This window comes from Manis javanica, chromosome 13 (assembly GCF_040802235.1).
Source record: "Manis javanica isolate MJ-LG chromosome 13, MJ_LKY, whole genome shotgun sequence".
Classification (NCBI taxonomy): Eukaryota; Metazoa; Chordata; class Mammalia; order Pholidota; family Manidae; genus Manis; species Manis javanica.
The window spans coordinates 79,436,701-79,504,211 of record NC_133168.1 but is presented as its reverse complement, the minus strand read 5'-3'; the positions used below and the strand labels follow the sequence as shown (position 1 = coordinate 79,504,211).

At 52.2% G+C, this 67,511-nt stretch overlaps 1 protein-coding gene and 3 long non-coding RNA genes across 8 annotated transcripts; 2 read left to right on the top strand and 2 right to left on the bottom strand.

Moving 5' to 3' along the window:
* Window positions 1-21,163: 21,163 nt before the first annotated feature.
* LOC140845846 (uncharacterized) lies at window positions 21,164-24,250 on the bottom strand. Its single transcript, XR_012124756.1, has 3 exons — window positions 23,989-24,250; window positions 22,886-23,669; window positions 21,164-21,632 (listed from the first exon to the last, which is right to left on the bottom strand). It is a non-coding gene; the product is annotated as an uncharacterized lncRNA (long non-coding RNA).
* A 13,856-nt stretch (window positions 24,251-38,106) lies between these two features.
* On the top strand, window positions 38,107-48,477 carry DACT2 (dishevelled binding antagonist of beta catenin 2). 5 transcript variants are annotated; one of them, XM_017644998.3, is made up of 4 exons: window positions 38,107-38,590; window positions 43,745-43,877; window positions 44,966-45,205; window positions 46,089-48,477. In XM_017644998.3, the coding sequence occupies exons 1-4, from the start codon at window positions 38,354-38,356 to the stop codon at window positions 47,714-47,716; spliced, it is 2,238 nt and encodes a 745-aa protein (XP_017500487.3). In that variant the 5' UTR covers window positions 38,107-38,353; the 3' UTR covers window positions 47,717-48,477. The 5 variants fall into 5 exon arrangements, with proteins under 5 accessions (XP_017500487.3, XP_036876800.2, XP_017500494.3 ...); XM_037020905.2 differs by lacking the exon at window positions 38,107-38,590 and adding an exon at window positions 38,623-38,935; XM_017645005.3 differs by lacking the exon at window positions 38,107-38,590 and adding an exon at window positions 38,978-39,176.
* Window positions 45,929-50,182, bottom strand: LOC140845522 (uncharacterized). The gene is made up of 3 exons (XR_012124352.1): window positions 50,065-50,182; window positions 49,055-49,257; window positions 45,929-46,093 (listed from the first exon to the last, which is right to left on the bottom strand). It is a non-coding gene; the product is annotated as an uncharacterized lncRNA (long non-coding RNA).
* Window positions 50,183-50,353: 171 nt separating this feature from the next.
* On the top strand, window positions 50,354-53,649 carry LOC140845523 (uncharacterized). Its single transcript, XR_012124353.1, has 3 exons — window positions 50,354-50,485; window positions 51,390-51,566; window positions 52,755-53,649. It is a non-coding gene; the product is annotated as an uncharacterized lncRNA (long non-coding RNA).
* The last annotated feature ends 13,862 nt before the right edge of the window (window positions 53,650-67,511 follow it).

Genomic DNA, 67,511 nt, shown 5'->3' with positions numbered 1-67,511 from the left:
GCCAATCGATCACAGCAGCAAATACAGCCCACCTAACCAGACGCCCACAGAGGGAGGGACTGGGGGTGCTCAGACCCGCTCCCATCAACTCATGGGCTCAGACCATTCAGGGTTCCGCCAGGCTAGCAATGGGGCTCATGGGCACATACTGCCCCGAGTTAGACACAGCTCAGTGCAAAGAAGGAAAACCTTGCACAGCTTCTTAAGAAGCCAAATGCCTTTCCCAGAAACTGTCCAGGCAATCTTCCTTCCCCTCTCACAGTGTGGAGCAGGCCACAGGCACAGTCAGAAAGAGTCTTGGGAATGGAGACTTGGGCAGTCATGGCTGAGACCAGGGGCTCTCCCCAGGGTCAGGTCTGCTCTCTGGGCTCATCTGGGGTGTCTGGGGTGCTCCCAGCATCAGGAGGGTAGAGAAGCAGGGATCTGCAGCACTAGTCAGACCACAGGGTTTCCCCAAAGGAGGACTGCCTGGCCCCCAGGCCGACCGACCCAGGTTGGAAACCCCGCTGAGGCTGGTTGCTTCACCCTTGACACTGGAGAGAGCCTGGCTGCCTCTGAGACACGGTTTCATTCAGGCAAACCATGCATTGTGTTAGGAAGGAGATACAGGGTCAGCACGGTGCTGAGCAGGGCCTCCAGCTGGGCGCCAACCTGCCTGCGGCCGGAAGATGACCTGGGTAGACCCGTCTGGAGCGGCAGATGCTAGGATGAGTCCTCACAGCTCTGCAACATGCCAGCAAGGACATGAGCATCAGTGGCCAGAGACAGGACCTCAATGGTCACAGTGGAGACTGCAACTCTGGCCAGTAGATGAGCAGTTGATTCAAGGACAGATAAAATCTGAAGACCCGCTCATTAATCTGGACAGCTGGAAAGAGGGACCTCACACATCAGGACCCGCAAAACGCATGTCCACTGCCTGGGTGCAGGCCCCACGCAAAATGCCAGGCATGCTCCAGGGGCCTTTGTACCAATGCCACCTCTTCTGGCTGCATGAGGTGTGGGAGGGTAGGACCACACATTAGGATTCCTGGGGGAATTAGCCGGATAGACACAGAGATTCTGCTAAATAAAGTGTGGAGTATGCACACGACATGAGGAGGCTCTGCTGAGCATGGCCCAAGGTGGCCTGGACCCCGGCAGCATCAGGGAGGCCGGCCCTGCGCAGGCACCAGGGCACATCTGTGCTGGAATTACTGGGCGTGGAAAGGCACTGTTAGGTGGACACGACGCTGCATTTAAGAACCCACTGATTTCTTCCTTTTAAATTGCAACTGAAGGTTAGCAGAAAGAAGAGAAAATACCTACGAAAAACATCACAGTGATCACATGTGTTTAGAGGGACCTTGACTTGTCTGCCTCTGTCCCTCCTCAAATGTGAGGTTTTCAACCATCCAGCTCAGGGGATGTTACAAGACCAGCTGCCTCCTGGCAGTGCAGTGCTTCTGTACCTTCTGGAAAGAGTTCCCCACTGTGCCCGCATGTAGCCCCCTCTCAGGGGGATCTGGAGGATCCCAAGGGTCTTCATTCTTAATTCAGTCCCATGCCCTTGTGATTTTCATGCCAACCCTTTTCACATTTTGTTTGGGGATTATACATACTTTACTAAATCAACAGATTACTTAGCATCTTGTGGTATGAAAACACAAACCCAGAAACAACGACCAAAGGAAAAAATCCTCCTGAGATGCCTCTATTTTTAAAAATGCATTTAACCATGTGCACATGTGGCCGGGCCACCTCGGTGGTACCAGCTTTCATTTTTAATTGTAGCTACAGAAAGACTATAAATGTCAGATTTTATGAGGCCATAGAAAAAAAGATATATTAGCTTAGAGATCCTAAATTATCAAATGCATGGCCATTACCTTGACAGATGCAAGCTGTTGACAAACAGACATATGGAGAGGAAGGCAGTAACAGAAGGGGAAACCTTTTTCTTTAATTGTTGAGTAGTTTCAGTGATTGAACCGCTTCTAGAAGCAGGTGGGTCCAGAGTCCAGATGTGGTTCCAGATGTGGTGTCAGGCCTTTGCATCTATGTGGATCTTGCATGCAGGGTGGGCATTTACACGTCGAATCACTTTATCTGGAATATTGTCACAAGACAGAGGGAACCAGCCAGGCAGCCAGGGCTGCACAGGGAAGCCAGTGCAGGAGGGAGGCCTGACCACCCAGACCCCTGGAGCCCCATGGCTGAGTGTCCGCAGTCCACTTTCCATGAGAGCCCTGTTCCTCACCTGAGCAGGCGGCCCACGAGGACTCGGCCTGCTTCTTACCCCCCGTCTGTATTCAAACTCTTTCAAACTTGTCACAGACACAAACCCATGCTCTCGGGTTTGCTTCAGAGTGTGATCTTCACATTTCTCTCCTGCGGATTTTCCGTAGACACAGCTGGATATAGACCATGTTACAAGGAAGAGGCTGTTGGTTTCTGCCCCAGATTTCCCTCCATGCTGGCCTAGGATGAAGGGGCCTGGAGACCTGAGGAGAGGGGCAGGTGGGGAACCAGCATGGCTGTCTGCCCCTCATGGGGGCTACTGCTTTGGGGAATTCAGGGACGCTGACAGCCTGCAGGCAGAACCTTACCAGGCTCAGCACCTGCTCTGTGGAGGGAGCACAGCAATTCTGTGAAGTGCCTGAGGTTGGGCTCCTGTGCAGATAAGACAACAGAACTCTCTGGAAGTCGGTGACCATCTACACTGCTCAGCCACCTAGCAGCAGCCAGTGACTCAAACCCACCTGTTCTGACCCTGTGCCCAGTGCCATCCCAAGCCAGCGACCTGTGTGGGGCAACCCCTGAGCCCTGGGAACATTCATTTGAACACTGTGCAGTGCCTAACACAAAACCTGGCACTTAGCAGTAACCTAATGAACTGCTTCACAAATGAATTTATCGAAAGGACCAGTGAATCTAACTGAATAGCACCTAAGCTTCATGTGGGGCTTTGGCTGCCGAGCCATTCAGCAAGGGCTATGAAAGAGCAGGGGAACAGAGGAGCCAAGATGGTGGTGTGAGTAGGACAGTGGGAATCTCCTCCCAAAACCATATATGTTTTTGAAAATACAACGAATACAACTATTCCTAAAAGAGAGACCAGTGGATACAGTACAACAGACAGGCTACATCTACATCTGCGAGAACTCAGCACCTCACAAAGGGGGTAAGATACAAGCCATGGCCTGGCGGGACCCGAGCGCCCCCCCACACCCCAGCTCCCTGGCGGGAGGAGAGGAGTCAGAGCGGGGAGGGAGAGGGAGCCCAGGCCTGCTAAATACCCAGCCCTACTCATCCGCACCAGAGCGCAGACACACATTGCATGGTGTGCTGGATAATAGAGAAATGGAAAAGCAAAATCTGCAAGCAGGTCCCCTGCAACCAGCTCCCCAAGGACAAAAGAAAAGCGAGTGCTTTTTGAAAGTCTTAAAGGGACAGGAGCCTCACAGCTGGATGGAAGCGTCCTGGCACACTCAGCCCAGCAGGCCGGAAATTCTGAGGAACTGCTGCTGCAGGGGATCAGGCACTTTGCCTGGCAGGCAGGAAGGTTGGTGTGGGGCTCCCTAAGGCCCCTGTGGTACTGGAGACCCCCACCAAGGGCTCACAGTGTCCTGGCCTTGGGACTTTTGTGCCAACATCATTCTTTAAAAACCCAAAAATGAAATGGGCAGGAGCAGAGAGGGGCCTGGGACAAGGCCAAACCGACCCAAGGCACTTTGAGGAGCCAGCTGAGGGGACACAGCTGGAAAGCCCCCCACCCACCAGAACACCACCGGTAGCTTCTGGCATCCTGCAGCAGCCAAAGGGTGTAGCCTTGGGCTCACACACTCAGAGGGGCCTAGGAGGGCCTGTGGGGCTTCTGTTCCCAGCCTGGCCTGATGGGGCATGGGACTCCTAAGCCCCTGAAAGCAGAGTGAGACCAAGCTGTGGGCACTGGGGGGCCCCTGGCAGGCACCGCAGCCCCCCAAGGCCCCGAGCAGCCGGACCCAGAGCCACCTCAGCTGCAGGCAGGCTCCAAGGGAGCCCCTTCCCCAAACCACTGTCCACTTTATCCCCTCTGGCAGCAAAGGGAGAAGCCCCCTCCCTGCGGGCTTCTAGGCCCTGCAGACCCTGGCGGCTCTACACTTTGGCCCCCTCTACACTGCCCATCAACATGGGTCTGCCTAGCTGCGCTGACCTGAGCCCCATCCAGAGGCCACAGGAGGCGGGGTGCAGGGCAGCACAGCTGCTGGAGGGTGAGCAAGTGGAGGGCAGACCTGAGTCTCTCCAGAACCTCTTTCCTAGCCGTTTGGGTCTGGGTGCATTTCCTTCAGGCCTGGGTTCAAGCCAGTTGTCACTTTGTCCCCACTAGCTGTCTCTCCCGCAAAGCCCAGCAGCTTCTGGGTAGGAGATGACATGGTGTATCTGGAACACAAATGTCTGTTCTGGGCTGGGAGCCCGGGAGGGAGTGGGTCCATAGGATGGGCCCAGCACCGTCTCATAGTGGCATCCACTATCTGCCCGTGTGTGGTGCCCACCACGCTGGGACAGGAGACACAGCATACACACGGGGTGCAGGGGAGGTGGGCATCTCCCACGGCCCATCCCTGGGCTTCCACTGCACCCGGTGTCCCATGACGTGGGCATCGGTGGCCCAGCTCCTTGTCCTCCACAGAGACCACCTGAGAGGGCCGTGCCACGTCCCATTCTCAACTTTCATACTGAGGACAACTGACACCATTTCTACCATAGAATGTTTTCTGGGTTGATTGTCAGTCATGGTTTAGAATCATCTGATTTCTGTTGCCTCCATGTTTACATGTTACATTTACTTAAGTGCACATAGTAAAAATGAGGAGGGATGCTGGGCGTGCCGGCTGGTCTGTGTCCCCACAGGTGAGAGAGGCTCGAGGTGCTGTGAGGTGTGGAGCCCACCCTCAGCTCTCCTCGCAAAAGCAAATGAGCAGCCGGAGAAGCACAAAGTTGTGCGGGGCCCGGAGCGACTGTCCTCGGAGGGCCCCGCCGCATGGCTCGGAAGTGCCCTGCCTCAGTGCAGCCAGGGGAATGGCACCGCCTGCCCCACGACCAGGAGCTGGGTGAGCAGAGCTCGGGCGCAGCCTCACCGCGCAAGCGGCCGCATCTAAACACAATTAACGCCGCTTCCCTTCAGAGGGCCACCCTCATCCGCATGCCTAAATTCCAGGGAAACCAAGTGCTGTCTTTTTGATGCTGTCAGGGTCCCAAGGAAAAGGAGGGCGGCACAGACTGGTCCTTCTAGGTAGATGCAGCCTCCCACCTGTGCAGAAATGGACTCCGCTCACAGTACAAGCCACACAGGTGCGCCGTGGCAGAGCGGGCAGGTGAGCCGTGTTCCTCCCGCTTCACAATCACCCTTTCATTCAGCCCACTGGCATCTGGATCCACGCCCTGCCGGTGGGAGGCGTCACCTGGCCCCAGTGACGATTAGCTTTCCTTATCGGTAGTGGCCTGTTGAGCCCGGTGTCCTGTGCAGGTGCCTGTAAGCAGTAAAAGTCTGCAGGGCGGGCTCCCCGTGCAGTTCTGGGGACTCAGCCTGTCCCCGGGGGGGCCGGGGGACCCAGGCAGACCGTTGCTCAGATCAACGGTGTGGCTCAGAGGAGCAAACATCCACATCAAAGTAGCGGGCTCCTCAAGGAAACTAAATATTGGCCATAAAAGGGAACTCAAGGGCTGAATAGGGCTTTGTTACAGTGCCGGGTGGCATATCAGCTGCAGGACTGTGGCAAGTCGCTCCAAGGAGGAGGCAGGAGCCTCCAGAGGGCCTGCCAGAGAGGCCCAGACACTGCCCACCCCCACACGGGACTCCAGACGTTCGAGCAAGGCCTGCAGGGCAGGCCCAGGGCCCAGCTTCCCAGACCCACCTCCCTCTCCCACAGGCATGTCTGGACACAGCCCACACTATCTGTGCTGTGGGCCAGCCCACACTGTAGCGCCCAGGCCAGTACAGCCCACACTGCAGTGCGTCCAAGCAGGCTAGGACAGCCCGCAGTGCAGTGTGCCGGAGACTGGAGTCTGCTCACCCTGCACGCATGTGTGTGTGTGTGCACGTGTGTGCATCATGCACATCTGTATGGTGTACATTTGTCCGTGTGTACTTGTGTGTGACGCCTGGCTCTTGGCCCATGGCACCCCAGCCTGTCCGTGCTGCTCCGGCCCAGGCTGACCCCTCGCCCACCTGAAACCTCCCCAGCCAACCCACGTGTTCAGGGGCCCTTCCTTGCTTCCCCCAAATCCAAATCCCGGGACACGCGTAGGACTGCTGGGAGGCGTCCCGTGGTCGGACTGAGGAAGACAGAGCTGACCCGCCAGCCCTTGAGAAGCAGGCGGAGCAGAGGGGTGGGCGTGTCTTCCCGCCTGGGATCCGCGCCCCGCTGGGGGCTGACGTGCAGCCTGACTCACCCCTCCCCGGAACAAGCGCTGGGCAACACTGCCCTCTGGTGGCGAGTCGTGCGCCGGGGCCCTGATCTCCAGCCTTCCGCAAGGCCCCGCTGCTCATCACTGTGAACTGCACATCCCAGACAGATGTGTCCAAGTACCAGCCTGGCGCCTGCGGCTGTGACCTTACTTGGGAAACGTGCTCGAGTTCAGATGGGGCCATCCTAGAGCGGACAAAGGGAACACTGCAGCATTAGGCCGTGACCGGGAGCTGGCAGAGTGCAGCCAGGGAGGGAGGGCGGCCTGTGCACCTGGATTCCAGGCAGCAGCCTCTGGAGCCAGGAGAGGATGACGCCGGCGTCCAGCCCCCCGGCTGGGGGCGCGGTTACAGCCCCTCTGTCGGCCCTGCCTTACCCTTGGGGAACACTGACGCCGGCACTGAGGCGAAGAGCACTAACACGGCGGCCGCGACGGCGCGGGCACGCGGTGCGGGGAGGGTGTGCGGGGTCGGCGGCAGGAAGGCCGCCTCGGCGCTGGCCCCGCGGCCGACGACCCGGGCTGTCGCCGGGCCCATCAGGAACGTGCCCGCGCATCTCTGTCGCGTGCGGCCGCAGGGTCGGGGCGGCCTTGGGGCTCGCTTTGTGGTGCCGCCGGCTCCGGCGCAGACGGAGGGGCGAGGACCCCTGGGGGCGCAGGCCCAGGCCCCCGCACCAGCCCGACGCCCCCGTCACGCCGCACGCCGCGGCCCTGCGGCCTAGGCGGCTCCGGGCCCGAGGGACCTCCCGCCCCGGGGTGGTGGGGGGTGTTGCGGACAGCCTTGCACCTGCCAACCAAAGCGTCGTCACAGACCAGCTCTGCAGAGAGTTCGTCTGCAGGGCACTTTCCAGACCGTCCAGCCGGGCAGGGCCCGAGAGCCGCAGCCTGCGGGACCGCGACCGTACCAGGCGCCCGCACGCCGGCCGCCGAAGGGACAGGCCCTGCACGGGCTCCGCGGCGCCGCCAGAGCCCCAGTCCGCCCTCCCTGGGGCGCTCCGCGGGCATCCGGCTTTCAGCCGCGCCCACTGCCTAAAGGGGCGCTGGCCTCGGTCTGGTTTGGGGGTCGATTTGGGACCTGACGGCGCTCGCGCGGGGGAGCTGACGTCGCGCCCACCAAGCAGCCCCGACCCGGAGGCCGCGCCCCACTTCCCGCTCCGGGGCCGCAGCCGCGTCCTCCCCCTGGTGGCGCGCGGTGATACTGCACACGGGGGCCGCCCCTGCAGCACCGCGCGCCGCGGAGAATTCTAGATTCCCACGGCCAAGCCAATGGTTTGATGGATTCTGACGGAGCAGCCACAGCACGTGGCATCTGGGCAGATGCAAAGGCCCCTGTCGGTAGGAAGGTGAGCGAGGGGACAGCCGCAGGGAGACAGACGAATCCTCCCGGCCTTGGAAAAGGTGAACAAGTTGCCCAGTGGACATGGTGGCGGGAGGCCTGGAAGCGTTTCCACACGCCCTCCTTTACTCGAGGAAGCTCCTGAGACCCTCAGTCCGGCTGGCCCAGGCGCAGGGGGGCCGCGTGGTAACAGGCCTGGGGCTGCAGGCCAGCAGCGGGGTGGCCGTGGGCACTGTGCCCAGTGGGTGGGCACTGCGCAAAGGCCCCTCCACTGCGGAGCGCGGGCTTGGGGCCAGGAGATGCCGCGTGAGGGGCTGCAGGGAGAGCCAGGTGGGGCTTCACCGTGGGGCCCGGTGAGACTCCAGAGGCGGGAGCCTGGCTGCCTGGCAAGGACCTGCCCTGGGTCCCTCGCGCCCGCAGCCGTGGTAGGGAGAGGCGAGGGGCAGCAGGGAAGGATGGCGCAAGGATGGGGTCTCTGCAGGCAGGCTGTGGTTGCGGCCTTGTTGGTGTCATGCCTCCTTGGCTCTCCGCAGATCCGAACAGCACAGAATGGTCCCCAGGGCCCCATTCCGCCTCCTGCCGCGCTTGTTAACTTTTCACCGCGCTTTGGTTCAGCCAGGCGGGCACAGCCAGCTGCAGCCTCCCCAGGAGCCTGCATCTCTCAGCTCCTTTCCCAGGGAGACAGGCACCCTGGGGGAGTCCCGGGGGAGGCGGGCAGCCCCGCTGAGAAGACAGGCGCGGCCCTTGCTTCCCTCCAGCACAGACCGTCTCTGTGGCACCTGGTGCCCCAGAAGCCAGCCCCGGAGTGGCCTTCCCTCTGAGGCCCCCAGTTGTCCTCCACGTGCAGCTGGGTTTGAGAGACACTGTGAAGCCAGGCGATGTCCTTCCGGAGAGCCCTGCGTGCCCCTGCCTTCAGGGAAGCTTGTTCCATTATGCAAGGAAGAGGAACATTTGCGCATTAAGAATCAAAAAAAACCTGGAAGATTCCTGTTTTTCCCATTCTCCTTTGAAATTCAAAGAGGAGTTTGAGGGGACGAAGGATGACAAATGCTTTTCCTGCCGTGGAAGGAATGAGGACAGGGTGGACCCCACGAAGCCGCAGACCTCGGCACACTGTTCTAAGCCAGGTCTCAGAGCCATCCTGACAAACATTTGTCATCCCAGCTCAACACTCCATTCTCGTTTTGCGTGGCATTTGCCAGAACCTTGCAAAAAAAATCTGAAGCAGAACGGCAAAACCCTCAGAGATTCGCTGTGAGCCAGCAGGTCTGCAAATAATTTTCAAGATGAAAAATGAAGATAATAATACTACTCTGAGTGGAGTGGGATTTGATTCGTGCACGTCGTTAGTAAGACCAGGTTTTCACCTCGAAGCTGCAGTTAAGAATATATTTTAATCTTGAATCCCTCACAGCGCACAAACTCGGTAAAGGGCTTCCATGATGTCACACAGCCCTTTGAATCTTTCAGAGCCAAGTTCACATCTGTCGCACTGATGGCGGCCCCTTCACTCCCGGATGGAAGACGATGGTTGAAGGGGTGGGGGTCCACTGCACACGGGTGAAGAGCGAGAGCCTCTGTCAGGCAGCAGAGAGGGACGGGCCAAGAGGAATGGGGATCCTGGCCTCCACACCAGCAGTCCACCTACCCAGCACCCAGTGGACACATCAGCACGGTTGCCCCAGGGTTTGGCCGGGAGCTGGCAAAGCTCAGCAGGGGTTAGAGGGACAATTAGGTGGCTCCCAGCCTTGACAGAACATTCAGAATAGCCTGGGGAGCTTCATGATGTCCTGATGGTCTCACCACACCCCAGCCCAGCAAATCTGGGCCTCGAGTGGGTTGAAGTTCCCAAGCAGGTCCATTCTCTGTAGCATCTGCACATGGACTGCAGTCAATCCAGCAGTCAGTCCCTTGTGTCCAGTGTGCCATGGATGGGTGGCAGTGGATGAATGAGGCTGGGAAGAGAGGACAAAAGCCACCACTGTGGCCTACAGGATGCCCCTAGCTCCCGCTGTGACCCTGAGATCCACCGGTGACCAGGATGCACAGGCCTGGCAGTGTGTGTCCGTGGGGCTGAAGGCGGGCTGTCCTGGGTGGCTGTGCTGGCATGTGGAAGTACCTAGCCACTCGGGCTCGCACCCACCCCTGGGCCTCTCACGGCCCTCCCCTTAACTGCCCCACCTTCGCAAGAACAGGGCCACCCCAGGGAAGCGGCTGCGCACTGCCCACTTGGCCCCTGCTGTGTGCCAACACGCCATCGCTCTGGGGAAACGCAGGGGCCATGGGAGTCAGAGCTCAGACGCAGGAACTATGTTCACAGTGCTCATCCCAAGCCCACGGCTTCTGTTTAGGGGGTAAGGCAGCTCATGTCAAATATGGGACTCTTATAGTTATACTTGTATTTTATAATTTTTCTTAAAAGTCTTCAAAATAGAGCACTTAAAATGTTCCCTCAGAGGAGTCCATGAGTGGATTTGCCCAGACTCTTCAGCCACGTGTTTGACATGGTACAAACACAAGGGCCACTGGCTGGGGACATCTGCAGAGGCTCTGCGGTGGCGTCTCAGCCCCAGGCCAGCCCCAGGCCAGTCAGCTATCCGCCTGTGCAAAGGCATGTGTGGGAGGGGGTGGTCAGCTCTTCAGCCACCGAGGGGCCAGGGCTCACAAGAACCCATACCTGGTTCCTGCCGTCTGCCCATCTGTCCAAGGGCCCCGGAGCAGACTTGGCCCAGCAGCGGCTCAGCGTTCTTGCCTGGTATCCCACCCGGCCTCTGGGCCTCCCTGGGGCCACTCCTCCCTTTTGCATCCCCCTCCTCTGCTGACACCCTGAGGTGGGGGCTCCAGCACTTCACAGCCCTCCAGGACAGGGCATCTCAGAGCTCAGTCACTGCAGCCCCCCAGCCCCTGCCACCCACCTCACCACCCACTGCATCACACTTTCAGGTGCCCTGAGGGTCCCTCTGGGACCATCAGGAGCCCCTTCCTCTCAGGAGGGCAGACCTGATACAGTCTGGGGGCCTGAGTCCCAGCAGGGGTCCCAGCTCCCACTCAGGTGACAAACTGCGCAGCCACGTGCCCCAGCACACCACACTCTGCAGACCACGAGCTCGGGCCCTGGATGCCCCCCACCAGGGGTAGACCAGGCCCACGGGCACTCCTCTGAGAGCACCGAAAGGACCACAGGTCCCACCCTGGCTGACTTCCGCACCCTCCCACCCAGGCACCTCGTGGACATGCCTCCAGGCAGGGACAAGGGACTGGGGGACCAGCTGATCTTTGTCAAATGCAGGCCCTTCCCTGCATCTCCACAGCAGAACTGGCCTGTCCCAGGTACACAGACATCCCTGAGGACAAGGAACTCAGTTCACGAGGAGCCACGAACCCTGGTGGTCAGCCTGCTCTGCCCTCCCCTTCCAGATGCCACCTGTGGTCACCCCTCAGCAGCCCGGCCTGCTGCATGTCTGCTGCCCCGTCACCTTCCCTGGGGAGGAAAGCCCTCCTCTCTGAGTTCCCCTGAGCTGCCAGGTCAGCAGGGCTCCCCTGGTTGCTTGTCACGTGGCCCACAGAGCCCCTCCCTGCCCCTAGTGCCAGTGCCTGCAGGCAACTCCTCACCCTGAGATTTGCCTTATGCACTTCAGGTAGGTGCTTTTGAATCTGATGCCCGAAGCAGTGGGAAGATGCCCTCTTCCCAGTGACCGTGGGAGAAGCCCCAACTCCTGTGGCCCCAGGCTTGACCTCTCTTTGCACAGAAAAATCAAGGGCACATCACACAGGGGCCTTATTTCCTAAGTGAAGGTCAGGGTGAGAACCAAAGGCTCTGCTCCTGGTCACACACATGCAGCCCAGCGCCAGATACTCACTCATGTCTGTTAACATCTGCCCTGTTCATGTAACTGCACTTTACAGGCCCCGAGAGGCATCCAGGGCCACCCCCGGGACCACCCCAGGTCCATGCCCAGGGCCCCCTCGGATAGTCAGTCCCCTAGTGAGACATTTCATTGGGCCCTTTACTGTTTCCTGTGTGTTTATTAGTCCATTGTTCCTAATCAAGACGACAGTCACCCCCCCTGGATGCTGTGGTCTTTTCCAACCCTGTGATACATCTGGTCGCAGTGACAGTGCCCCCTCACTCCAGGGAGGGCCCTGATTCCTCAGTCACGTGAGGCCCACCAGGCAATGGAGGGGCTGGAGAGACTCCTTCCCCTCTGCCCTGCATGATTGGCAGACTGCCATCCTGGGCCGACTCACCAGGGGCTGGCCTTCTGCCTCTGAGAACCCCCCAGCCCGCTCTCACCCCAGCTTGGCACTACCCAGCCCTCCTACAGCCAGGCCGTCCTCATAGAAGCCAGGCGCTTTTCAGCACCACCGACTGTGTTAAGCAAAGCTTGATTTCGCATGTCAGAATTATGTTCAACAAATAAAACATGCTTTTAGTATATAAATAAGAGCACGTTCCAGAAAGTGTCAGGCCTGCTGGCCTCACTAGCACCTGGCTCCCATTTCCAACATGGGGCTAAAATTTGATCAACTTTGCTCATGAGAAAAGCTAAAATTTGATCAACTTTGCTCATGACAAAAGCTTAATTTTTCTTTACCCTTGGGAATGGGGATGGTTCTCAATTGTCCTCAAAGAATGTCTTTTGTTATTACACACATTTAGAAACACACTTATAAATTGTGGAATCTTAAGCAATAAAGTACTTTTGAAAACAGAGAACGACTCACTGGACTCTCTCTTACTCTCCCTCTACATACATATGTGTGTATATAAAATATGTAAAAAGCACATGTAAAATCATTCTGACTTTGCTTTACCCCTGCTGGGATTTTCTATTGACGTATAGAGTTGATACACAATCTTCCATTTGTTTCAGGTGTACAACCTAGTACACAGGCATCAAATTGAGGCTTGACTAGGGAAAATGACAGTCTATTCAACAGATGGTGCTGGCAAAACTGGACAGCTACATGTAAGAGAATGAAACTGGATCACTGTCTAACCCCATACACAAAAGTAAATTCAAAATGGATCAAAGACTTGAATGTAAATCATGAAACCATAAAACTCTTAGAAAAAAACATTGGCAAAAATCCCTTAGACATAAACATGAGTGACCTCTTCTTGAACATATTTCCCCGGGCAAGGGAAACAAACGCAAAAATCAACAAATGGGACTATATCAAGCTGAAAAGCTTCTGTACAGCAAAGTACACCATCAATAGAACAAAAAGGTATTCTACAGTGTGGGAGAATATATTCAAAAATGACAGATCCGATAAAGGGTTGACATCCAAAATATATAAAGAGCTCACACACCTCAACAAACAAAAAGCAAATAACCCAATTAAAAAATGGGCAGAGGAGCTGAATAGACAGTTCTCTAAAGAAGAAAGTCAGATGGCCAACAGACACATGAAAAGATGCTCCACATCGCTTGTCATCAGAGAAATGCAAATTAAAACCACAATGAGATATCATCTCACACCAGTAAGGATGGCTACCATCCAAAAGACAAACAACAACAAATGTTGTCGAGGTTGTGGAGAAAGGGGAACCCTCCTACACTGCTGGTGGGAATGTAAATTAGTTCAACCATTGTGGAAAGCAATAGGGAGGTTCCTCAAAATGCTCAAAATAGAAATACCATTTGACCCAGGAATTCCACTTCTAGGAATTTACCCTAAGGATGCAGCACTCCAGTTTGAAAAAGACAGATGCACCCCTATGTTTATCACTGCACTATTTACAATAGCCAAGATATGGAAGCAACCTAAATGTCCATCAGTAGATGAATGGATAAAGAAGATGTGATACATATACACAAGGGAATACTACTCAGCCATAAGAAAAAAACAAATCCTACCATTTGCAACAACATGGATGGAGCTAGAGGGTATTATGTTCAGTGAAATAAGCCAAGCGGAGAAAGACAAGTACCAAATGATTTCACTCATATGTGGAGTATAAGAATAAAAGAAAACTGAAGGAACAAAACAGCAGCAGAAGCACAGAACCCAAGAATGGACTAATAGTTACCAAAGGGAAAGGGACTGGGGAGGATGGGTGGGAAGGGAGGGATAAGGGTGGGAAAAAAAGAAAGGGGGCCTTACGATTAGCATGTATAGTGGGGGGGGCACGAGGAGGGATGCGCAACACAGAGAAGACAAGTAGGGATTTTACAGCATCTTACTATGTTGATGGACAGTGACTGTGAACGGGGATGTGGGGAGGACTTGGTGAAGGGGGGAGCCCTAATAAACATAATGTCCTTCATCTAATTGTAGATTAATGATACCAAAATAAATTTTTTTAAAAAAATTGAGGCTTGACTATAATGTGTTTCTCCAACTTGGGACCAGTTACTGAAGGCCCTCCTGGTATTCCTACGAATGGAAGCTAACATGTACCTCCCAGCAATGCTTGCAGATATGTTACCACGAGGCACACCCAGTGCCTGGAAAAGTCAGTCCCACACACGTTAACGTGGCTTCCTTCCTGTTCCAGCTGCTTCGGGAACTCCGAGGAACAAAGCCCCCTGGCCGGTGGGTGCTTAGCTGGGACAGGCAGTGTGTGCCCCCAGCCCCTCACACCTGCCCCTGTGTGCATCTGCGCACCTGCGGGATGGCGGCAGTGGTGGGGACAGGGAGTGGTCCCTTGCATCAGTCCACCTGCAGTTCACATGGTGCTGGCTTCTTAGACCACAAACTCTGACTGTATAAACTTTCAACAATTTATATAAATCACTATACTGCCTCCATAACGTCTCGTCCAGCTGTTTGCTGAGCTCATTTCTACAGCTGGTTAACTTTCTTTTATGATAATTAAGATAGAAATAGATTAATTCACAGTAAAAGACAAACCTAAGAGATGAAAACATGATGTTTGCAAGTTCTGATTCACTGACTTCTTACTGGAAGCCACCCTGAGTTCTGTTTCTGTTACTAGAGGGAAAACAGTCACTTGCTAGTTAGCAGATTCCTTCAGCCACCCAGTGAAGAACTGTGGAGCACCTGGGGGAAATCAACCAGACCCGATGCCCGCCTGCTCCCTGAGGGGTGCGCGGCTGGGCGGGGGGAAAGGGCTCCCTGCAAGCCGGCTGCCCCGGGCCCTCTGCGGCAGCGGCTCCTCTGCCATGTTGGTGCTGGTCGTGAGTGCAGGTGTTTTCTTATTTCTGGGTTGCTCTTCCACCGGTGGTTCCAAGTGACTGGATCTTCGAGCCTGAATTTGAGCCCTGGTTCTGAGTCTGACCGGCGGGAAGGGAGGAAAGGGTAAAGGCAGGGGCGGGAGGAGGCCGGTTCTGGGGCAGCCGGGACTGAGAAAGAAAGGACTCCTTACAGGTGCGGGGGGTGGGCAGCTTCTCCAGACCCACCATAGAGACGGAGGATTGACTTTCAGTCTGAAATCTGAGTGGAGTCCTGGGAGGTGTGAGCCTGTTTGCTTAAGGAAATTGGGCTCTCCTTGATGTCTTTTAGGGAAATTCTCCACGTGCCTACCCCGTCCCACCAGTGTCACGAGGGGTCCTGCATCCCCCAATGTGCCCACCAGGGGGCGCCCTGCTCACGCCAAGAGGAGCTCCGGAAGGTCTGCGTCCGGGCGGGAGCCCCAGCCTACCCAGGGGTGATGTCACAGTCAAAGCACAGTTCTGGCTGACTTCAAAAAACACGCTCTGGTTTTTAGGAGGGGCCTGTTTCAGGGGGGTTGTTCCTAGGTATGCACTCGCGGTCTCACTAGACTGGAGCAAACTGCAGGATCGGAGGGGCCACCTCTGGCAGAAGGTGCAGGAAATCCTGCAGGGGGACGAGGGCGTCCTGGGCTTGCCTGTGGATGCGTCCCAAGGGTCAGCTCCCGAAGCCACGTGTCCCCGCAGGTGAGAGTCTGGTCTCCTTGCTCCGACTCGGGGTCCTTATTACAACCCAAAGCTCCAAATCGGCGATGAAGACCCAGTTTGAACCCACGACATCAGCTTTCAGCCTGCCGGCTCGGGGAAGTGCTGGCGAGAGAGCGCGGATGCCCCCTGGGCAGGGCAGAGCCAGCCTGTCATTCTCTGCCCGGCTGCCGCAGTGGAAGATGCTCCAACAAGTGGTTCCGGAAGCTGCCTGACACGGCATTGCAAAGACAACAGGAAGGTTTATGTCCTTTTATCTATTAATCCACTCTGAGGAGTTTAGGGAACAGATCCTCAACACAGAACAATCACTCTGCACATCCAAGGGCCGTTTCTAATGCAAGTAGTTCAAAAGCTCTTTGGGAACCTTAAAACACGGGTAAACCTTAGTACGTCCTCTCAGTGGGGTATTGTCCAGATACCAGAGGAGCGTGGCCCCCGTTGCATGGAACATGCAACGCTCCACATTCCATTTGCCACTAAGCCAAATATCTGCCCGGGGAATCGGGGCCAGAAGAAATTATACTGAAGTACTAATGTAGTTTTGCTCCAAAATTAAGTTCTAGCTCTTCTGAGTTTTCTAAATTATATGTGATTTGCCCATATTTTATGTTATGACTGAAAAATAAACAGAATTCACTTCTTTTTTAAAATTTAAAATACATTTTGACTATATTATCATGAAATGTTGAGCATTCAGTAGAAAGCCAAAATGTACCAAAACTACCCTGACACCTGTGATTCACTTGAGGAAGCGGTCTTGCCAGAAGTGACATTATGCGGCAAGACGATAAAACAAAGCAAGCCGTGGTTCGTGACAGCCTGCGGCCCAGGCCCGCAGGCAGACGGGGGCCAGGAGCCCAATGGTTATACTTTTCTTCGCATCAGTTTCTCCACTGTAAAGTGAGAGTGAAACACCCCCTGTAAAAGCAGGGCTTTGTAAGGCTCCAAATGGAATAATTCCCATAAAAGGCAATTATAACTGAAGACTGTCCACAGACACAGACAAAAGCCCACTTTCCTTTCCGGGAGACGGTGGTAACGCGTGCATTCTCCACACCTTTTTCGTCCTGCCGCGTGAGCTAAACATCAGTGTTTGGCACCAGGATGTCCATGAGACAGCATTTCTGCCCTCACCCGTTTTACCAAACCCACCTGGAAAAGCCACCTGGGCCCAGACACTCATGCACACGGCTGGGGCATTTTGTACCCACGTGTTTAGATTAGCAGGAGCCACTTTAAAGTAGGTTCATGTCACCTCTATTACAAGTTAATTTATTTTTTAAGTAAGTGTGATTTTAAAAATTAATTTCCAGACGTTTTTGGTCACTGCCATTATTCTCTTGGGAAAAGATGCTCTTCCCACTTTGAAGAAAAAAAATCTTTGAAATTTTCTCTGACTTATTTACATGCTTTAAGTGGCAAATACAGAATATGAATACATATCCATGTTTCCAAATAAATCCAGGTAAAAGCGCCATGCTGGAAGGTGATAACTGCTCTTGTGCCGTGTCCCATGAGCACAAGTTCACTTTCTCTGCCCTAGAACATGATGGTTGGCTAACTAGCTTCCCAGATGCACCCCCCCCCCAGGTCATTCCCCATCCCCTGCTTTTTATTCATGTTAACATATTAAGAAACTGGGTTTGACGTTCCGCCTAAAAGTGCACACATTCAAATGCTCAGAATCATTACAAAGAAGAAAAAAATGAAATGCTCTCAAATCAGGGAGCCAGCCTCATGGATTCCCTTTCTGCACGGTGCACAAGGTTTGCCCCTGAGTCACTCACATGGTGCTCCTGTGGCTTCCCAACCCGGGGGAGTCCTGTGGAAGTTTCTATCCATTCCTAGCACCACTCTGGTCCATTTCAAGGGCATCAACCTCTTCCTAAAAATCAGTCACCGTAGGAATACACACAAAAGGGCTCCCTTTATGGGTCCTTCATGACGAGTCACAGGGTTCTGTGCCAGGCACCTACATACCCGGTGAGCCAGAGAAAACACAGAGCACTTGGGTGCATTCCCGTGGCGGGACAGCACCTGGGTCCTGGAGAGGAGGCTGGCCTAGAGCCTCGGCACCTGGAGCAGCTCCTTCAGGTCAGCTGCTCACTGTGCCCACAGGAGGACAGATCCAATGGCATGAGGGGCGGCGGGTCCGAGCCAGCCAGCCTCACCCTGAGAGGCAGTTTGAGGGGATCAGAAGCCAGGGATCATGCAGACCAGCTCAGCACAGCACGTGCCCCTCTCCCTTGAAGGTCCGTGATGAGGACCAGAGGAACCATTTCTCCAGGCTGATGTCGACCTTCCCTGGCAGCCGCCACCTGGAGCCCACCCAGAACGAGGGGCCCCAGAGTGTGCTCTGTGAAGGACAGGAGGCAGCAGTCATTGGATTCAGCCCTGCAATGGTTTTTAACTAGCATTTTCAACCCAAAATGAGGAGAATTTTGGAGGAATTTGTCACAGAATAGATTTACTTCTAAACATGAATTACTAAAGGCACAAGTTACCTGTGTGCACGCCCTGCAGGAGTGAGCTCACAGCCACCCAGAGCTTGGAGGGGAGTGGGCGGCACCCTTCAGAGTAGGGGCCACATGCCCCACACACTCCGTCTCTGCAGACCTGTGCGCCCACCCCTCATGCCAGGGTCTGCCGACCAGACCCATGAACCACAGCCAGCCTACAGCTGGCTTTCACAGCCTATGAACTGGCAATAGTTTTCACAGCTTAAAGGGGTTTTTTACAGCTGAAAAGGTTTTTACAGTGGAAAAGAATCCGAAAAAGACTATTTGATGACATGGGAAAATCATGAAATTCAAACATCAAGTCCATAAATAAAGCTTTGAATTTCACTAAAATTTGTGGAATTTTGCTCTCTCTTAGGTCATCTCATGCAGCCAGGTAAGCGCCTGTCACAGCGTATCTTCAGTTCTGTCTCTCATGCCTGGAGACTAAGACTTCCTCTCTGACTCTTCAGGGGTGGGTTTGCCTGCGTTGTGCCATGCGGGGCAGCTGCGTCCCCCGGTGACCACCAGGCTGGTGCCTTCCCACTGGGTGAGCCCACCGGTAAGAAGGCCCCAGGGTCAGTGCCGAGCATGGTGCCCGCTTCGATCTGGCCTCTTTGCAGACGGGGCCAGGGCCCCAGACGCCCACCTTCTCTCTCGGCACCGATTCTGGCCCTTCCCTGATGCAGCAGGGGGCTGCCCGTTTGCGTGGGATTTGTTTCCTTAATGAACCATGAGGAGCCTGCAATGGGGCGGGCTGACACACTGAGCTGGTGTGCACACAGGGCCTCTTCCCTGCACCTCGGACCCCGGACAGAAGGGGACGATGACTTTGTGCCGCTCTCAGGCCAGTTCTTTCCGCGAATGAGATTCTGTGACAAAATCCCAGCACGATGCCAAGCTTTGTTGGCTGTGAGTGTGAGAGCAGGGAGGGGTCCAGGCTGCTAGGGACTCTCGCTGCTACACTAGACTCATGAAAGCCACACGGTGTGATTCCAGCTGTATAAGCCTCAAAAACAGGCAAAACCAAACACATTAGGGGAAGATCTTAGAAAACCGTATCAGAAGAATGACAGACCAGAGCTGCAGGTAACTCCCCACTCCCTTGGGAGGGCAGAGCGCCGGGGGTCTCAGGCAGTCAGTGAGCCCTGCCCTCTGAGCTGGGCGGGGGACGCAGGGAGCAGGAAGTACCCTGCTAGCATTCTCTAATCGCTTCTACACAAAAACTCCCCAAACTCCTGTGTGTGAACCTGTGTTTTTCCACAGCCCTTTCCCAGAGAAACCTCCCCAGCCCGGACACCTGCCCTCCCTTCGTGTCTGACCCACACAGCTGATGTCCCATCTGTCACCTGCATGGCCACAGTGAGCCTAGAAGACCCACTAGAGGGAAATAGTGGCTGTGAAACAACCCAGAGAACATGGGACATGGCTTCAAACAGCAGCTCCTGGACTGATGTCAGCGCCAGGCAGGCCCAGGCACGTGCCTCTGAACAAGCCTGCTGGCTTCATCACCTGCAGCTGGTTCTGAGGGTCCCCAGCACCAGAATTTGGGAACCACCAACCTGAAAAGCGTGGCCGGAGGCTTCCCATGCTGACCTCATAGATTTCAAAAATGTCACTGGGTGCCTGCCACTGGCCAGGCCCTCCTCCAGGAGAGGTGAGCAAGGTAGGTGAGGTCCCTGACCTGCTGTGTCACTGTGAAGACTGGGGCAGCCCTGGGGGACAGGGGAGGCAGGAGAGGCCGCCCAAGCCAGCTGTCCCTTGTGCCCAGGGAGGCTCACCTGCCAGCTGGAGACCCTAGAGTGCGGGCAGGCTGGAGCACAGTGCCACCCTGTCCAGGCGAGGATGTCCCCTCCCCTGCAGGCTCCCCAGGCACTGGGGTCTAAAGCCTCAGGGAAGGACCCCTCTGTCTCCGCTGAAGGGGACACAAGCCAGGGTCTCTGGCCTCTGAACCTTGGGCAGGCAGGGGTGGAACCTCATCTGGAGGCCCACCCCTGCAGGGGCATTTTCTCCGTGGCGGGCTCGGCTCCTGTTTCTGCCACTCACCTCACCTCCTCAGTGCATCCTGGATGCTATGGCTGAGGCACGTGACAGCAAAAGGGGTTCATGTCACCCAGTACCTCCCCTCCACTGACCCCATGCCCTCCACTCTCGCCTGGCATCTGTTGCGGGTGGACATCAGCCACGCTGAGCTCCATCCTCCCACAGTGAGCCCTGCCGTCCACAGCTCCTCGCCCACAGCACTGTCTCTGCCTGGAGCTGTTCCCCCTTCAAAGTTGGCAAGAAGAATCAGGATGTGTGCCTCCCTCGCAGAGGCAGAGACAGCTCCCCAGCAGCATGCCCTGTCCACACCAAGCTCTGCTCACCAGCCCCAGGACTTTGCACGGGTGGTGTCCCCTCCTCCCCAGGACTGTGACGGTCCCAGGGTCTCTGGGGCCCACACCTCACCCAAGGGCCTGGAAGAGAGAATGTCGTATGAGTGGACGTGGCCAGCACTCACCGCTGGGCATGCTGGCCAACCTGCTTAGACGACAGTCCACCCAGCACTGGTCCTGGCCTTTATTCCTCATGGTTTTTTATGAGCAGAAGTTGCTCCTTGCAGTCAATACTCCAACTGTTCACTGTTATTCCTATTTTTAGAAATTAAGCCAAAATAGGAAACACTTTAAAATCCTTTATTCAATCTCCACCTTTCGGGCCTGACGCCTACACTCTCCTGGAGGGTAACAGTAAGATCAGCTTCAAAGGGCCTGTAAGAAAGCGCTTCCCACTGACCCAAGGAGGCCCGTTCAGGGGCTCTTTTCTGATTGTCAATCACACCTGCCTTATCACAAAGGGCCCCTCTCGGGCTCCTTCATGGACTTCCCACTTTCCCGTCCGAGGGTGAGCTACTCATCTTGTGTTATTCCAAGGTGGGCTCGCAAAGTCCCCAAAACCCCCTCTCATGAAGATTCTCCTGCTCAAATAAACCCCCACCGGTCAATCCCGTCTGCTTTTGCAAACCCAATAAACTTATACTCCAGTACGTGTGTTCTGCATCCTCCACCTGATGCTGTGATTTCTGTTACAGGCTTTTTTCTGTGCTCTCACCTGCATCTGTATCTGCCTGAGATGACTCAGTGAAGGCACTGTTCTAGTGGCAGGTGGAAGCATAAAAGACAGTTGTCATGTCTCTTACCCTCTAGATTTCAAACTTCTCAAAGTCAGACTCCACAGTCCTAATATTAGTAATAACAGTTGGTATTTATCGAGTGCTTGCCAACCATGGAGGCCTATTCTAAGGACGTCACATACATCAGTCATTGAGGTGGACACAGCTGGGGGCCAGTTTACAGATGTAGCAACTGAAGCATGAGAGCCAGTGTCCCATGAGGGGATGAGCTGGGATTCAAATGGAGCATGCGCGATCCAGCCTGTTCGATGTCTAGAGCCGCCTTGGACACACACTGCTGACTTGGCCCTTCCTGGGTCTTGAACTGGTTTCTTCATGTTCATGGAGATGGGGAAAGCAGATGACCGTTTACAGGAACGTGACGACTTCTATCCCTGAAGGGCCACCCCTTCCTGCAGGTTTATCCAGCTGCCCAGGAATTGATTGGAATTGTCCCACACCTGGCAGGGACAGTGCTCAGGTGGTGGAGCCAAGGTCATCCTAAGTCAGTGCACACAAGCCTGTGCTATGCTCCAGCTCTCAGGAAGCCTGGCGTCTACTCAACAACTTCACAATAAAATTGAGCCATAAAGCATGATTGTGGGAAACACCCTCTGAAGAGTCCCTGCCCAGATTTTACATTTAATTAATACATTAGCACTCCCTTCGCTAGAAATGCTCTGGGTGCTTGCACAACACTTTAGGACCAAAAGTAATAAACACATCATCAGTAGCTGCCCTGTATGTAGGCCAGCCTAAGAAGCCAAGTCGCAGCCCCAGCAGCAAGTTCTCAGAGACTCGCACCGGCCTCCAGGCGCCGTGAGCGCACAGAGAGCGCTTGTACTGAACGCGGATCCCTCCCTGTGCTGGGGTCCGTGGGGTTCCTGGGCAAGAGCCAGCCTTCCGGCTGAGCCCACAAGGCCAGGGCACCAGGTGACCAATGTGCCCCCACTGGTGACTCTGGCAGGTGATCTGCCCCTGAACGTAGGCATCACTGGAGCGCCAACAAGACCAACCCCGGCCCTTCCTCTGCGGACGGTCTGAGCCCTGCAGGGGTGCCCAGGGGGCTGTGCATCACTGCGGCCTGTCACTCTGCCATCTTTCCCGCCAGGCACCTGGCAGGAAGCCTTTGGAGACACCAGACTTCCCACAGCGGGGAGCCCCCTGGAGCCTGAGTGTGGGGCCATGAGAGCCTGAACAGGCCCGGGTGCCCGCTTGCTGCTCTTGCCCCTCGGCATCAGGCGAGCCACCTCCCCACGTCTTGCGTGACAAGGTGATGAGAAAGTAATGCACCTGCAGGCAGAGTACTTACCACAGGGAGCAAACATGCAGTTTAGTTCAGATCAGGAGAGGAAGGGGACCCCACGACTACTAGATGGACTTGGGAATGGTTTGGATGACCGACAGCACACCTTGCTGGCGCTGGGCAGAGCACGGCCACCTGACAGCCCCTCCGGAAACCAGCCATGGGGCATCAGCGGCCGCAAGGCGCTGCCAGACTCGGCTCGGTGGCCGCCTAACACTGCCCCAGCACAGACCGAGGGCAGGACGGGGGCCAGGCGTGCTGAGTCACCTGCCAGCTTACCTGCAACCCTGTTCCAGGTTCCAGCAACCGCCCCCGCCCGCTGCTGCATCTCTCCCAAGCCTGGTTCTCTTTCAGAATTAAGGCACAACAGCAAAAGATGCCGGAGCCCAAATACTTCCTGGAGTCTGGCTAGGGCTACATGTGCTGGGGAGGGCACGGGAGTGTACGTGGCCTGGAGACAACCTTTGATTGGAGACGCTGGTGGCAAGGGCCGCCCACATGCAAACGAGCCTCCCGCCACTGCGCTGGGTCCCGGGACAGCTGGGATGGAGACCATGTGCCACGAATGCCCTACCACACACACAGAGGTAAATAGATGCTTGCGGGAAACAAAAAGAGAAGGTGAAAATTACCTTGCTTTTTTGGCAAATGAAATATTAGTCAAGTCATTCAACTGCTTCTAAAGTGGAAACGGTAAAGAAATGTATTTGTTTTGCCGAGAGTTTCCCATGTAGAAGCTGGGCTGGAGCCTGTCTGCCTCCGGCCTTGGTGTCGGGACTACAGGACGCGGGATTGTTGCCCAGGGACCCAGCGCACAGTCCCTCCAGGGACAGCCGCGGAGTCTGTGGGTGTCATGCCCTAGGGTTCGTAGCAAGATCCTTCTTCGAGCTGTGCAGTGCACATGCTGTTTGCTGTTGCGAGATGCCCCATGCACGCCTGCCCTGATTCACACTCAGAGAAGCTCCGAGTTCCCACGGGTTTGGGGTTACAGTGCTTCATCAGCAACATCCTGTCCCTTCGCGCTCCGGCCGAGCCCGGTCTGACAGCCACTGGTTGGGCGCTCCTGATCGCCGCACAGCGCAGAGGGAAATAAACAGACATCAGGGAAGAAGCTGAACACCCCCCTTGGTGGCTGGGTCACCCAGGACGGAGTGCAGGAGGGAGGGAGGAGTTTCCAATGAGGGCAAATTAAGCAGCTGGGGGTACAAGACGCCAGCCCCTGCCCCCAAGAGGCCCGAGCGGCTGGAATCCGCAGCCAAGAGGTCCCAGCCAGGGAGGAGGAGGAAATGCCGTAACAGGTGCCCAGAGCCACACAGGGGCCACTCAGACCCCAGACGGCCTGGAGGAGGGTGCAGGAAGCCTGGGGCGCAGGCAGCACTCACCTGGGACTCTCGGAAGGTTTGAGCACCAGGCCCCCAGCTGAGGGGGTGCGATTGAATGGGAGGAGGGTGGAGCAGGCCTGGGGCTTCCAGGTAGGGGGCGGCCACTAGGCACCCCGGGAACCAGGCTTAGGCCTGCGCTGACCGAGAGGGGACGTGCGCCTGCACAGAGATTTCCTGACTCTCTGGAAGGATCAGCAGGGCAGTCATGCGATTCCTATTCGCCTGCTTCCCAGCCGGGAAACGGACGAGCTCGGCTTGGTCAGCCTAGTCCTCACCTGGGAGGAGTGACTCCCAAGCCCAACCTCTCCCTCCACGGTGTGACCGTCGCCTCCCACGGCACGGTTCTGACCTTGAGTCTGCCTATGGCAGCTTCAGAAATGTGACAACTGCCTTGCGTAATCCGAAGACCAACATATATTCACAGGCTACCTGAGAGCAAGAAACTATAACATTGGCCAGGTACACTGCTTGGCACCTAGGAAATGCGTGACAGTAGGAGAGCACAGCCTGGGAGCTGAGAGACCTTGCACAGAATTTGATTTCCTGTAACTCCTTGCTGTTCTAATTAATTCCTTAATATTTATATTTAGTTGATTTCATTGTTATCATTTTTAAATTAATGACATTTTTTGAAATAATAGTATTCAGTTAGTTTAGCAGGATTGTGTGATCATGGCCCTGTTGGCACATAGCCGGCCTGCTGAGGGCAACTTTATCAAGACTCTTTTTATGTATTTATCCTACAGATACACGTGTGGAGAGGGACAGACGTGACAACAGCCAGGACACGGCAGGACACACCACAGTTCCCAGAGGATATAACAACAATCCCTGTGAGCAGGGCGTTCTAAGGAAAAGGTGCCAGAGGCCAACAAGACACCACCCACAGACAACTGCAGAGAGAAAGGCCCCCTGGGAGGCTGGGACCTGGGATGCCCAGCCGATCACGGAGCCCTGAGGCAGGCATGCTGGGCCCCACTGCCCCTGGGTCAGGGTGGGGAAGTGCTGCCAGGAGGTGAGCGTCCCTTCTCTTCCTCACAGCCTGCCAGGGCCTCGTGGGCAAAAGGAGCCAAGTGGGTGGGGCCCAAGCCCTGCAGGAGCTCAGAGGGGCGGAGGCCAGGGCCGGACAGCCCCCAAGACCATGTCCTGGGAGGTAACACGAGTCCAAGATGAGATTAATAAATGCACCACTGTGTCTGCACAAAAAAGGCAGAACACAGGTGACCCCCAGGTCAGAAGTGAGAGGAGCACGCAAACACCCAGGCTGGGGCAGGCCGCCTGCACCCTATGATTTCATTTCAACAGGATAGAGGCTCCTAGAAAAGAAAGGAATCAGACCTAAGTGGTCATCACAGTTAAGCTCTGGGAGTCAAGATTAGAGGTTTTTTCTTTTCTTCTCTGCTTGTCAGTACTTCCCAAATGTTCTGATAAGCACGTATTACTTTTGTAACAGTGACAAAACAATGAAAAGGTTTTTAGAAAATAAACTACGTTCCTTTGCAAAGGTGCGGGAAGCAGGCAACTCCAGCTCTAGCTCAGCACCCTCCCACCTTTGGGGTCCTGTCTGGTCGTGTCACTGGGAACAGGCACTGTCTCTGGCAGCCGGCTAACTTAATGCCATGCGTGTGTGCCACAAAAAGTGCCCAGGTTGCCGGTGTGGGCAGCACACGGCTTCCCAGGGCCAGTGAGCATCAGCAGAAGTATTTAAAAGTTTCCCGCTACAAAGATGGCTTTTTAATCTCCTGGCCAATTTTAGTTTCTGTCTCTTTTTTCTTAACTGTTCTCTGTCCTCTTAATGAATGTGTTTGAATTCCCCCTTTCTCTTTGTTTCCTTAAAAAAAAATCTATAAATTTTCCCCAGCTGCTATGCATTTATTTATTCAATTATTTAAACCCCATCTTGATATACGAAAACTTCATGAAGTTGACACTGAGATGTATGCATATCAATATACAAGTTACATGACACAGTCCATATTCAGCATTTTTAAATTAAAAAATCCTGCAACTGCATGTGGTTCCAGCCAGTAGAAAATGCTTATTTGCTACTGAAACAGGCTCTGAAAATTTATTTGGATTTTATTTCAATAAACTACATTCGGTTGCAGTGTAGGTGGAATCTTATCATATATGGAACAGATTTCCTCGAGACAAACTTATCATATATGGAACAGATTCTACTCAAATGCTAAGATTTCATATATTTTAAATAAATAACTTCTATATCATGGTTGCTGCAAAAACGATATCGTTCTTCTAAATTATTGCTTTCCCCACCAAAAAAAACTACGGATGATTCTGACATGCTTCTTCTCATTGGAAAGCATTTACACCAGCCTATACTCTATTTATATTTATTTGTCCGTTTATATTCTTCAGGTATCATCGAGTTATTATAAAATATATTAACATTTTTAATAGTTTAAGTATTTTTCATACAAATATATGTGTACACAATATAATGAAGGACACCAGAGACTCATATTTGTCCAAAGAAATCTAAGATTCCTAGTAAAACTTCACTTAAAATTAATAAGCATTTCCAAAAATACTCCTGGGTGATTCATAACACCCTTTCCCTAAACAGAATTTGTCGGGGCAACGCACTGTTGTCATCCTGTGCTCATTCACTACATCTTGGTGCATTTCCTCTTTTATTCCAGAGTTTTAACTCTTGGGTTCATAATTTCAAATCTCCTCATCTCAGCTCCACGTTCCTTCCAGAATGTGCTTGACTCTCCTTTCGCATTCACTCCATTTGATGGGCAGACAGAAGTGGTGATGCTCCGTCCCCTTCCCGAAGAAGCCTGCGAGTAAAACCCGCTCCAGCTGACACAGTCAGAGCACCAAGTCCCTGAAGTTGCTCTGATTGCTCTCTTTACTGGTTCTTCTCTTTCCTACAGTTCTTTGTGAGAACCACCCTCGTCATACAAGTCACGGAGCTGACACTTAGAGAGATCACATGGCTTCTGTGAGTTTGTCTAGAGGAAAAGGCGACTCTGATTTCAGAAATGTTCACGAGGATGTGACATTGTGAGTGTGCAGTTTCCAGCGCTGAGATCGTGGCAGCCACGTGGACCCGAATCTCCACACGCACGTCCTCGTGGAAAGACAAGATTGGCAAGGAGTGTGAGGAAGCATTGATCCCAAATCCTTATTTTCACACCCCAGGACTTAGAGCCCCAACTGCACAGCTTGTTGTTCCTGATTCATAGGGAAAAATATACCTTGTAAGACAACTAGAACAAACATACGGGACACCAAACACAGGCAGGGCAGGCATGGCAGGGCCTCCCGCACGCAGGTGGAGCGTAAAATGCACGACCACTTTGAAAATGGGCCGTGTCTTAAAGAGCTGAGCAATATCCATACTGTGGCCCACCATTCCTCTGAGTTGTCCCTCCTCCTCCAAAGGACTTGGAAACACGTGTCCACAAAAAGTCCCATAGAGAACAGCCACAGCAGAGCCTAGTAACGGCCAGAAGGCAGGAACCTGCAAACGCCCACCCACCGGTCAGCAGATAACCAGGTCACAGCGTCATGTGCAGGCCAGCAAATGTAAGATGGACAGACCTCAACACATCACACTAAGTGACAAGCCAGAAACAAAAGCACATACACTGTATGACTCCATAAAATCAAAGATTTTTGTTTTATTTTTTAATTTCTAAAAAAGAATTGTCACTGTGGCTTCCATACAACACTGGCCTGGGCTGTGAATCAATAAACACACTGATGGGCATAGGGGCATCCAGAAAGCTTCGTGCAGTAAGGACTTGAATGCTTGGAGGGGACCGGGAGGGGACAGACATAGCGGGAGGCACATGGACTGTTCAGACAGAGGAGTGTGGCTCTGTGGGCAGCCCAGTCCCTGTTCCTGTCTAAGCCACACGCAAGAATCCAACCAATTCTTAGGAACAGGACGCAGAACCCTCAACCACCACTTCCTGGGACCCCACACAGGATTTTACTGTTGTTTTTAGATGACCCTCTTTGGTCAAACAACACCACAGAAGAAAATCTGTTTAGTTTTGTTTTTTAAAAACAGTTTCAGCTTTTGACTCAGTTACACACTGCCATTATTTTCTACAGTCGAAGAAAAAAGACTTTTTCCAAAGTAAGTCAATTCCCTTAGCCCTGAATCTTAGCTGTTCTTGTGATAAGTTTCTTTAGGGACTCACACTTCCAGAACTCTACATAGAACAGTGCTAAATGCACCAAAGGTGTTGGTTTATGTATTTTCAGTAGCAAATAATAGTGACCCCAAGTTAAGCACAACCCACATGGGCTTAAACGGGAGTGAAGTGTGTGGCCAGAGAGGGTACCATGCCATCTGCGCTGCTTCTGCATGGCCAGGGTGGAGCACCTGTGGGTGTGGGTCCGAATCCCCCGCCGGATGGGTCAGTCGGCCTTCGAGCGTCCTTGTGAGGGAGACACAGCAGGTACCCCGTCAGAGGCATCCCGTGTGCCCCGCTGGAAGTGGAGGATGGGTGCAAAGTGCCCGGCAAGCCCCTCTCCCCCCCTGGGGAATGGGGGATGAGACTCCGGGGTGCACAGCAGCCTACCGCCTGCCCCGGATCTGAACCTGTCCCCACCTTGTCACCCAGAGGACTCCGCAGCCTCACCCAGGTGGGTTAGCTGAGACCTCCACCCGCGGGGGTCACGTCTGCCACAGTGGTCTTTGCATCCAGGCCCTCCCTGGGGCCCTGAGTGGCCCACAAGTACATTGTGGGGTGGCCTGTGCCCCTTGCCAGCAGGCATGCTCATGGCCGCCGGCTTTCCAGCTGAGCCTGGTAGGAGAGAAACCCACGGACGCCTCCTGAGCGCTGAGTGGCCCCCGCCGCAGGCCACCTGGGGTGTCAACCGCTGGTGGTCAGCCCGGGCACGACCAAACACTGCCTCTGGCCATCTGGCCGTTCTGTTTGTTTGTGAGCTCTGGGGGTCTGCACCCTGGGCCCCGGGGGGCCTGCTGGGGAACCGGCCTGGGGACCCAGCTCACCCCTCCGCTGTCCGCTGAACACCAGAGAGGAGGTGCTATGGGGAAATGAGGTCACAACCCACCTGAATGGTCACCTCATGGCTGAGTAAAAAATACAAATAAGAAGTCCATGGGTGCTCCGCGGAGTCTGCCTTGTGTTTGACACTGGGAGATTGACAGGTGGCACCCTCACCTGTCAGAGCAACTGGACACGACTCCACGCAAGGTTGGGTTCCACGACCGTGCATAGGGCTTTATGCAGAGAAGAGGCTATGCGTCCTGCCTGTCTTGAGGCTGTGCTGCTGTGCGGGGGTCCACAGCAGCAGCCATGTGCTTCTGGGTAATTCCAGAAGGCAAGGGCCAGTGACAGCTCCTCCCGTTCGGGGACAGCCCCAGACAAGACCAGCCCTCCCAGGGCACGGGGGCGTGTGAGGCTCAGATGTGTGTGGCCACAAGCCATAGCTCTTCCTAAATCACTTAGTTTGCAGGTAGAGAGTTGGCTCAACTGCTTCCTCAAATTACGAGATCTAAAGCACACGAGGACCATCAGCAAACATGCCAGCAAGTGAACAGCCATTGAATGTGGCCACTACAAAAGTATTTAACAATTAACCTTACACAGTGACGTAAGCGTGCTGGAAATTGTCCTGTTTCTTAAAGATTAAAATGTTTCCTTGCTTTCCAATCATAACTGAATGCCTGTGAATTTTATTGTAGTTTCTATTGTAAAATAGTAACAGTAGATCATTTATGTGGCACTTTTTTGGACACCCAAGCCATGGGGGGTCTAGAAAGGAGCCTCTGACCCACACGCATGCTCAGTCCTCATGTGGATTCATCCACAGAAGGCGTCACCCTGGCCGAAGCCCTTTTGGTTTTCACAGATGTCAGGAAGTCTCTTTTCAAAATATGTGATTTCCACTTAAAGAAAATAGGCTGCTATAAGTAATTCCCTCACTCTTCATCGCCTGTGACCTCACACGGTACTGACTCTGTCCCTTATATTGAAGGGTCTCAGCTTTCTTCTATCTTACGTTATTTTTGACATCTCCCCACACCTTTAATATGGAGTTCTTACATACCCACAATAAGTATTCTGATTCAATATTTGACGAAAGATTTGAACAGGAAGGTGTACAAATATGTAACACATCAAAAAAGATGTTCAGTCTTAGCATTAATCTAGAATCATTAAAACCTTGTATTGACAAAACACTTTTTGGGGAGTTGGGGAGGAAATGAGCACTTTTATTCAGTATGATTCAGAATAGTGAAAAAAATGTGATTATATATGTCCATCAATAGGGGATTTCTGAAATACGTTATGGTATAATAAATATTGTGTCATCACATAACTGAATATGTATGCATTAACATAGAAAATGGCAAAAAGAAATGAAGTGAAAAGGAGATTTGATTTGCATTAAAAATTATATTCACACAGAAATCTCTAGAAGGATATAATATATTCAAAACTGCACAATGAGGTGGGCTTCCTAGACAATTTCCTCCTGCTCCTATTTATATAACCATCATTACATATTTCTTTAAGAATCGTCAAAAACAGGCATTACTTCCACATGTGAAGGGAAAATGCCTCTGGCAGTGGGCACCCAAAAGTGGGGAGTATGGTAGCCGCCTCATAGAATTAGCCCAGACTACTGTGTGATTACACAGAATTGATCTTCTTCCAAGACCCACCTCTGGTACAGGGGGCACACCTCATAACCTGACTCCTGTAAAGTGGCATAATGTGCTAATACCCACCTCGTGAGAGCTTCAGGAGATTAATGATGCTGTAAAACTTACTCAGACAATGAGAGGCAGACACTCTGTAATAAGCATATGGACAACCAAGCTCTGTCTGCAGCATGATACACAATTGGAAGTGCATAAAAGGTGCCTTCTGACCCCATCAGCCCAATGGTGGCTGGCCCTGGATAACAATGTCATCCTCTGCATTGCCATTTACATGTCATAACACATAAGTTACAGTTTCCATTTCTGTGCGATAATAAAACATAACTGATGTTGTAAGACAGCTTTATCTTCTTTAATTCAGTTCTCTCCTTACAAAAGACTGTAGATCTACAACTTTAGTCCTGGAACAAAAGTGACTATGGACTACTAATCTACTCTGAGACACTATACTTCCTTTTCCTAGCAGGGGACACACACACACACACACACACACACACACAATACATGTTGCCATCCATGCCTGTACCGCCTTGGGCAATACAAGGACAAACACAGGCATTTGGAGCCTTTATCACTGATTATCTGCCATTTCAAAAATCCTGGGAAAGCAAGCAAGCAAACCCATCCAGATGGCCACCAGGGAAGGAGCGAAGATTAAAATATTACTGAAATAATAGTATAAATAATGAATACAGGGTAAAAAACAAGGACTGAAGAGAATGAATTAAGATAGGACTTCATTTTTGAAGTAAATAAGATGTAGGACTGCTGACAGTCTGTCAGCACATTGAAGAAATTCATTACTACTTTGCAAATCGCGTCATGTCAAATCAAGTCAAAACACCTCAGTCTGAGAGAGTGATGTCATTTATGAGGCTTGTAGAGGCTTTAGGCAAAATACAACACGGCAATTTCTGTCCCCATGTCTCTTCCTTGCCTGTTCCAGTGAGCCCCCAGCCCTGAGTGTCCGCGTGGAGTGCCTTCCCTGCAGCTCACACCTGGTGAGCCCTTCCTCGGGCAACGTGTCCTCTAAGGCCAGTGGAGCCTCATCCACACAAGTCCTATCTTCTTGCTGCTCCGTCAAGACACAAGAAAGGCAAGAACTACATCCAAATAACTAAATCCGCATTTTACATTGAAAGATCAAAACACAGACAATTCTTAAGATACCTTGAGAGCATCAAGAAACATCAAAAACACATAAATGGAGTTAAAAAATCATCCTTTAAATTTTTTGAAATGAAGCGAAGCGTTACTGTGTAAGGAACCTCTGTTACAACAAGCATGGACTTCATCAGACAACTGAAGTCATAATGTGATCCCAGGGGCCCCATTGACATGTCACTGCCTTATTTCCCTTTATAAACATGTTGATGGAATCATCTGGAGGTGTGCATCACTCAACACTGCTGGCAACCTCTTCAAACCCTAAGCAGGCATATCCCACCACGATTCATGGCAGAACCACATGCAGTGGAAGGAACTCCATGCCCAGGAAGCACACGGACATGGAGCCCAAGGGGAGCCCCCACTTTTGAGCCCTAGATGTGTGGCAGCCCTTCCCTGTGTAAATCCTACCAGAAAGTCTGCGTGATGGGGAAATCACAAGGTTCCAATCATTTTTTTGAGATTATTTCATAGATAAAGGAATATCTATCTGCTGATGGATGCGTTTAAGCTGTATGTAATTGCCCAACCCCACCTACCTTTGGCAAGGATATAATTATTCATTTAAGACAGTTGGTTTAACAGTCATAGAAGAGGGCATGTGTTTGTTACAACTTTACTAATGTGTCATCCCTGTAATCAAAATAACTAAGCTGAGATAGTCTTTGTTGCATCATAGGGGAGGAATGCCTACAACTTTCTTCACTTGGAAAATTTCTCTTGACTGCTGCACGGACGGGTTCTGCAATGGAGAAGTTTGGAGACCAGCCTGATCAACAGCTTTTACTTTGTAAGGCAAGAAGAGTCACTACATGTTTAGCCTTGTGTTTAATTATACAGTTATACTTATAGAAAAATAAAAATACAATGAGAAAAGAGGTCAGTGCATCTTTAATCCCTTTACTGAGATAGAGTTAATATTAGGATTTTAAGTGTACAGGCAATTTACTCTCCTCTGTGCACAAAATACACACACACATTTTTAATGAATCCATGATGTTCTATGATCAGCTCTTTTGTCTTAACTATATATTACACACATCTTTCCACGTCGATAATTATAATCTATTTTAGTGAACCTCACTCTGGGATTTGATAGGGATCAGTGTCATCGGTCTGAAGGGAGATGGCGGTGGGTTGGTGGGAATAGCTCCAGGATGCAGGTGGCATGAAACGGACAGCATCTCAGGCCAGGGCAAAGGGGAAGTTTGTTTAAGAAAAAGGGATAGTGCTAGGGTAACTAACTAATCATATGGGGGGACAATGTTAGAACCCTACGTCACACCAGATGGGAAATAAATTCTGGGTGGGTGAAAGATAGGCATGTAATATTGGGACATATACGCTATCAGAATAAAATTTACGGAAGTACTGACTTCATGTTGGAATGGAGGAGAACTCCTTATGCAAGAAAGGAAGCATAACAGACTTAAAGGAAGAAGAGAAACCAAAAAAAATCACAAGTGCTGATACGTCAGCGATCACACAAAGTAGGAGAAAAACAACAGACTGTGGACAATTTGTCCAACACATGTGACATGTAGTAGCCAGAACACAAACTCCCACCAGCCGATAGGATGAAAACGAACAGCAGATACGAACCAGGAGTCCCCAGTGGAAGAAATGAGGGCTCTTGGTGACACGGGAAGTCACAGCATCATGTGCTGAATGACACTACACAAGGCTGGGAGTCTGCATTCCAATACTTCACTGGTTTTGGTTACAATATTTTTTAAGGAAAATCCTGCAGTATTAAGATGAAATCATAGATGCTTTCGCACATCAGAAATTCCACTTTGGGGAATATAGCTTATAGAAATAACAGTGACTGTACCAAAGCCACATGAACAGGGTGCTTCACGCAGCATTGTGACAGGAAAAAATGAAGAGAAACAGCCAGAAGACTGATGAGAGTAGGTAGACAGCTGTGACTGACTGGCCAGATTAATCCTCCCCATTCTCATGATTAAGTCACGACAACAGAGGATAAGCCTGATATTTTGTCCCCTCCCTCCCTCCCTCTCACACACACGCTTGTACATGAGTTCCATGTGGCCCCTCCTCACAAGTTCCTCTGGGCACAGGCTGGGGCCCAGGGGACGCTTCGGGGACCATGGTGGGTAAGTTTGCCGGCTTTCCCCTCTTCCACTCCATCCCATTTCATTGGTTCTACCATTAATTTTCCATGAACTTGGAATCCTTGTCCACTTTTGAGGAGCTTTATGTTTTCTGGCTGACACCCACAGAGAACACCAGCCATTTCCGGGGTCCCTGAAGAGCTGCTCAGAGCCAGGGTGTGCATGTCAGAAATCAAGCTCTTAGCCAACACCTCTGATTCCCACCCACAGATCTGCAGCTGCCAGTTATCTTTCCCCACATCACGGTTACCAGCTTCCAGATTTTGTTCCACGAGAAAGCAGGCTGGCTGAGGAGAAGAGCTCTGAGCTTTATCCTACTGGTTAGGGAGTATTCTGGATGCACAAGCTGATCTCACTTGTGAAAATGGTTGCAAACTGTAAAACAAAACATTCTCAAACTAAATTCAACAATATATGAAATACATAAATGAGAAAAACATATCATAACCAGGTTGGCTTATCCAGAAATGCACAGTTGACTTTGCATTTGCAAATTAGTTAAAATAATTCATAACTGTAATAGAAAAAAGTGAGAAAAAATAATATAGCTGTAGAAAACACATTTGATAAGATTCAACATCCATTCTAGGAATAGAAGACAGTGCCCTATAGTCTGATAAAGAGTATCTACAGAACAGAGACAGCAAGCACCATTCCTCATGGTGAAATGTGGGAAACCTTCCCACTGCCCTGGAAACAATCCCTTGATGCTTGATATCGTCACTTCCTTTGGCATTGTAATCAAAGTCCCAGCCACTGCAGTAAACCAAGAAAAACAAATAAAAACGTAAGGATGGGAGAGAAAAAAGAAAACTGCAGTTAGTCACAGATGATATGTATGAACATGGAGAAAATCCAAAAGAATCTATAGATAAGTTGTTCATGTGAATAGGTGAGTTTAGTAGAGTTGTTAGATACCTCCTTGGTATGTCCACATATGAACAAAAATAAAATGACTTTTTAAAAGGTAACATTGACAATAGTATCAGAAAACAATTAAGAAAATAAGTATAAACCTAATGAAAGATGTATCTGATCTCTACACAGAAAATTGTATTTAAAGATATTAAAGAAAACTTTGCAAATAAAGGGGTATTCCATGTCCAGGACTTAGAAGACTCAATATTACAAAGACATTTCTCCCCAGATGTGCCTATAGAGTCAGTGTCCACCAAAATACCACTGGGCTTTTTGTAGAGATCCGCTTGCTGAATCTAAGGTTCACTTAATATTGCCAAGTGCCAAGGATACCCAGACTCCTTGAAGAAGAGGTTGGAGGACTTGCTTCCTGCACATCAACACTTCCAATAAAGCTACAGTGATTAAGACAAGTACAAGGATAGACAGACACACTGACCAAACAGGAGAGGAAGTGCAGCACAAACCAGATGATAGATAGACGATAGGCAGATAGATAGATGATAGATATAGATAGATAGATAGATAGATAGATAGATAGATAGATAGATGATAGAAAGATTAGATAGATATAGATAGATAGATACATACATACATACATACATACATACATACACACACATATTTTGTTTATGACACAGGTGGCACTACAAAAAGGCTGGGGTTTTTTCAGTAAATATTTCCCTGGAATATGTGTTTGAAAAAGTGTGCATTGTGACCCTCTATCTGAAACAGCACACAAAGAGCCATTCCAGGTGGACCGTAGATCCACGTAAGGAAGGTAAAATAGTAACATTTGTAAGAGCAGCATCAAATGATATCTTCAAGAGCTTGGATGAGCAGAAATTTCTTAAAAATGGTGCAGAAAAGATCAACGATAAACAAGCCTACATAAAAATGAAGAACTCTGTTCTCCAAAAGACCCCATTCAGGAGTCCACAGCAGGGGGTTCAAAAAACTGATAAAGGGCTTGTATCCAGTCTCCCTTTCTCTCTCTCTCTCTCTCTCTCTCTCTCTCTCTCTCTCTCTCTAAGAAGAAGAAGAAGAAGAAGAAGAAGAAGAAGAAGAAGAAGAAGAAGAAGAAGAAGAAGAAAATGTGAAGAATCATGATTTTTTTACAAAGAAAAAAAGCATCAAGGCTTTTCTTCACTACACTCATTATATAGTTGAGAAAACAAGGCCTAGGAGCTGGGAACTGAGATGTCCTAACTTTCAGCAAAATGCTTTTTCTTCAAAACTGAACAACATAAAGAACCAAGGAGAAAACAAAAGAACCATAGGATAACCTGAAAAAGTCTGTGACAAAAACACTCAGGACACTAGGAATCAAAGCGAATTCCCTCCACCAGATAAAAGGTCCCTAATAAAAGCCTGCAGCTATGTCACACTCGGTGGGAAAAGACAGAATGCTTCCCCCCAAGAACAGGAGCAAGACAAGGAAGCCTCTTCTCACCACTTCTATCCAATACGGTACTGGAAGTCCTGGGCAGAGCTATAAGGCAAGAAAAGGAAATAAAAATCATTCAAATATGAAAGGAAAAAGTGAAATTATCTCTATTTCTAGAGTACACGGTCTTGTAAATTTTAAAATGCACAGGAGTCCACAAAAAATCTACTAGAAGTCATAAACACATTCAGCATGTTTGCTGCGATCAGTACAGAAATGAGTTGCTTACTTCTATACATTAGCAGTGAACATTCTGAAAATTAAATTAGAAACTATTTCCATTTATAACAGTATTACAAAAAGAATAAAATATTTAGAAATAAGTTTAGCAAAAGAAGTGCAAGACTTGTTCACTGAAAACTACAGAACACTGTTGAAAGAAAGTAGAGGAGACTTACACACACAGAAAGACACCCGCTGGTGTTGGTGGTCCGGAAGACCCAGCCTTAAGGCAGTGACCGACGCTCCTCTGATCCATCTGCAGGTGCCAGGCCATCACCATGAAAAATCCCAGCTGGCTCCTCAGCAGAAACTGACAAGCTGATCCTAACACCCATGTAGAAGGACAAGAGACCAAAACAGCCAAAACAATCTTGAAAAACAGCAAAGTAGGCTGCCTCAGGACATACTACAAAGCTCCGGTATTCAAAACAGTGTGAAACTGGCATAAGGACTCACGCGTACACCAGTGACACAGAATTGAGAATCTAACTGATTTTCTAAATCAAGTGATATTCGCCAGGGTCCCAAAACAATTCTTAATGGGGAAAGAACTGTCTTTCCAACAAATGATGCTGGGACAACTGGAAAAAAATGAGGCTGGGCCCCTCCCTCACAGCTTTTAAAAAAATGACTCAAACTGGATCAAAGACTTGAATGTAAGCATAAAAACTACAAGTGTAGGAAAGAGCACAGATGTAACCTTGGGTTAGCCAATGTTTTCTTACAAAAGGTAGCAGCAGCTAAAGAAAAAATAGATAAATTAGACGTCTCAAAGTTAAAAACTTTTTTTTTGCTGCAAAGTACACTATCAAGAAAGTGAAAGATTGTCCCACAGAATGGAGAAAATACTGGCAATCAATTATCTTTTTTTTTGCTGCAAAGTACACTATCAAGAAAGTGAAAGATTGTCCCACAGAATGGAGAAAATACTGGCAATCAATTATCTGTAGACTACATAACAAACACACCTCAATAAAAAAGACAAATAACTCAGGATTTTGTAAATGGGCAAAGAATGAATGGATAAAGAGAAGAGGTCTACCTGGCCAATGGAATAGTATTTACTAATGAAAAGGGATATAGTACTGATGCTGAAAACGTGATGCTGAGCCAAAGAGGCCGGTCACAGAGAGCCTCCAGGTGTGGAGCCCACACATGTGAAATGCCCGAAACAGGCAGTGAGTGGTTGTGGAAGGATGGGGTGCAGTGCGGAACGCGGTGACTGCTAGTGGGTACAGGGCTCCTTTTGGGAGCGGTGGAAATGTTCCAAAATTAACTGTGCTGATAGTTGCCCAACTTTGTGACTATACTAAGAGCCCACCATTGTTCACTCTGAATAGGTGAACTGTATGGTATGCGAATTATTGCTCAATAAAGCTTTTATTTAAGAAAAAGAAGGCTGCGGTTTCCAAACTACAGATATGCAATAGGAAAGAGGATGTTTTTCAGGTTCATGAGTTTATGATGTAACACGGTCCTTACAATGTGACACTGTCCCAGGAATGTGTCTTTTTAAAGAGCTTTTAAAACCTCAGCACACCTCTCCCGGTGTCTGACCCCTGCGCCCTACCCTTCTTGCAGGCCCCCGGGGGTCACAGTCCCTCCGTCCAGGCGCGGGCTGGGCCGACGGGGCGGGCCAGCGGCTGCGGACCTGGGGCGTGTGCAGACACCGCCCTCCGCGGCCACCGATAGGTCCCACCCCACCTTGGCGACCTGCGGGCCGGGGCGGGGAGAGGCGGCGCCTGAGGCCGCGCGCACGGCCGGGAGCCCGGAGCCAGGACCCGCGCGGGAGGGATGTGGGCGCCTGGCGGCGCGCCGGGGCCCGCGGGCTGGGACCGCCGCAGGGTGGGAGCCCGGCTGCGCGCGGCGCTCGCGGGACTGCACGAGCTGCAGGGGCTGCGCGCCAGGCAGCAGGCGCGCGTGCGGGGCGCCCTGGCCATGCTCCCCGCGCCCGCGCCCCCAGCAACACGCGGCCCGCGCGCCCACGAGCTGCGGCTGGACGCGGCGCTGACTGCGCTGCAGGAGCAGCTGGTAAGGAGCGTGGGGCGCAGGGCGCAGGGCGGGTCCCAGCCCGGTGCTTCAGGGGAGCCGGGGCCTTTCGGGGGGCGCAGCGCGCCCGGAGGCCAGGCGCAGGTATCCCGGTCCCCATCCTGGTAGTGGCCGCGACTCAGTCCCACGCAGACGGCTTTGAGGGCGCGTTCCTGCGGCTCAGTGTGGCTCTGATAAGTCCGCATTGTATCGAGTTCCCCGGGTGGAGGGTCACTTGGGATCCTGGCATCATATGCCCCCTTTACCAAGTTGTCCTGCAGTGTAGGTTCAGGGACAGCCGTCGCGGGAAGCAGAGCGCGGTCGATTGTCCCCAGGAAGGATCTCAGGGTGAGTGGGGTCCTGTAATTGCAACAAAAATGTCGGGGAAAGCGTGTACCCCATGAGGACGGCTTCAGCTTTAAAATGAAACCTGACCTATAAAAAGAGGTGTGTCCTGGGACTCACGGGGTGGTAGACCCGGACCGCTCTGGTTTCTGCGCCATTGTCCGTCTTGTCTGCACTATTCGGCCGCCCCTGAATGCCAGCTCCTTTTCACAGGCTGGACGCCTCTCAGACGGCCGCTCCTGAGGTCAGTCCTCTGCTGTATGGGTTCATTTTGTGTATTGGAAGCAACTCGATGTTTCCAGTAGAACAGTGTTTATTAAAGGAAACATTTTTAAAAGGCTATCTAGGAAAACTTCTATTTAATGGAGTTAATTCTGCTACTCTGAGTGGAATTTCCTTTAAGTTGGAAATTCACATCCGCTCCGTTTCAAAGTTGCGTCTTTACAAAGTGGCCAAGATAGAGCTGCAGCCTGACCTTCTTAGCTCAGCCAGGCCGCTGGCTCCTAGCAGCCTCTGGGTTGCGGAGCTGCAAAGCCCAGGGTGCTGAGCTGCCTCCCAGACCCCTGCTATCTTCCCGCCCTGGCACATCCCGCAAAGAGCCTGGGCCTGCGGCTCCCCATGCCCAGAGGGAAGGAGCCGCCCTGGAGAAGAGCCCTCGCGCCCCGTTTCTCCAGTCGAGCAGCGCGCGGGCCGCCTGCACGTCAGCACCCAGAGGGTCCTACGCCTGCTCCTCCGGGAGGCCACAGGGCCGCCGGGGTGCAGGCAGGCCGGGACTGCAGGGAGCTGCGGTGGGCCGCCGAGAACTGCTCTGTCAAAGGGGCAGGCGCAGGGCTGATGATTAACTTGGCACGAGGAATATACAAATCAGACCTGAGAGTACAGCCTCTAATTAAAGTAGCCTTTTGGAAAAGGAGATCAAACAGGTTTTCTGTTTAATTTGTTTTAATGTGGGGACCAGAAGGAACACGCAGACTTTGTCTTGAGACTTTGTTCTTGGAACGGATCATGTGATCAAACGAGAGGAGTAACTGACTTCGGGGGACACCCGCCCAGCGCGTGGCCTGACTCCAGCCTGACTCACACCCCCGCATCTCCTTACTGGGGGTCGGCAGCGACGCCGGCTCCGTAATGAGGGCGCAGCCCCCAGGCTCTCCTGTGCAGTCCGGCCGCGCACCTCGGTGACCCCCAGCTGGATGGGGCCCCGCCCCACCTGGGGCCGACCTGGTCATGGGTCTCCATTCAGGGGCAAGGCTGGAAGAACTGTCTGATCCTCCGCAGCTTTGTGCCGCGGGATTTCCCAAGTGGGAATGAGCGTGAGCATTTCTGGGATTTAAACTGCATTTAGGGAAGCAGCCGTGCCCATCACATGGACACTTAGCCAATGCGCCTCTGAAGTCCCGAAAGAGCGCACAGTAGGGGCTTGGTAGGTGTCTGTGAGCGGCTTTTACTGCCGTAACAGAAGGGAACATGGTTTCAGTATTTAAACGTCTCCCAGTTACAGATTTCGCAGCAAGTGAGACCCCATGAGCTCTGCCTAAAGCGACCGTTACTGCTGGGCCAGCCCCGTGCCCACTGGGTCATGCCCTCCGGGGGAATCCGTCACTCCCCGAGAAGTGGCCACGTCCCCACTTTCATACGGGTGAACGAGTGCGCCCTGGAACACTGACCTAGAAAGGCTCGGATGCCCTGGCAGGGCCTGGGGGCTCCGTCTCCCAGCAGGGGGGTGCTGCTGGTGGGGGCCGTGCCACAGATGGAAGTGAAGAAAGGGCTCTGGGGACCCTGCAGTGAAATCTTACCCCGAAGAATTTCTCCGTGGTTGGCTTGGCTGGTCACAACTTGTTCTGCAAGTGACAGAGTGCAATGATTTCTTTTAACTGGCAGGTCCTGGCATTAAAGCACCACCTCTGTGGCTATAAACGTGAGGCAGCATTTCCCTGCTTGCTCTGCACTCACCAGGGAATGACTCAAGGTCACGAGGGAGGGCGAGACCCCGCAGGACCTGTAGGGCTTCCTCTCTGGGTCTCTCCTGCTTGTTATCCGGGAGGCTGATCGATGCCCCCAGGGCCTTTGCGACTGGTTCACCAACTTCTCTTCAAGTTAGGTAGTAACTTTACCTGCCTACAGGACACATGCAGCAAAATTAATGTTTTGAATGTTTCCTTTGCATATTCTCAGCTTTCAAGGAAATTTCAGGGCAGTTTTCATTTTTATCCTCTGCCTCCTCCATAAAGGTTTGAGAAGGCTGGAAAGCCGAATGTAGACGGGAACCAAGGCAAAGCAAGTGGCAATCATATCACTCTCCTCTGGTGTCAAAAGTAAAGAGTTCAGAGAAAGGGATCAGTTGAATATTTATTTTGAACGGCATTCCCAGGATAGAAATTCTCAGACTTTTTGTCATAAAAACCTCTGTGGTCCCTGGGACACTTGGTGAAATGCAGATTCCCAGAGAAGCCCTGGAGTCCCCATTGATGGGTGTGGCATGGAGCCCAGGAATCTGCATGTGCACCAGGTGATCCCTCCGCTGAGGAACCGTGGCCGGCAGGTTCTGACGCAGGGCGCAGCCCCGACAGCCTGAATGTTCGCAGCTAGGGCCACGCTGGCTCAGCGCTGACATTCCGTAACAGCGTGTTAACTGGAGAAACACAGGATATAGACGCTCACTCCTGGCACAGAAGGGCTTTTGTTGACGGTTAGCACAAAGTCGGATGTCAAGGAGTTAACGACAAGCAGAGCCATAAACACCTCGTGGGGGTGGGGCAGGGTCAAGGGGATTCCAATCCTGCAGGGCTGCAGGACGCAGTGAATCACCTGTGAGCACCCTGAGCCCGGATGGCTGTGGCCTCAGCATTAATCAGAAACTACCCGCTGGAGGCTGGCTGGCCAAACATTAATCTCAGTGCCGTTAATCTCAGCACGAGCATACAGGGGTGGGTTTTATGGACGGGGAGAAGGCGATGGGCAGGGGCAGGAAGGAAGCTACATTAGGGGTTCAGAGATGCCCCCCTTCAGACGAACGACAATGCCCTTATTTGGCAGAGACATCAACTACAGGTTTTTAAGCATTAAGCTGTGGGGGTGTGTCCCAGCAGAGGAACTTAATTTTCCACCCGTACCATGGTTTCATTTTATGCCAGGAAAAGAGAATGTCCTTTACAGTAAGAGCACCCACTGGCCCTCTGCTTGAGTCTGAGCGTTCCTTGCCATGGGTGGCAGCGAGCCAGAAGCCCGTTTCTGGGTATGCCATTCCGTGTGTCCCCCTGGCACTCCGTAAGGCTGTTCGCCTGGGCAACGTTTTCCCTTTGTAAGTTTGTGCAAGGTAAGAAGCCAGAGTGTTGGGCCAGTTGGGGTGATTCCAGGAGTGTAACGTTTTGAGTGAATTCAGGACTGCTTTTTGCCATGTCACGTTTATAGATAATTATTAACAATTATAAATAGTGTGGCCTCGAGACTCTGTTACTATCAAACTTATTTGTTCTGAAATAATAAATAAGTTTTATTCTGAGACCCCTGAATTGGGCTCTGGAGAAAAGTGGAGGTGAGCACAACGGTTGGTCACTCACCGGGCGCGGCGCGTTGGGGTCTGGGCCCGGCACCGGTTAACCTCACCTGGGGCGGCGTCAGAATTCCCTGTGCTGACCTAATTCTCTCATAGGAACCGGAAATTACTGCCACCTGCTTCTCTCTTGGACTGAGTTCTCCCACTTCTGAAATCACTGAAGGAATCCCCTGAGCCCATCTCAGGGGTGCAGCTCGGGGATTCCTCATTTCCTATAGAAAAATACAAACCAATCAGTTTCTTAAACAGGATGAACTGCATAATTACATTCATAATTATTCACCTTAGACTTAATTGTCAACCAAGACAAGACACTTAGGCAGCAGACTTGGAAACAGGGCAATGGTTTTACATGAAAGAAGGAAGTCGGCATTCATTAAACACTCAGTGCCAGTCGTTTTGCATCTGTTATTTATGAGTGTGTGTGTGAATATATCAGGAGCATTAACCACATGCATGTATTATAAGTGTAACATACAGTACACACACTCACACACACACACAGAGAACAATCCACTTTACAGGTGGGGAAGCTGAGGCCTGGAGAAGACAGAGGCTCTGCAGGCAGGGTGAGATGTGAACATGTGAACTGAAAGACCCTCGGGCAGAGTCCAGGCTGCGGCAGCTCTGGGTTCAATGGGCATCACCTCTTGCTATGTCCCCCACTCCCCCAACAGCCTGCAAAGCCTGTGACAGTTCAAAATGTCACTGTAATAAGGGACAGAGAGGAATATGGAGCAGAGGGGCCTTTTTTTCTCCTGTAGACTTACTTATGCCCTTGAGAAGTCATCCCAGGTGCATGGACCAGGGTCCACTGTGTGAGAGAATAGGCATACAGGCGGCAGACCCCAGGTCCATTCCGTGTGAGTGTGGAAAATGGATTCTCACACAGAAGTCAGAGAGCAACAGCTGGAAATTGTTCCCAGGTTCCCGCTGGAGAAAGTGGTGTTTTGGTGCTGCTGTGATCCTGATTTTACCTTATATGCTGTTTTACACTGTATCTGTATAAAGAAATGCCTAACTGAAAATGGTTGATTTAAAAAAGTCCTCAGTTTGAAAAAAAAAAACCTGTGGGGAAGAAGGGGTCACTAGACTTTCCTCAGGTGTCCCTGAGCAGTGGCCCTGCTTGGGTGCATGTGGGGCGCTGTGAGGTGGAGGGTGCCTGTGCACGTGTGGAGTGTCGACTGTATGCACACTGCAAACGTCGAAGGGAGCATACTCACAACAGTGCCGTTTCACGTTCCTTCCCTGCTCAGAACCACTTAAGGCACCAGGACATCGGCCTGAAAACCCACCTGGACCAGCTGGACCAGCAGATCAGCGAGCTGCAGCTGGGCATGCGCAGAACCTCCGCCGAGGGCCTGGACAGCGACAGCAGACCCAGCTCAGGTGCCCCAGGCCTGCCCGCCTGCGCTCAGGGTCAGGGTGGCACTGCAAAAGTGGGATTGTCTCCATCACCCCTCATGGGGACCCTGTCCCGCAAGGACCGGGGTCTGATGTGGTGAATGGTTCAGCCCGCCCCTGCCTCTACTCCCAGGCCAGCCTGGAGTCAGGAGCCAGACTGGACCCTGAAAACACACATTACTGGAGGGATGAAAATGAAAGGCTTTTCTTCTTTATTTAAATGTGCTTAGGAAAGAAGAGGGCGGGAAGGATAGATTGATGTTTTAACTGGAAAGTATTGCTTTGAATGGAAAACGTCCCCAAGAGTTTCTCACCGCGCTCTGGGCTGAGACAGATTCTGGGTTCTGTTTAGGATTGACATGGACACTGTGACTAACAGTTTTAGGAAACTGCAGAAGTATTTCTTTTTTAAGTCTATGAGCTTTTTCAGTGTGAAATCCATATAATTTGTCAGGGAAGACAGCAAGCATGTAGTGTGCTTCCCTGCTGCCCTTTGCCCTCCAACCTTAAGGGTCATGTCCAGATGATCAGAGTCTCCCTGACACTGATGACTGATGGTCCAGCCACGGACCCCCTTCCACACCCTGGTCAGACACTGGTTTGGATGGCAGACTCTGGAGACCAGTGTCTCTCGGGGTGCAGCACTGTCTCTTTTGTAAATCTGGAAAATCATGTCTCGGTCTGGGTTCATACACGTCCCAGGTCCAGGAGGGAGAACTACCCCGAAATACTGCCCTTTCTCTGACTGACACTTGAGATGAGCTATGTGGGCACTAGGCAGGGATGGAGAAAGAGGCCAGGGGCCTGTCATCCAAGGGTTGGAAGCTTGAGATCACAGAGGGTGAAAGGAACCACTTGCTCAAGAAAGGGCTGAGCAGTGGGGCTTAGCTGGCACGGGTTCCCAGTGGCCCTTACAGGGTGAGTGGACGCAGCGGAGGTCCTTGGCATTGCAGGCCACCCACTCCTGGGGTGCCTTGATGAGGCCACGCAGACCCCTCAACAGAGGGGCCCCCATGGGCTGGAACGGGCCTGCTGCCTGGACGCCCACTGACCGCCCCTGCCACCCTGCCTAGGCTTCTACGAGCTGAGCGACGGCGGCTCCTGCTCCCTGTCTGCCTCCTGCACATCCGTATGCAGTGACCGTGTGTCCTCCCTGAGCACCTTGCTGCCCACCACCCTGACCTCCCGGCCCAGTGTAGGGGACTGCCGGCCCCGCTCAGCTGACGAGACCACAGTACACGGGGCTCCCCTGTCTGCCTGGAGACCCCAGGCCGCCGAGGAGGGCTCAGCCAGACCCAGGCCGGTGTCCACAGGTAAAGGAGAGCCAGGAAGGACAGAAGATGCCATCCTGGGTGGGGGGAGGGGAGGGAGCAGCTGTGGGGTGCAGCACCCCATGTCCCATCCCGGGCAGTGGGGGACTGCTGGGGGCAACCCCCACACTGCCGGGCACAGAGCAGGGAAGCCTTGTGTCGGGGTGGCCAGTGCTGACCCCACAGGTACCTCCACACTTTCTGCAGGTCTGCTTCATTTGGGGATGGAGGTAGGAATCAAATGTCCACCTCTGCTCATTGTAGCAGGGCTGTTGTAATAAAGAGCATTTTTCTTATTATTTAAAATGGGCATCAGAAAGGTCTTTAAAAACCTTTCCAAAGCCCCCACACAGCTTGACTGGCACCTGCCTGTGACTGTAGTGGGCACAGCATGGACCACGTCCTGGAGGTTGTTCAGGGCACATGCACCTTCCTCTCTAAGGCCCAGGGATCAACCTCTATTTTTCTTCAACTGATTCAAAATAAGAAAGTTCATTGATTTTAATATAAGACCTGGCTTAGTAATGCCGCTCAATCGTACTGAGCGTGTCAAGCGTTCCACCTGCCTCCTTGTGCCCACCTCCGGGGAGGTTTGCTCCAAGACCTCGTCCACCGTCCGACCTCACCGGCATTCTCCACGTCTTGGGGGATGAGAGCATTGGGCTGGCACGCCTGAGTCTTTGGTGCTCTCACTGAAGTGGAGTGGCTGGCACTGGGTGCTGGAATCTGGGCACATGCAAGGCTGTGGCGCACATACTTTAATGTCATGTCCTTGGAGCCAGTGGGACATTTTTCTGCTGCCTGGGCACATAGCTGTCCGGAAATGGCACTGGAGCTGCCTTAGGTTCATCGCTGATCCGCGCTTGTCCTTATTTCTCATCCCCAGGTGACCTGGAACGAGTCATAGCGGCCGAGGTGGGCCTCCAGAAAGCCAGCGCAGGACCCAGGCCTGCTTCTCACCTCTGCCACGTGCTGGACCCCAAGTACCAGCAAGACCTGGTGTCCAAAGGTGGCAGGGAGGCATACCTGTACCCCAGCCCCCTGCATGCCGTGGCCCTGCAGAGCCCTCTCTTCGCTCTGACCAGGGAGACCCCACAGAGGGACAGTCCCTCGCCCCCTAGGGAGCCCCCTCCCGGCTCCCCAGGCCCAAGCTCCATCCAGACCCCACAGATCCTTCAGGCTGGCCCAGCCGCAGCCTATATAGACAGGCTGCTGCGGCTGCGGGGCCACAGGATGCCCCCAAGGGCCAGTGCGAGTGAGCAGGAACCCACAGGGCACCAGGGGCCCCCGTGCCTGAAGGAGCCCAGCGGCCAGAGAGCAGACAGCAAGGGCAGCCCGCAGAAGCTGGCCTGCAGCCCGGGGAGCGTGGGAGCTGGAGGGGTGGCTCCAAGGGGGGACGCTGGCAGGGACAGCCTCGAGCAGTGGGGCCCTGCTCTCCTTGTGGGCGCCCCCCGCCCCAGCAGCCTCCCAGAGGAGGGGCCCAAGCCCTCAAGTGGCTGTACACGTGGGGAGAGCATTCCAGGCGCCCCTCAGCCGGGCTCCTGGGCCCCCCGGGCAGCTCTCAGCTGCCAGAAAGGCACCGCCATCTCCCTGGCAGGCAAGGCGGGCAGGGACAGCCCCGCGCTGGCCCCCCATCACCCTGCCTGCACTCCCGTCGTGGCTGGTGCAGGGCTGAAAACAGGCCACCCCAAAAAAAAGGCTGTGAAGATCAAGAAGGGGGCCGGGGACCTGGCCCTGAGATCTGGGAGGCAGCGACCACCCCAGGGCACCCCTGCAGCCCCCCAGCTGCCCCCCGAGTGGGGGCTTGGTCTCAGGAGGGGACCCACCCTGGCTGGGGAGACACCCGGCCGCTCCTGCTCTGAGCCCAGACTCTACCCGATGCCCTTCCTCATCCCCCTGCTGGTGGCCTGCCGGGAGGGCCACCGGGCGTCGGCCCAGGCCCTGCTCCCCTTGGAGGCAGCCCCCCTCCCTCTCGCCACGGCTGGCAGGGAGACCAGGGGGAAGCAGTTCAGGTGGCTGTCAGCGGTGGAGGTCTCTGCCAGGGCACGACCAGCTGGCATCCCTGAGCCCAGCCTGGCGCCCCGCCGGCCCATGGCAAGGAGAGGGGGTGGCCTGCGACTGCGACCTTTATGTGCCCGGGCCAGGTCCCAGTTGCCCTGCCGGGGCGGCCATGCCAGCAGCGAGTCGGATGGCTCAGAGCACTCGGCTGAGTGTGTGTCTCTGCTCCGCTCCACCATTGCTGAGACCAGTGAGGACCAGGCCAGCGATCACACCACCAGCCGCTTTGGGGACGGGGAGTCCAGCGGCAGTGACCTGGAGGGTGGTGCCCGGGGCAGTGGGCACAGCCTGGCCTGGCCTCGGGCCACCCCCCAACAGCCCCCACCGGCCCCCGCCAGGTCCAGGTCACTCCTGCCTCTGGTGCCAAAACTGTGCCGCATCAAAGCATCCAAGGCCCTGAAGAAGAAGATCCGCAGGTCCCAGCCGGCCACACTGAAGGTCATGACCATGGTGTAAGCCTGCAGGGGAAGAACAGCATCCCCAGCCCCGGCCAGGGGACAGGCCTTCCAGGAGAAGCTGTCCCTTGTGGAACCACAGACATGGGGCACACTGCAGGCACAAAGGGGCCTTCTGTGGCCGTGGGCCAAAGCAGGCTCTACCCGGCTGTTACCGTGGGTGTGGGCCTGGGGTCATCTCGCCAGTTTGCTTTATCTCCCAAGTCCCTCAGAAGGGATGGTGAGTGGGTCCCCTGGGCACCCCCGGGTCACTGTAACAGTGGGGGTGCATTTGCCCATCCCAGTAGAGACCTCCCTAGAGAATGCCAAAGCAGATTTTACCACCATCCCCAACATCTCTGCTCTCCTTTGTCAGCATCTTCCCAGGACGGGCAGCTGTCAGGCAGGCCCCTCAGATGCCTGGGCCCCTGTCCTCAGGGCTGCTTTCTCTGCCAGCTGGGCAGTGTCTGCCCACCCTTTTAAGCCACTCCTCCCACAAAACCTTCTCTGTAAGACAGAGTCACAGGACTGGGTACTGGAGATTGGGCGGGGGCATGAATCACAGGTGAAGCCCTCCATGTGAATGGATGCCCAGATCACGCTGTGATCTTCACCTCCACCTCCCTCGTGCCACCCTGCTGGCATGAAGCAGGTGTTCCGGGTCCCCTCCAACCATCATGTAGGGCCCTCCCCAGAGGTGGGAAGATGCACATCATGTGAGTCCGGTCCAAACTCTGGTTCCAGCACACAAGTTGAGTATAAAAGTGTTCTTGAAAAAAATAACATTTTTTTCAGTGTTTATTTTTCAAAGAAATGTCCATTTTCTGCCCAAGGAGAAAGTTGGATTTTCAGGGAAGCTGTCTGCTCAGATAGCAGCATTTATGTCCATCAAGTCAGCTTTATCCTGAATCCTCCCAGGCTTCTGCAAATTGCGCCGCTGAGCCTGGGAGTGGGACTTCCTCAAACCCTCTCAGGTGCTCCATGCACAGTTGACAGGAAATTTTGAAAGAAAAACAACCAAAATATTAGTAGATTTATAGATATTTGTGTAACAGGAAGCTAATTTCAGGGTGCAATTTAAAGACATTAACATTTTAGAACAAAGAAGTTGACCTGCAAAAGATGAGAGGCGGCTGAGGTTTCTGAAAGTGAAGACAGGATGGACGGGCTCTTTTCTGTAAAACCTCAAAAATTCAGTTATTTCAAAGGGCCTAGAGCAGACTTTGAAATTCAGGCATTCCCTGGAGTCTGTCTGGATGGAATTCCCCCTTGCACTTCATGGAATTTGCCTGATAACAGGAAAGGGTCTTCTTAAGCTCTTAAAAACTTTATTGATATTTAAAGAAAAATTCAAACTCACCCATGATGGGGGTTTCACTGGAAAAGTTATTAGGCAGGATAATGTGCTAAAATGGACTAATTCTCATCCGTGTGGTCAGGAGGTGGTGGGAACCTGGTTCTGGCAGGAACCCTTCTCAGGCGAGGCTCCTGGGACAGGGTGAGGAGTCCAGGCCCTCACCTCCATCCACGTGGACTCCACAGCCGAGTCCCTAGCTGGCCATTCTGGGGAGACAGCAAGAGGTTTCATTCATGTAGTCCCTTCGGCTCTCTTTCATGTCATCTCTGGTACTTACTGGAGCTTTACACAGTTAGGGGTTCACATGCAGCATTTGGACAATGCAGACTTCCCCCCACCCCTTCATGATAATAGGCCCTGTCTTTGTCTTCCAGGATAGGAAACTCAATCTACCTGTCTCTTGCCAAGATCGTGTAGAATCAGTGTTGTGGGGAAGGTGTTGGGTTTGGGCCTCTTGAGGGTTCCGGACAGCATTTATCTTTCTCCAAAACCAGGCTTGATTTACTAATGATTCAGGTTCCAAAAGCAGCAGATGGGAATGCACTCCCACCCATCGGATCCCGGGGCTTGAGTTGGCAACCAGGAAACTTAAGGGAGCAGACTGGCCAACAGAGTAGGCAAGACTCCAAACAAAAGAGCCAGCATGGTGAGCTCATGCACAGCAGGGTCCTCAGAGTCAAATAAACCAGCCATGGCCTCCCTCCCTCCCTGCCTGCGTCTCCTTCCCTCTGTCTCTGTCTTTGCCTCCCCAACCCCTGTCAACCCTGAGGGCCCAGACACCCACTCCCATCCCCCTGGCGCCCCAGGCTGCCTGCTTGCTGGTGCTCTGCACTGACTCCCAGGCAGGACTGGGGTAAATAAATACAGTTCTAGGTGCCTTGCTCCCCCAGTGACTCAGCAGCAGGACTCAGCTTAGGACCCGGTCCCGCCGGGCCATGAGCAGTCACGGGGCCCCAGCCATCTCCACAGCCTCCGGGCTTCCTCCCTCTTTTACAAAACAAGGTCATCAGTACCTCGGGTTTGGCACAAGGAGTAAGACAGTGTTGAGAGCGGCCCGGCTGGCCCCTAGATGAGGAGCATGAGGAAAGGCGGGAGGGCTCGGCACCACAGGACACACAGCGAAGTGGCTCACGGCCCAGAGGGTCACCGTCATGATCACGTCACGGTGACATCACGGAGGAGGGCGAGGGCAGGGAAGAAGCAGGCCAGTTGGGCTCTCTGGAGGTGGGTGGTCAACACGGTCTTCTGTGAGCATCAGCCAGGCCACCAGGAGGGGCCAGGGGCCGGGGTGTCAGGGCACCAGGGCTCTTTGAGGAGATGCTTTAGAACCAGTTAAAATTCAGAGCATCGATGATAAGAAGGCGATCTGAGTCAGTCCACAATGGAGCCCTAAATTTCAAAGCAGAGTCTTATGCCCTGAGTTCAGGAAAGAAGGTATTTAAGGAAGGGAGGTGGTCCAGGGCAGCATGTGTAGAACATGAGACCCTCAGCGTTCAACCTCATAGCCGCCTGTTTTGTGTAATTAGCATATGTTCCTCGGAGCGAAGAGAAAGCACCGTGGGCGACTCACCCGCACAGAAGGGGCCATGGGGCCGTGCCACGTGTGGGGCCAGTGCCTCCTGCTCATCAAAGACAGATGAGCCATTCTTATCCCTAAAGCGTTTTTTTTTAATAACTTACAATTTGACTTTTTGGAGCATTAGAAATCATTTATAACTCCCAGGATGATTGACATAAGAACATTTTAGCAAAAAAATGAAAAAAGGATAAACTAGTTCTAAGTATCAAACTCAAGCTAAATTAAATATATGAGGATCACTAAATTATAAGAATTACAAAACTGTTTAATTATGTCAGAGAAAATGCCCCACATAGGTTAGCAAATCCCACTGTGCTATTTAAGGAAACAAAATGTTCATCTTTTACTATGGACTGAAAGTGTGAGTTCCCCCAGATCCCATATGGAAGCCCTGACCGCAAGGTGACGGTGTCTGAGGGGGGTCTCAGCAGGTGGTTGCAGTGAGCGAGTCATAACACTGGGCCCTGGACTCATGGGGTTAAAGCGGGAGGCACCTGAGTACACAGTGAGGGGCAGCACGTGCAAGTGGACAGAGAAGGCCTTAGAAGGGCCCAGCCCCATGGTGCCTCCAGACCGCGAGGGGCAAGTGTTTCATCCAAGCCGCCCCTCCAGGCTCCAGGCAGAAAGCGGGATGTGCAGACAGCAGTTAGGACCGTAGGGGAAAGATGCTCACTCCGGCCAGTCACTTTTCCTACTAGCAGGAGGAGAGCTGGGGCACCAACTGGAGCTGTGTCTTCACTGAGCCCCTGCTGTATACAGGAACTGCACTCGCTGCTGTGGGCAGGACACTCTGTCTGGTTGGCAAAAATGGACGAAAAGTAGGACAATTAACGTACCCTGAGGAGGTGGCCAGCAGGTGGGGCTGGGGCCGGAGCAGAGGGAACGGAGGCTGCCTGTGAAGGAGAGCGTCCGGGGCGATGTCTGGAGGGACAGCAGGTACCCAGGGCTGGGGTGGAAGCCAGGCTGACCAGTCCTGGGTGGGAACCTGGTGGGCAGGGAGTCCAGGAGAGTCCATACCCTGCAGATACGTAGAGAGGAAAGCAATGGAAGCCCCCACACAAGAACCGGACCTCAGTTAGGGACAGACCCTTGGGGGGCAGGGGCCCTGGGGGACACTCGTGGGGCTCAGGCTGCCCAGGCAGGTGGCCTGGCTGCCACTGGGCTGCTAGGAGTGGCCTCCCCTGTGGTCAGTGACAGGGGCACACCTGGCTTTCTCTGGCTGGTTCCAAGTAGGGACAGAAGTAGGGCAGCGACAATATTGATCCCGTCCCGGGACTGGGGCCAGGTGGCCCAGGTGCTGCTCGGCTTCCTGGACTGTCCCTGGAGACAGAAGCCTGGCCCTGCAAGGCTGACACAGGCCACTGGCTCCCTGAGGTTCCCTGTGAGGAGGGTTGTATCCTGGGCAGGTCCCTGCAGGCTGCGTCAGAGCTCCGCTTGGACACGGGGCCTGGCATCATCCAGTCCCTCAGATGCGAGAGGGGCCTGATTCGGCTTGGGGCTGGAAAGGCCTCTCGTCCAGCTGGGCTGAGACTGGCCAGGCAGCCATGGTGCTCACCAGGGGCTTACACGTGGGGCCAGTGCCGAGGGGAGAGGGGCTGAGATGTCCCATGGATGACAAGACACCTAATTCGTGGCTGTCCTGGGGCTCCTTGCAGAAGGCAGAGAGCAGCAGTGACCCAGAAGGCAAAGGAAACAGGGAGGTTTCCCAGCAAAGCCCATTTACACCAGGGAGAAATGAGAATTCCTCCTGAGATAAGAAAACATTCTTGTTCTTAGGAAGAGCACCCTTGTACAAATAAGAATGTTCGAATCAGTATTTCTATTGTAAATTTTTCATTCTATTTTATTTCCCCATTTATGTCTCTTTCTGCCATGGTCCCCTAACCAAGGGTAGAATACGGAGGAGACCAAACAACAAACATTAACTTTAGTATAATTGGCTTTCATCTTCCTGGTTATTCTCCCCCCATCTCTATGCCCTTGTCCCATCTGGGACATATGGTGGAACTTCAGATTTCGTTTCCTGTGACGCACTTCGCCACCTGGGTGGCAGTGACAGTGACACCCCAGTGGGGGTAGTTCTATCAGCCCCAGCTGATATTTTGGCTTTTCCCCCAACAACAGACTCATGGCTGCACATCCAGAGTGGACATCCTGCTGACGGAGGCACTTGTGCAGAGGAGGAGGAGAATGACCGGACGTGTCTCGAGATTCAGACGAGCAGAGCTTGCGCAGGGGCCTCTGCGTGGAGTCTGTGAAGTGTCTACTTTGCTGCATGGAGGGTCTTGTTCTGATCCTAAGGAATGCGTAGGCTCGCTGTGCTGAATAAACTCGCTCTGACTCCCTCACTGATGCTTAGACCACTAATCTTGCTTATTAAAGTGCTGGGCACTGGCTGATCCTCAAGCCGAGGAGGAGGATTTCTGCCCTTGCCCAAACAGTCCTGGCACTGACTGGTCCTTAAGGAAAAGGAAACGGATGCTCAGCAGTTCTTTGAAAGCCCCGGCACTCCCGGTCTGCAACTCTGGAAACCCTTCTAGGAGTACCAATCCGAGCTGCCTCTAGCTGACAGCCTGTCTGCGTGCCTCTGGAAACTGGGTGTCTTGCTCCTTCCGTCCTGGAAGAGAGAACTGCGTTTAACCCCTGCTTCAGGGCACCCAACAGTCCTCTTGCTTTTAGATGGTTTTACTGGGTCTCTACTACCTAATGTGCATTGGCCCCATGGGACCTTCCTCCAATGGCAGGTTTTTGTCTGATGTAGAAATAAGCTATTGCAAAAGCACCAAGATACAGAGTGCTCAGCATGTTTATGGCATTGGAGCATATGGATAATGCCTCATGGTGGCTGCAACCGAGCTTTTGTGGTTGACTGTTCGGGGGCCCAGCTCACTGAGGGCGCACTGCACATCCACTGTCTCTGGGAGGACCAGTCTTTGTGATCTGCTGGGCTCTGCGAGTCAGAACTTGTTTGTCCAACTCTGGCAGTGGTCTTATGACTGACTGACTGTACTTCACCTTATCAAAGTGAACTGCAAATTTCATGGAATGAGAAAATAGTTCCTGGAGTAGAATTTCATTAAATCTTATGTATATTTATTTGCTGTTAAATACCTTTTTAATTTGCCAAAGTTCAAACTGTTCAAAACAGTGGGGGTTTTAGGATCTGGAGTCAGGCAGACCCACAAGTCTGTTTGTATCAAAGCTCTTAGCAAGCCTCTCTCGTGTGCTCCCCCCAAAAACATCTGGATGATTAGGAAAACCAATGGAAGTACCTACAAGTTTAACTTCTTTTCGTATATTACAGATAATCCTGGGAAGAACATAGCTTGTCAAAGGATTTTCAGGGTCCTATAGCTATTTGGGTTAAGGCAGGTATTAATTAACTCCGAGATTTATAGCTTAGTCGGCAATGGCTGACATTTATTATCTACTATTTATTTTTAACAAATATCTACAAGGAACAGTTAATTTTTTACTTAGCACTTTTTACAAAGTGCTTCTGCAAAAAATCTCCTGCACTCAGGACAATTCTGTGAGGAGGTGAAGTAGGCGTTTACAGTTACGCAGTTTCGGAGAGCTGCACGGAGTGAAGGCAAATGCTGGACGGATTGCCCCGGTGACCACCCTGCCAGGATTAGGAGGTGTCCAAAGTCACAGTGAGGCATCCTGACTTCAAAACCGGCTCTGCTGTCCAAGGTCATGGCTTCTTGTGACCCTGTTGCCTCCCCTGCAGCCTGTGCTGCCCCGAGGGCCTGGGGGAGGCTCTCATTTCAGGGGAGCCCCTGGGGCCCGGGGCTTCATCAGCCTGCCAGGAACACCTAGTGCACAGTGAGGTCCTGACCAGGACCTGGTCCCGCCTCTGCCTTCCTGGTAGGATTTTGGTTCCAGCCTGTGGCTTGGAGTCTTTCTTGGTTGTCAAGATAAACCCTCGTGGTGGCAGGTGGAGACAATCTGCTGCCACTAAATACTGCAAGTTGTACTGGAAACATGTCACTGTACCTCTTGGTTTCTGTTGGCTCATTGCCTTTTTCTTATCTAAAAACATGTTTTAAGTTCTGAAGCATTTCAAACATACAAAAAACGCAAAAGTCATACATCAGCCCCTCACGTCGGGACCACCTGGCTCCAACACAGGTCAGCGTGGGCCTATGTGTCAGCTCCTTGATCCTGTGGAAGCCCACCCCCACCCCATCCCTTCCGCACCAAGAAGTCCAGACAGGCCTGTTTCAGGCTTTCATACCTTTACCACACAGGTGGGAACCCGTAACGCTGCAAAGCATTGCTTCGTGTATTTAAACGTCATCAGCGGCCTCTTTCTGCAGCCTGCTTATTCACTCACAGATGACAAGCACCGCGGAGTACATTTACTGAGGGAACTGCAGTGCGAGCTTCAGCCTCTCCACCCCTCTGCCTGAGGAGCAGGCCCACACACCAGCGACCCGGCCACAGAGCCCTGACCTGCACCTGCTCCCTGGCCCGGACCAGGCCCACGCTGACAGCTTGGCTCCTGTGCCCTTGGCCCTTAGGGTGGACTGAAACACGCTGCAAGGAACACCTAAACAGCCTTTCGTCTTCTTGTCCACGTGAGCAAGAATTCTCCTAGACACTACCATGTGACTCCAACGGGGTTGTATGAGTTTCCTCTAGCAAATTTCCACAAATGCAGTGACTTACAGCATCCCACATTTATCATCTTCCAGTTCTGGAGGTTGGCACGGGTGTCACTGGGCTAAATCCAGGTGTTGGCAGGGCTGGTCCCTTCTGGCGGCTCTGGGGGAGAAGCATTCCTGCCTTCTCCAGGCTTGAGAGGTCCATCAGCTTGTGGCCTGTCCTGCATCTCTGCAAAGCCAGCATCAGGCTGAGTCCATCTCATGCCACCATCTCTCTAGTGCTTTCTGCTCTTCCCTCTCTTCCATTTATAAGGATCCACCCCAATAGTCTAGAATAATCTCCCTGTCTCAGGTTAAGCTTTTAGCAACCTTAATTCCCTTTGTGAACTTAATTCTCCCTTTTTTCCATGTAAGGTAACTATGATTCTGTGATTGATGACACTGTGTTCTTCATCCCTTATTTCTGGCACGGAGCTCCCAAAGCCAGTGAAATTCCCTAAGTGAGGAGAGCGAGAAAGGTGTCCCTTGGTATGTGAATGAGTGATTTTGGAAAGCCTCTGAGAGTGGGTGCTGGTGGCCAGGGGCACCCACCATGGGATTAGAGGGGTGAAACTTTTAGTCCCACTCCTCTGATGTCCCCCTGACTTCCGGGGAGGGGAGAGGGGCAGGGCGAGAAGCTGAGCTCAGCTTCCAATGGCCAGTGAGTTCATCAATCCCGCCGGCATAGTGAAGCTATCATAACCCAAAAGGCAGGGTTGAAGAGCTTCCCAGCTGGTGACCACATGGAGATTCAGGGAGAGCAAAGTGCGGAGAGGGAAGCCCCACGCTGGGCCTCTGCATCTCTCCCATCTGGCTGTTCCTCCGTTATATTCTCTCATGATAAACTGGTGATCTAGTGAACACAATGTTTCTCTAAGAGCTGCTGTAGCATGTTAATCAAGCCCAAGGAATGGGGGCATGGTAACCTCCCATCTGTAGCTGGTCCATGACAAGTGTAGGTGACGACCTGGACTAGTGGCTGGCATAGGAGGGGGTGGTTTGGGCTGCAGGGCAGTCTTGCATGATTGAGCTCTTACCCTGTGGGGTTGGGTCGGACACTATCTCTGGGTAGACGGTGTCAGAATAGAATTAAATTGTAAGACACCCAGCTGGTGTGTGAGAATTTCTTGTTAGTGGTATGTGGAACACCCTCAACACACACACATACACTCACACATTGATTGGAATTGGGTGTTCAGAACCTAAGTAGTAACATAGTCACAGGTTCTGGAGTTCAGGATGTAGATGGACCCCTACTCTGCCCACCATGGAGGTTAGATCCAATTTCACTCCCACCAGCCTGCCAGAGGACTAACATTTTCTTACTTCTTGCCAAGATTTGCCTTTATCAGGCTTTATAAAATTCACCAATCTGAGGGGTACAGAATGGTTTTTAGTGTGGTTTTAATTTGCATCTCTCTGTTTACAAATGAGCTCAAAATATTTTCATATTTTTATTGGCCTTCCAGGTTTCTTTTGAAAATTACCTATACATTTCCTTTGTCCCATTTAAAAAATTGTTTTCATTGGCATATAGGAGTCTTTACAATTTGGAGCCTCTTTCCAGGTCAGTGATAAGTTGCATATAGGAGTCTTTATAATTTGGAACCTCTTTCCAGGTCAGTGATAAGTTATACGTGTCGCAAACATCACTTCCAAGCTGGTCCTTGCCTTGAGTGTCGTTGATGATGCCTTTTTGTTGAACAGGTTTTTGTGTCAATGTAGCCAGATTTATGGGTCTCTTCATTTACTGTATCTGGGTTTTTAAAAATGTCATTCATAGAATTCTTCTTTAGTATGATACTGTAAAAATAATGTTCTCTATTAGTTTTAAATTTCAATTTAAAAGTTTTGAGTGATTGCCTTTGTGGCACATCTTTGATCCGCTGGTGCCACACTGTGTCAGGAGGCGGGGCTCTGCCTTTGCTTCACGAGTCTGTCTTCTGTGCTGCCCCTGAGCTCCTCAAGGAGGAACCCAGTCTTTCTCCCAACTCCCATCCCCAGCGCTGCCTCCTGGAGCACCCACACCTGCGGGGGCCAGGGACATCTTACCAAGCTCTGCAAGAAACTTCTTTGGGATTTTAATGGAACTGCATTTAAATGTACAGGTTAAGTTGGAGAAAACTGCAACCTTTGAATAGTAAGTCTTCCCATCAGCTAACATTTAGGTCTGTCTACGTATCTCCGTAAATTTTAAATTTCCTCCTTAAGGTTTTGTCAAGTTTTTGTTAAATTTATTCCTGCATACTTCTTTTCAGAATTGAAATTTTAAGTTTTATTTTCTAATTATTTGGTGTGTCTGTGCATTTGTGTGGGTGTATGTGTTTGTCTTGTATCCAGCCACCTTCCTGGACTCTCTTATTAGTTTTAAAAGCTTGTCTGTAGTTTCTCTGGGATTTTCAGTCACAGTCAAACCAGTCAAAGTGTTTGTTTGGGCCCAAAAAATAACACTGTTCTTTTCCATCCATGTTCTGAAGCAACTGAAAAATAAGTCAAAATCCAAGCAGCCGGAGGTCATAATATCAGTTCTATTTGAGAAAATGCTGATATTAGTGAATGTATTATATCTGCACATAAGTGGGCTTCCAAATAATGAAACCCAAATCAGCATATTTGCCCACCTGATGATGAAAGCACTGTCCCCTCTGCTGGGGTTAGGGGCTTGCCACTTAGCTGACCACATGGTTTAAGGCTGGAGAGCACAGGTTCACTGGAACAGGCTGGCCACCCAGAGCAAAAGAGAAAAGGGTGTCAGCCAGGGCTGCTGCATAGTTTGAGGGCAAATTTAATTAATATGGAAGCCTTGTTCAACTCCATGGTCTCCCTCCAATTTGCCATGATCTTTATTTGCAATGTAATGTCCTTCTAATATGGAAGTTTTATTTTTTAATTACTAGCATGAATTTAACCACTCACCTTTACATTGTACAACTGCAGTTTTAAAGGTAAATACCAGAATGTTTAATTTGTGCAGGAAATCACTGAAGGCTTTCAATGTGTACCCAAAGCTCGTGCTTCTGTGCTCCGTTCCCACTGGGACGGGGGCGCTGCGCACAGCACGACGTGGCTGCCCTGCTCCACTCCTCGGTCTGCGAATGGCCCGGCACCTCTCCAGGTGCCTGGTGAGCAGGGGAGGACGGAGGAAGGGAGCTGTGGGCCCTGTGTCCCTCCATCGTGTCACTGCCAGGATAAAGGAGCCGGGGGACATGGAGCACACCTACGCCTGGGGCTCCCTGTCGGGGTGCCCTGGGACCTACCGCCTCCTTTCCCCCATAAGCGCTGGTTCCAGAGGGAAGCTCTTGGGCTCTTGTGACCCCTATTAGGGACACAGACAGAACAGGTTCACCTGCATCCCCACCATCGCGGGCCCCCAAATCCTGTGCCCACCGAGCATCATGACTGCTCTGTGCCAACGGGGAGGCAAGAAGCAAGGGCAGAGGGGCAGACCCACTGCAGCCTCCTCAGCTCACACATGTGCCCCACCCGGGGACAGAACACGGCCAAGCCTGAGGTTACTGACACTTTCAGACACAAAAGCGGAGCACCAAGCCAACTGCATGTGTCGCACACCTGTGAGGTGTGTCCTGGCTACAGGCTCAGGCTGTCCCTCCAGCCTCACCAGTCACCTTTGTCACTCAGCTGCCCTGAGAGGGGGCTGGGGTGGGGCTGCAAAGGGACAGGAAGAGGGGAGTTTAGTCAGTGCATTTCCTCTACATGGAAGGAAAGGGCATTTTTGTGGGGTCACGGGTTTAGGAAAGAAAAGGTTGTAAAAGACAGAAGGCATCTCACTAACAAATGACAACTACATATTCTAATCTTAGAATTTTGGTCTGTTTTCTTGTATCACTGCTCTTGCTGGGCCCCTCCAGTGCCATGTAAACAGCAACCAGAGAGCAACAGCAGGAAGGCCAGCGAGCATTCTTTCTTGTTCTGTTGCACAGAAAGTCTTTCTAATATCCCACAATTTTTGTGTGATTTTTGGCAGATGCAATATTTTTAAGTTACAGAAAATTTCTATTAATTTCTATTCCTATTTGCATACATATTGTTGCAAAATAGTGTGAAATTTTAATATTTTTGAAATAATTCTTTTCTCATTTAATCTGTTAAAAGGATGACTATTATAAATTAATTAATAATATTAATTTATAAAATGTCCAAAGTTAAACCAACCATGCAATCATGGAATGAACAATATTGGTTATGAAGGTTTTGTTTACACTTCCAAATCATTTTATTGTGGAAGTCATAAACCAATACAAGAACAAAAAGAACAGACCCTCACCCGGAGTGCCCGCCACACAGTCATCATGAGTCAGTCTGACCCTTGTTTCCGCCTGTGTCACACCCACATTCCCACCACCAACCAGACTGGGGTATTTTGCAAAGTCCAGACATGGAATTGTTACAATATTTTTTAGTGCATGTGGCTGCAAATGGTTGCTAATATTCTGTTCAGGACTGTGTCTAATGTTCATAAATGAGATTGTCCTATAAAATTGTGCATATCTGGCTTTCAAACCAAAGCTTCCCCAGCCCATAGAAAGCACTGAGAAGGTTTCTCTCCTGTTAGATTCCAATAAACAGTATATAAAAGACGAGAATCACCTGTTCATTAACGGTTCAGTAGACCTGCGACTGGTCAGGTCTTTGTGGACTTGGAGCATTTATTCACTTTCTTCAATGCTCATAGATCTCATATTTTCTATTACCTTTTGAGTGAGCTTGCAAATGTATACTCTAATAGGAAATTTTACATTTCATCTAACTTTTTAAATTTGTTCACATAAGTTCATTCATGATTTTCCCGGAAAATTTAAAACATAATTATTATGTATGTGGCTAAATTTTTTCATTTGTAGTATTTATTTGTATTATTTGCAAATAATAGTATTGCTTATTTCTGCTTTCCCTGGTTTTTATCCCTGGTCAATCTTGCTTGAAGGTAGAGCAGTATTATTCATTTTACCAAAGAAATGTGTTTTCTCTTTTAAATTTTTTTGTCTGATAATGTTGCCAGAGGTGTGTTAATATACTTTAGTTTGTCAAAGAGCCCGCTCATCCCTCTTGTGTGCCCCGCGCTTCCTTCATGTGCCACATCGTCCCTTCCAGCTCCTCTGAGTCCTGTCTCCTTGTTGTGCTCCCTGGGGTCGTGCTGGGCCCCGCGGGGGTGCCTGCTCCCGCGGGGGTGCCCAGCTCCCTGCCGTGCTGGCTGGATCCTGTGACTCTGATATGCGGGCTCTTGTGGGTGCTACTTGGTGGAGGGCTTTGTTCCCACTGTTTTCTTTGACCTGTGAATCATTTAGGGGGCCTTTAAAAGCTTCAAACAGAAGGGGATCTTGTGGGCTGTGTTTGTTATTCATTTCTGATTTGGTGGGGAGGGGAAGAATCTAGAATATATATTGACCACCCCTTTAGCTTTGTGGTTTGGGTGTTGTATTTGCTGAGGCTTCCTTGTGACTCCCTCGGGACAGGTTTTGGAGACCCTGCATACCAGCTTACTGTGGGTAGAGTTTCCCTGCCTGCACGGAAAGGTGAGCCACCAAACTGTCTGCACCCCATTAAGAGCCTGTGAGTCTCCGAGGATGGTGATGAAATGCCTGCTGTGTTTACCAAGTGCCCCACCAAGTGTGTGTGTGTGTAGCTGAAGCCGCCTACCTGTAGAAGCTCCTGCTTCCTGGTGAATGGAGCTCTTTGTCCTTCTCCGTGGGCCTCACCTCCTGGACAATGCTGCTTTCTTAAAATCTGCTCCGCCTTCCTATTGCCACAGGCCCCAAGGTGCTTAGTAGTTTCCGGAGAGACCTGTTTCCCCCGCTGACTGTCAGCTCTGTGAGAGGATGTTTGAAGCGTGTCCTCTCCCTCATGTTAGCAACTACTTAGGGCCGTTTACAATAAGCGATTTATTTGTATTTGTCTTCAACAGTTACATACTCTTTCTTGTTTTACTGCTTAATGATTTGATTATATTCTTCATTTCCTTTCATTCTGTCTACTAGTTGGAAAGAGGTATATTTTAGAATATAATTTCTCTTATTCATACTTTGACATACTCACTGAAGAAAGTCGAAATTTAACAACCATTTTCTTCCACTCATGTGAGGCAAAGATGGCAGAATGCTACCAGCCCGGTGCAGCCCGCCAGGCCCCTGGCCGCCGGGCCTCAAGCAGCCTGTTGAACTCTCCTCCGTGGGCTGGCACCCCTGCTAGGGCAGGGCCTCTCAGTCTCATCCACAGTCACCGTGTTTACAGCTTCCTCGGTCACGTTGCTTCCTACATTCACTCTTTCCCTCTGGCTTCATTTGTCTTCTTCCTCAGGAGCATCTTTTAGAGGTTTGTCTAGTGAGCGTTCATAATCTCATTCTCTGTTTGCCTGGAATTATCCTTAGTTTAAATGACAACAACCTGCTTCGCACAGAATGCCGCTTTCTCCCTCGCCCTCTCTCCCCTTTTCTCTTCTCTGTAAAGATTTCTTTCCTTTCTTCCAATCCTTCCTCCTTTCACTCTCCCCAGGCATTCATATTTCCTTACAATCTCTGCTATATATTTGAATTAAATATTTTCCCCCAGAAATTCTGTGTACAGAGCAGAGAGGGGTTCTGCTCCTTTTTTCAGGAATGTCACTATATTCAATTTGCCGTGTCTCTCCACCTCGGCAGGCTGACATTTGGGGCTGGATGGTCCTGTGCCACGGGGGGCTGTCCCGTGCACTGTAGGCGATTAAGCAGCATCCCGGCCTCTAGCTACTGCATGTCACTGCCCACCCCCACAGCGGGACACCTTAATATGTCTTTCAGGCACAAAATCACCCTCCCCCTTCAAGAAGCACTGCTCTAAATCCTCAGCAGAGGGGATCACACGCTGCACTGATCACGAAGCAGGCACCTTATGCCTGCACAGAGCCCACTTCCTGCACAGTGACCCTTGGGAATAAACAGTTATCTGGTCGAGGGGCTCAGTACATATTTAGCACACACTTTCCAGTTTACACTTGCATGCAAGAACCAATTCTTAGGGAGAAAGTCTCCTGAGAGTGATTTCCCTGCACTTTTCATATACCTCCCTTCTGCTTATGACCACAGGTTTCATGTTTCCACAAATAGGGAGTGAGAAATAAAAATAATAGGCATTTTCAAATGGCTTCTTCTACCTAATTCCTATGAGCAACTTCTGCTTTTAACAAGGACTTTGCAGACTAGCCGACGCGGTTGCTCTCAGGTTTCTTCCTGCTTTATCCATGGCTCTGCCCACAGCCCCGCTATGACTGTGGGGTCGTCCCCCTGGGGATGCAGCCCCAGATGGCATCAGTCAACCACCTGCCTGCATGGAAGAGGCCCTGAGGTCTGGGGATGTGCCCACAGCCCCAAGGGGAGCAGAGCCCAGCCAGTCCTCCTGCCTGGCTGGGGCTGCCCTCTCACTGCGCCCAGGCATGAAGAGAAGCTGGCTTTCTGGAAGTTCGCCGCACTAGTTTGCAGGCTGGCATTTTGATCTGCAAGCAGGAAAAAGCAGGGCAAGTGGCATTTGCTGATGTACCAGATGCATTAAAATCAAGGACGTGATAAGCAGAAAATGGCTCAGGATGAATAAACAAGTTATAATCAAACAAGGAGGAAATAAACTTGAGCAATAGAAAAACTTAAAAGCAAATTGTTAACTCTTACCCATGTGCCTATGTATTTATCTGCGCAGCTAGGCATCTAATCTACGTATCTGTGTTTCTGTGTGGTTCCCCTGTCTCTACCTGTGCATCTGTCGGTACATCTCTGGATCCAGTTGCTTTGATTAGGAAGGAAAGAATGTTGATATTTTGTCGGAGGTCCTCCTTGAGCTCAGTCAGCCCCAGCCCTTCGGTTCAAAGGTCACCATCAGGGAGCAGCCCAGCTCCCTAAGGCCAGGCTGTTTCCACAGAGGCTGTGTTTACCGCGAACACGGGAGGATAGGAAGTAGGCGTTTGGAGAGAGCTGAGCGTCCCGATAGCGGGGAGGAGGCACCGACGTGTGCACACGTGCAGAGTCCTTCTTGCCGGCCGGTGGAGGTCCCAGCTGCAGGGGCGCCTCCGTGAGCCCCCTCTCCAGATGACCTTCCCTCATCTCTTCCCCACCCGCAGCGGGTCGCATCCTGGCCCCAGCTGTCCTGGAGCCCTCGTGGGCCATGTGGGGAGGCCAGGATTTGGACACTGTCTTGCTCAGGTGGGAACAGCCTCTTTAGGCCCCAGGTTATAAGGCACAGGCACCCCTACCCCATCGGTTGCCGACATGGGGCCAGAGGTAAGCAGCAGCCCGTCTCCATCCTCAGGGGCAGAGGAGGCCCACGGGGCGAGAGGCAGGTGAAGGGCTGGGTACCGGGCCTTGGCCAGGCCTGTGGCTCCGGGGCGCTCTCCCCGCACGCCCATTCCAGGCCATGCTCGGTGCTGTTCTTTATACCCAGGAAGGCTGCCGGCGGCCCAGCGGCTGCGTCAAGCTACACCAGGGGCGAACCCACGGCCATTACTAAAACAAGTTTTGTTAAGGATGATGTACGATGTTCTAAGAAAAAAGTCTCCCAGCCGGTGACCTGTGCAGGAAGCCCCGGGGCCGGGTGCATGGCCATCCCCCTCAAACGCATCACGCGCGTCTGGCAAACTGCCCTTGGCCCAGGCTCACCCTCAGCCCGGGACACGGCCTGTAACTTCCCAAATGGGATTTTAACACTTACGGCAGAACAGGGTGTTGAAAGCCAGGCTCCCTGTAGGAGGCAAACGTGATTCCTAAACCCCAGGAGCCCCGGGGGGCAGGGCAGGAGCCCAGCAGGCACGTGGGGGCCCAGCCACCTGGCAGGGGCCGCAGAGCACGTGAAACAGCTGAAAAGCACTGTTTTCTGCACAGCAGCTCTGCCTCCCCAGCTGTAGGTCCCAGAAAGTGGGGTGGGGGTCCCAGCTGCGAAAGGCAGAAGAGAAGCCGAAGCACAAGTGGGCGGCGACATTGGAGGGAGTCATGTGGTCTCATCTGCACACATTTTCCTGTTCATAACATGAGGATGACCAAAGCTTTGATGTAACTTTTCAAAGAAATTAAGAGGTTTTAGAAATGTCCACGATGGCTGTCCATGTCAAACAGTGGAAAGGTGCCTGTGTCAAGTGGAAAGCACTGCCGGGAGGGTTTCCTGGCGAGCAGGGCACTCACTGTCTGCAGGAGCTCAGGGGCACGGCAGACATCTGTCCTGCTTTTCAAGCCTGGAAGCTTCTGAAGTGGCAGAAGTCGGCTCTGAGGGCTCGTTTGAAAGGCCTGCCTGTATTCCCTTGGCTGTGTTTAGAGCTGGCAGGAAAGAGATCTGCCTGGACACAGTGCCTAGTGACCAGTGTATGGGTGGTTTCCGCTTCCCAGTTCAGAATCTTCATGAGAGGGATCTGCTGTGGGTCAGGCACTGGGAGGGGAGGTCTTCAGACTGAAGGCCAGCCCAGCCTGACACAAATATATGGAGGTCTTGAGCACGTGCTTGACACTCCGCAGCCTCACGTGGGGCTGCTGGATATGGGGAAGGCAAGCTGGGGGCTCCTACCTGGTCCTGGGGTAGCCTGGAGGGAGTATGAACAGGCTGGGGTCCTAGGACGCTGGCTCAGTGACAGCCGACCCCCACCCTAAGAGCCCAGCCAATGTCTGTGCTCACCTGGGTAGTGCCCCATCCCTCTTACTACAACAGTAGCCCTGGGTAGGAAAAGAGGCCAGTAAGGACTGAGGGCACGGGGAATAAGAGGCACCCAGCTGAGCCCAGGCGATGCAGAGACTTCTCCCAGTCAGAACCTGTCACTGAGCACTCGGCAGCCTGTGCTGTGTGGGAGAGCCGACCGCCACTGGAACGCTGTCCTCGCACATGTCCAGAGCCCATGTGTCCAGCCTCCCCCACTCAGCTAGACATGGGCAGCCTGGTGGGGCATTTTTGGACTGGGGCGGGCATGTGTGGTCCTCTGACAGGTCTCAGGTAGATGTTGGGGGAGCGCGGGCAGCCCCCTCCCGCCTCAGGGGCTGTGCCCAGAGCTGATGCGGCGTTGGCACCTCCACAAGGACATTTCCAACATGTGACATGTACACCTTGCGGATGTGCTCTTGTCCCAGGAAAAGCCCAGTGAACTGGATCCCGTGCTCACTATTTCTACATACGGCTGGAAAGGCTGAGCCTCTGGAAGTTTCTTCATAGAAACCTCTAGGTCGGTCACTCTGCCCGCTGCTGTCCCTCTCTGCCTGGTGAGGACGGCTCCATCTTGTCCAGATTGGGCCCAGCAGGGACAGGGGCTCAGCAAAGGACGTCCCTCACTTTTCTGGGCATCCAGGGAATCCCTCTGGGCAGCCTGCAGGGGGTGGGCTGTCCTTCCTGGTGGAGCATCTGCCACGAGGGGCACCGGGACCAGATGTGTGACCAGGCTTGGCCGAGGGACCCAACAGCAGAGCCAGCCAAGAAAAAAGGTACTCTGTGTGGTTCTCTTTGGCTGCTGGGCCTTCCAGCGAAAGAAATGTACCAGAATGAAGGTCGGCACATGTTTAAGCCAAAGTTCTGAGATACTAGGAATCTAAACTAATCAGGGGAGCCAATGAAATGTGCATCAGAGGACTCCACATAATGGACAAGAGACCAGGTTTGACCTTCATGTGACATCGGATGCTCAGATGACTTAGATACTAAAACAAATTCCATTAGGATGGCAAAGGGACCCAAACAACACAGGAAATAAAAATTCATCAGTGAATAGAGATGGAATGTTATGCACCATGTGTTATGAGCCTTATATTTCTTTACACGTGACGTTGGGGTCATTCCAGGCCTGCCCCATCTCTGACTCTCCTGGCGTCCATGGCATGAACAGCCCAGGGGGCAGAGGCTCAGAGGGCCAGGGAGAGCCACAAACGCAGGACAGTGGGGCCTCCACTGCTGTGTGAGTGACGTGGGCGGGGGCTCAGCTTGGGACCCGAGACTCAGCACTCAGCCAACCTGTTTGCAGAGCCTGCCTAATTTAGACTCTGGCAAAGATTAAGATTTCTGAAGTTAAACAGTCAATTAAACAGGTCTTGGTTTGGGCCATCATCAACGCTAAAGATTAACCAGGCGGGTCAGGGAAGCCAGCTGCAGCAGAGGCCGCGCCCGCCAGGACCCTGCAGACAGCGCCGCGCCACAGGGGAGCTCTTGGCTCACTTTCCACAGGTGCCACATGGCTGTGGCCACCTGTCCTTTCTGAGAAGATGGGGCAGGGACAGTACCACCTTCTTGGTGCTGAGGAGAGTCTCTGGTGTGAGGGCTTCACTGTCCTTTGCCCCCAGCAGTGCTGGGAGGGCGCAGGGAGGTGGGCTGACCTGCCCCTGCACCTGGACAAGGCTCTGACTCACCACAGGGCACCGGGAAATGGCAGGAGCTAAGCATCCTCTCGGAAAGCCACGCCCCGGCGGCAGCCTTGTGCCTCCAAGGGGACTGCCACCCCCTCTGCCTACCGTGCCTGCCCAGGGTCGGGGGCTACACCAAGCCTGCAACGGGGAGACAGCACATCCACAGGCCTGAGAACCCTCCCCTCTCCCTTTGGACTCAGACACAGTGGGGTTGAAAACAAAATCCCAGCAAGAGAGCTCCAGACTCCCAGAAAAGGGGCAAGGCTGCTGCAGAGGCCTGGGACCAAGTCCCGAGCACCGGCCACCCGTCCTTCCTGGGACGTGACCTCCTCTGCATCCTGACCCCTCACCCAAGCAGGGCTGAGGCTTGGGGACACAGCCAGCATAGGGTAGCACCTGAGCAGGGAGCCCCCACATGCTCGCCCACTGCCCCTCACCCAGTGCAGCAACAGAAAAGGCTCTTATCTGTAATTTTCTGGATAGAAGAATAAAAAGCAACCTAAATTACAGAAATGAACATGACGATAGCTCCAAGCAAAGCAGCAGCGGGGCCCTCCTTACTCCAGAAAACCAGAGGAGGGGCACCGCAGACACAGCCCGAGGGTGCCGCCCCAGAGCAACCCTGTGGGGGCACTCGCACACCAGTCCCAGGCCTGCCGTCTGCAGCCTCACAAATCCATCCCCGGCTGATACTGGTTCACACCATAAAACGGGGACATTTGTTAGTTTGGGCAGAAAATGAGAACAAATGGGTACAACATAGTACAAATTACACGCAGCCAGTTCATTACTTACATACAAGTCCCTGAAGAGAAAAGAGGTAAATCCAAGCATGTCTCAATTGTTGCTACATAAACAAGGGATTTACAGGAAATATCTTCTTC

Excerpts from the sequence above, each read along its gene's own strand:
- DACT2 (XM_017644998.3), top strand. The coding sequence starts at position 38,354 with ATGTGGGCGCCTGGCGGCGCGCCGGGGCCCGCGGGCTGGGACCGCCGC. Across the intron at positions 38,591-43,744 it reads CTGCGCTGCAGGAGCAGCTG|AACCACTTAAGGCACCAGGA; the intron begins GTAAGGAGCGTG and ends TTCCCTGCTCAG. Across the intron at positions 45,206-46,088 it reads ACCCAGGCCGGTGTCCACAG|GTGACCTGGAACGAGTCATA; the intron begins GTAAAGGAGAGC and ends TCTCATCCCCAG.